Genomic DNA, 72,089 nt, shown 5'->3' on the forward strand with positions numbered 1-72,089 from the left:
ATAAACCTGAATAAATATCCTTAATGAAGTAACCATTGTCTTCTACTGTTTTTACACCCTCGCATACATCTCCTAGTGACTCACCTAGAAATGTATTGTCCCTTGCCTGAGTTTCTTTGCCCTGTCATTTCTTCTCATATTTATCATTCTTTGTCTAAAAAGAAGAGAAGGATCTTGCTTTGGCCACTTCTTCCAACAACATTTTCTTGTGAAGATCCCCATGTATGTGTAAAACTAATAACATTTATATGCTTTTCTCTTGTTAATCTGCCTGGTGTCAATTTAGTTTCCAGAATCAGCCAAACAGCCTACATAAGAGATAATGGGAGAGAGTTGGGAGTGATTTCTGATATAACTAAACATCACTCTGGTAAGGCAAGAGGTAATGGTATTTAGGGACCATGCCCATAATCCAGGGTAATCTCACCTCAAGATCTTTAATTGAATCACATTTGGAAAGACTTTACCCTATGAGGTGAGAGTCACAGGGTTCAGGAATTAGGCCTTGCTATTTTTGGGAACCATTTCTCAGCCTATGATGGTTTACAACTGCTTCAGAGAAAGACCATGTTCCTTGTTTCAGTCTTAGACTTTTCAGTGAAGATCGGTTATTCAGTAAGTTTTCAGTTAGTATTTGTTAAAATGTTTTCCACACTGCACTATTTTCTCTCTTACCATCGGAGTTCAATGAAAACAAATTATCTTGTCATTTTTCCAGAAGACCCTCCATGGGACCATAAAGCTTTTTTCCGTAGTTTTTGAATGTTTTTATTTTCATTTTCTTTTGAGATTGGATGATTACTATTGATCTATCTTTTTTAATGGCTGTGTCACATTTTATTGATTTAATCATAAGTCAATGGACATTTGGCTCATTTTCAATTTTTAGCTGTTAAGAACAATGCTGCTATGAACATTGGTGTACAAGTTTTTGATATTTATTTTTTGTTCTATACCTAGAAGTGCAATTGTTACATCATATGGTAACTGAACTTTAAATCTTTTGATGAACTCCACACTGTCTTCCAATGGAGCTACCAATTTACATTCCCATCAGAAATGTATAAGAGCTCTAGGTTCTCCACAACCTCTCCACCACTGGTTATAGTTCATCTATTTCATTTTAGCCCATTTGTCTTCAGCGTCACTTAATCTTTCTTGTGCCAGTTGAAAACTACTGTCGAGCTGCTCCAATTTTTTTTAATTTTAGATTATTATATTTTTAAACTCCAGGATTTCTATTTGAGTTTTTTGTTTGTTTGTTTTTATTTCAGCTTATTATGGGGGTACAAAAGTTCAGGTTATATATATTTCCCATGCCCCCCAATCCCCCTGAGTCTGAGCTTCAAGCGTGTCCATTCCCCAGACAGTGCACATCACACTCATCATGTAGGTATACACCCATCTCCTCCTCCCACCCCCATCCCCCTGAGTCAGAACTTTAGGGTTTTTTTGATAAATTCATTTTCTTGACATTTTCTCTTTGGGGAAATGTTCTCAAATGTTCCTTTGCCCTTTAGACTCAATTCCCTTTATTTCCAGAAGTCCCAAAACAACTAATGCTAGTGTGGAAGTGGAGAGATAGGAACAGTCTTACACTGCTGTTGGGACTGCAAATTAGTACACCCCCCGTGGAAAGTAATTTGGAGATAGCTCTAAGAACTAAAAATAGAAATACGATTTCATCCAGCAATCCCACTACTAGGCATCTACCCAACTACAAAATACAATGATGATCTTGCACCTCTTATATTATCCTGGATAGCGCTGGAGCCCCTCCTTCAAAGTGAAGTATCAGCAGAATGGAAAAACAAGCACCACATGTACTCACCATCAAATTGTTACTAACGGATCAACACTAAGGTGCTCACATGGAAGTAATATCCATTGGGTGTCAGTTAGGTGGGAGGAGGGTGGTGGCGGTGAGCAAACTCACAACTAATGGTTGTGGAGCGCACTGTATGGGGGAAGGGTACACTTGTAGCTCTGACTTGGGAGAGTCCAAGGTATTATATGTAACCAAATTAATATACTCCCACAATATTCTGAAATTGAAAAAAAAATAAAATAAAATACACATGTGCCTAACACTCATACAGAAACCCTCAGCAAAGACTGAGAAATTTGTTGGTTCCAGGCATTTAAGAAAATCTTTTTCAATCACTAGGTGACCACTAACTAACCAAGTAGAAAGTTCACAGATCATACCTAATAAAGAATATAGTGTTTACAGAACTAGTTAAGAAAAATAAAGAAAAAGAAGTATAGGATACAGCCACAGATAGCAGCAAACTGAGAGTATTGGTGGAGTTGATTTCCACAGTTGCCACCTTATATTATTTGAAAGGTGCAGTTTTAAACTGAAACTTTGTGTCCTACAAAGAAACAGAAATGTATGACTCATACAAAAAATTAAGCCAATAGAGACTGTCCCCGAGGAAACCCAGATGATTATCTATCCTTAACTTCACAGACTCTTCCATCTCTGGTTTCCATTTTGATATTGAGTTGAACTGCAATGAAAGTTTTCTGTTAAATTTTGGTTACTGTATTTTAGGGATCTAAATTTTTTTTTTTTTTTTTGAGACAGAGTCTCGCTCTGCTGCCCAGGCTACAGTGAGTGCCGTGGCGTCAGTCTAGCTCAAAGCAACCTCAAACTCCTGGGCTTCAGCGATCCTACTGCCTCAGCCTCCCAAGTAGCTGGGACTACAGGCATGCGCCACCATGCCTGGCTAATTTTTTCTATATATATTTTTAGTTGGCCAGCTAATTTCTTTCTATTTTTAGTAGAGATGGTGTCTCACTCTTGCTCAGGCTGGTCTCGAACTCCTGATCTCGAGTGATCCACCCGCCTCACCCTCCCAGAGTGCTAGGATTACAGGCATGAGCCACCGCGCCCGGCCTAAATTTTTCTTTCATTTTTCTTTCAGTCTTCTTCTTCTTTTTAAGAGCCTGGGGTTTTTCACAGGAAATGAGACAACTTGACTTTAAATACAGACTGCACATATGTGATCGATACTGAAAAATCTAATCAGAATAGGATTTGCCACTTTGCTTAGATTGAAGATCCAAAGGCAGAAGTGTACTAAAATCTACGGAGGGCTTACCTTCTAATAAACAAAATGACAAGTGGAACTTACCTGGATCAAGCAATTACAATAGCTCATATTTTGTCAAGGGCAAACAACTTTTCCCATCTTCAATTTCATGAGACATTTTAAAAAATGTGTTTACAGTTGTGGATCTGAGACTTGTATATACTAGTAGAGAAACTGGAGGTCACAGAACTTATAAAAGAGTGAACCAGGATCCAATAATGGTGGGCTACATAAAAAAAATGAAATAAAAAAAAGAACAAACAATAACAAATTAATGAGCTGCAGCCCGAAATAAAATCAAACTCCAAAGTGCCTGGCACAATGAATGCAATCTACTCTTACTGTTTTTGCTGTAGCACTGACTTTATTACACAGATGCCAAGACATAAAATATAAAAATAAAATGCAATTATATTACATGGATGCAAAAATATTGATACTTACAATGCAGCAGTAATTTTGTCAACTTTAGTTCAATAAAAGAAAAGGTAGCTGTATTCTACCATGGTTATATTTCATTTGAACTACTGTCTTTGACAAGAGTTGGTCTCTCAATATGACCGTGTTTAATGTTCCTTTGTACAAATCTACAGACAAGTAAGGCCAGAATGACATTACTTCACTTCTTAATGTATTTTTCAAAATCATCCCTTTCCAAGGTCATCTTTTATTTTTGCTTCTAAATAATTCTCTCTTGATGTAATAAATCACAGATTTCTGAAAGCATGCAGGAAGTATACTGAAATTCCAGGAATCTATAAAATGTCTGTGAAAATTAAATATCTTTGGTATCCAAATAATCAAATTTATACAACTCTGGCGCTGGGGAAGGGACACACTTGAAGTTCTGACTCGGGGGGATGGGCGGGTCATGGGCAATATATATATCTTGAACTTTTATACCCCCATAATAAGCTGAAATAAAAAAATAAAATAAAATAAAATAAAAGAGTATATTTAGGCAAAAAAAAAAAAAAAAAATCGGACACATGCCTCAATACTACATCCTAGCCTGTGAAATGAGAGAATACAATACAGCCATGCTAGATTTCTTCTCTACCCCAAGAGGCACATTAAGAAGATGTTTCACAGAGAGGACATTCAGCCCATGAAGACATAATAATTTTTATCTTCATAAATAAGTCATGATAATCCAACTCAATCCACTAATATTTAATAACTTCCTTATGAAGTTTGAAATTCAGAAAATCCACAGTTCTACCACGCTATGTATTTTAGAATGGATAATAAAATTCTGTCTATTTATCCATTCCATAATCTGAAGAAATAAAACATACTTTTTGACAAATTCATTGAGTTAAAACTCTTATAATAAACTGTAAATTCTGTCAAATAAATGATTTTGCTGTTACTATTTTATTTTTGACAGAACAGATTGATTAATTATTTAATAATCCTAGGTAAAAGATATACAGTTTTAATATTAAGTTTTGTGAACAGGGATCAGAAAAAGTTCAGAATGGGATAGTATAGACAGTGTTCTAGATGTTCTATGATTAATCAATGAGTTCCTAATGATCATTTTATAAATGAAAAAATCAAGACGGAAATCAAAAGATTCTTTGAATTAAACGACAAAGGAGACACAACTTATCAAAATCTGTGGGACACAGCTACAGCAGTCATGAGAGGAAAATTTATTTCCATAAATGCCTATACCAAAAAGACAGAAAACTTACAAATAGACAATCTAATGAATAGACTCAAAGAGCTGGAGAAGGAAGAACAGACCGATCCCAAACCCAGCAGAAGGAGAGAAATTATTAAGATTAAATCAGAACTAAATGAAAAGGACAACAATCAAACCATAAGGGAGATTAATAAAACCAAAAGTTGGTTCTTTGAAAAAATAAACAAAATTGACACACCTCTGGCTAGACTAACCAAGAGCAGAAAAGAAAAAACTCTTATAACCTCCATCAGGAACATGAAAGGAGAAATCATGACTGATGCCACAGAGATACATGATATCATCTATGAATTCTACAAAAAAACTTTATGCACACAAATTAGAAAACCTGGAGGAAATGGAAAAATTCTTAGAAACACACAGTCTTCCCAGGCTCAACCAGGAAGAAATAGAATTCCTGAATAGACCTATATCTAGATCTGAAATCGAAACAGCAATAAAAAATCTTCCCAAAAAGAAAAGCCCTGGAACAGATGGGTTCACACCTGAATTCTACCATACCTACAAAGAAGAACTGGTGCCCATCCTACATAAACTATTCTCCAATATCGAGAAGGATGGGACTCTCCTGACCACTTTTTACCAAGCCAACATAATCCTGATACCAAAACGAGGAAAGGATGCAACTAAAACAGAGAACTATAGACCAATTTCTCTTATGAATATAGAGGCAAAAATTCTCAATAAAATCCTAGCAAATTGAAGCCAGTGCTTATCAAAAACATAATCCATCATGACCAAGTGGGCTTCATCCCAGAGATGCAGGGATGGTTTAACATACACAAATCTATAAATGTAATTCATCACATAAATAGAAGCAAAAATAAAGATCATATGATCCTCTCAATAGATGCAGAAAAAGCATTTGACAAAATTCAACACCCTTTTATGACAAGAACACTTAACAAAATAGGCATAGATGGCGCCTATCTAAAAATAATACAAGCCATATATGACAAACCCACAGCCAACATCATACTGACTGGGGAAAAACTGAAAGCATTCCCACTTCGAACTGGAACCAGACAAGGCTGCCCACTGTCCCCATTACTTTTCAACACAGTATTGGAAGTCCTTGCGAGAGCTATCAGGCAAGAGAGCAAAATCAAGGGAGTCCAAATAGGGACAGAAGAGATCAAACTCTCATTCTTTGCTGATGATATGATGTTATATCGAGAAAACCCCAAGGATTCAACCAAGAGTCTCCTGGAATTGATTAACGAATTCAGTAAAGTCTCCGGCTACAAAATCAATATACACAAATCAGAAGCATTCATATATGCCAATAACAGTCAAACGGAGAACAAAATTAAGGACTCAATACCCTTCAAAATAGCAACAAAGAAAATAAAATATCTAGGAATATATTTAACTAAAGAGGTAAAGGATCTCTATAGAGAAAACTACAAAACACTGAGGAAGGAAATATCAGAACTTGTAAATAGGTGGAAAACCATACCATGCTCGTGGATTGGAAGAATCAACATTGTTAATATGTCTATACTACCCAAAGTGATCTACAGATTCAGTGGTTTCCCTGTTAAATTACGAACATCGTTTTTCACAGATGTAGAGAAAATAATTATACAATTTGTATGGAATCAGAGAAGACCCCGTATAGCAAAAGCAATTTTAAGCAATAAAAACAAAATAGGAGGTATTAATTTGCCAGACTTCAAACTATACTACAAGGCTGTGGTTCTTAAAACTGCCTGGTATTGGCACAAGTGCAGGCACACAGACCAGTGGAACACAACAGACAATCCAAATATAAAACCATCCTTATATAGACACCTAATCTTTGACAAAGCAGGCAAAAACATACTCTAGTGACAAGAAACCCTATGCAATAAATGGTGCTGGGAAAATTGGATAGCCACTTGTAGAAGACTGAAACAGGACACACAGCTTTCACCTCTCACAAAAATCAAATCATGGTGGATAACAGACTTAAACCTTAGGTGTGAAATGATTAGAATTCTGGAAGAAAATGTAGGAAAGACTCTTACAGACATTGGCCTAGGCAAAGAATTTATAAGGAAGACCCCTAAGGCAATCACAGCAACAACAAAAATAAATGATTCGGACCTGATTAAAGTAAAAAGCTTCTGCACAGCCAAAGAAACAGTCCAGAGAATAAACAGACCACCTACAGAATGGGAAAAAATTTTTGCATACTACACATCAGATAAAGGACTGATAACAAGAATCTATTTGGAACTCAGGAAAATCAGCAAGAAAAAAATCAAACAACCCTATCAAAAAGTGGGCAAAGGACATGAATAGAAATTTCTCAAAAGAGGATATAAGAATGGCTAACAAACATATGAAAAAATGCTCAACATCCCTAATCATCAGAGAAATGCAAATCAAAACCACAATGAGATATCACTTAACTCCAGTGAGAATGGCCTTTATCAAAAAGTCCCCAAACAACACATGTTGGTGTGGATGTGGAGAGACAGGAACACTCATACACTGCTGGTGGGACTGCAAACTAGTGCAACCCCTGTGGAAAGCATTATGTAGATACCTTAAACAGATTCAAGTAGACCTACCATTTGATCCAGCAATCCCATTACTGGGCATATACCCAAAGGAACAAAGGTCATTCTATAACAAAGACACATGTACCTGAATGTTTATAGCAGCACATCACAATTGCAAAGATGAGGAAACAACACAAGTGCCCATCAATTCATGAATGGATTAGCAAAATGTTGTATATGTATACCATGGAGTATTACTCAGCTATAAGAAATAATGGAGATACGACATCTCTATGGTTCTCCTGGAGGGAGTTGGAACCCGTTCTATTAAGTGAAGTATCCCAAGAATGGAAAAACAAGCACACATGTACTCACCAAAAAATTGGTTTCCCTGATCATCAACTGAATTCACATCTGGGAATGATACCAATCAGATATCAGACTGAGGTGGGGGGTTGGGGGAGGGGATGGGTGTATGCCTACATGATGAGTGTGTTGCGCACCGTCTGGGGAATGGTCACACTTGAAGGTGCTGACTCGGGGAGGGGGGTGTGAGGAGTGGATGGGTATATACCTCCATGATGAGTGCAATGCGCACTGTCTGGGGAACGGACACGCCTGGAGCTTTGACTTGGGGGGACAGGCGGTATATGGGCAACATATGTAACCTGAACTTTTGTATCCCCCATAATAAGCTGAAATAAAAAAAATGATAATGGAAAAATTAAACATCCACATGCAACAAAATGAAGTTGGACCCCTAATCCAAATCACACACATACAGAAATAGTAAAAATGGATTATATACCTAAATGTAAGACATGAAACTGCAAAATTTTTGGGAAAAATATTAGAGCACCTTTTTGTGATCTTGAGTTTGGGAAAGATTTTTTTAGATATTACACCAAAAGCACAACCAAGAAAAGAAAAAAAAAATAATCAATTATACCTTATCAAATTAAAAATATTATTTGAACATAATAAATATTAAAGGAAAAATTCCTTATTGAGAGAAAATATTTTAAATTATATATCAGTTTAAGATCTAGTAGAATCTCTTACAAGTTAGTAATAAAAAAGTTTACCAATTAAAAATGGACAAAGTATTTAAATAGACATTTTTCCTAAGATGTAAAAATTTTAATGTATAATACGGTCAACATATTATTCATTAGGGAAATGAAAATCAAACCACAATAATAAAATAATCAACACACACTAGAATGGTTATACGCAATACAGGAGTTCAGAGCATCTTATTAGAATGTGTTTCCTAAAGGGTGGGTGTGCCTTACTAAATTTTACTGAACTTCTGTTGCCCTTGGCACAGTGTGGTGTACATGATTTAACATAATAAATGCTCCCTGGTTAAATTCATGAATATCTGGAATGTCCAGGTTTGACTCTCTCAGAGTTAGGCTCTTTTTTCACCAGCCCAGCCAGAATTCTGCCCGGCCAGAGTTAAAATGCTTGTGGTTGTCACCTAAGGTGGCAGAGGGTTTCCAATATATATGAGATAAGTGTCTTCTAGAGAATTTCTCCTCAACAGAGATCCCTGTTCAGAATGCTAATAAATGCTTCTTGTGCCAACTTGCACCTCCTGATATTATCAATGATCTCCATTATGAGGTGGTCAGAAGAAGAAAAGGGGCTTTGAGACTCCCTCATTTATTCACCCTGCACCAGGTGCACTGGTCGGCCCACCATATGGTACTGAAAATGACCAAGTGGTCCCTGATCCCCTTCCAGGAGCCCAGAGTCTGAGGACAGCTGGATTAAAGCAAGGACATGTGAAAGAAAAAAGCAAGTGCTGTATTGAAAATCACGTAGGATGTTGGGAAGGAGGGCTGGGGAGTAACTGCATGCAGGGACCCAAATGCCTCACTAAGGTGACACTTATGCTGTAACCAGAATGACAACAGGTAGCCAGCCCTGCACAAGTCTGGGAACAGTGTGTCAAGGAGAAGCCACCCCTGGTACAGAGACTTACAGGTAGATGTAGCTGTGGGAGAGATTAGAAAGGGGCCAGTGGGGCTGGAAGGGGCCTGGGGAAGAGAGGAGCAGAGGGAGGGAGGATCCTGGGGCGTGAGACATGAGGGGAGTGACCTGCTTCTCTCTGACAACACTGCCCCAAGACATAGTACTTTTAAACAACTACTTAATATCTCATAATTCGTGTGGACAAGAATCTGGGCACAGTATAGAGGGGAGCCTCTGCCTCAAGGTCTCTTGTGAGGCTGGGCTGTGTTCTCAGCTGAAGCTGGATTGGGGGAGGATCAGTTTCCAAGCTCACTCATGTGGGTATTGGCAGGATTCAGAGTAGACAAAGATCCTGGGCTCCCCCCCGTCTGCTGGCCTGGACACTTCCTCAGTTCTCTGCCATGTGGGGCTTACCACAGGGCAGCTCATAGCCTCAGAGCTTGCCTCCTCAGTTTCAGGAATACAATAGAGAAAGAGAAAGACAGGGACAGAGAGAGATTGAGGAAGGGAACAAAGGACAGAGTGAGTAGGAGGTAAATGAAAACTTTTTGGTAATAAAATCTTAGAAGTTACAATAGACTAACTGCCTCCCATAACTTGTATGTTGAAATTTTAACCCCCAACATAATGTACCCCGCCTCCCATGGGTGTTAATATCTTTTTGATTTTTTGCTAATCTGGTGTCTGTGTGGCAAATGAAATGATTGTTCCTTTCATTTCCAGGTTTCCAAATGATACTTGTGAGTCACCTGTGGGTTGTTTAATATCTAACTTGAGTTTTGTCTTCCTTGAGTCATCTGTGCAGATCCTTGGCCCTGTGATGGGCTTTTTCTCATGCTGGAGTCTCCTGCCATTTTCCCCATTGCCAGCTTAGGATTATTGTAGCTGTTTCTTAAGGATCCCTTTATTGCAAAATAAAGGGAAGCAATCACGTTTCTTTAAGTCAAAATGTTTCTTCTAGAGTGTCTTTTGCTGTGCATTGTACCTAAAATGTGAAGAAAATGAGGCTTCCCCAGGCCCTTCCCCTCCATGTCAAAAGCAGATAGAGCCTCTGGTAGCATAGAAGGAATTTCATGCAGCCCTCACTGCACAAGATTCTTTATTCTGATCTGTGGGCTGGTGAGCAGCTGGCTGCAAATGGGGAGTCACTCACACTGGACACCATAAGGAGGTCATGTCCACAGAATGTGAGATGTGATGCCCTCCTAAAGCCTATGCTTTTCCACCCCTGTAATAAAAATTTTTTTGAGGACTCAGTGGAATGATGGTTTTCATACATACAGGCTATTAATGCAGGTGGATGCTATTGCTTTACAGCTGAAAGAACATCATGGAAATTCCATGAAGGTATTTTACTGGTGCAGGTCCTTGGGCTCACTATGCAATAGAAATTAGCCAGAGGCTGGAAGAGAGCCACAAGCAAGGCTTTATTGGGGCTTATGTTCAACATAAGTGAGGCAGCACAGAGGAAATGTTCTCTTGCTAAGTCCCCAAGGGAAGTTCAAGGAGAGTTTTAAAGATGCTTAGGTGGGAAAAGGATGGTGTGTGAGGAGGTAAAAGTGAAGATTTTCTTGTGCCTCTGTAGCTCTATTACATGCTTCTTCTTCCATTGTATGTCCCATTAACATGTTAAATCTCCAACCCTGGGTGTGATTTTTAGCATTCAAGTAGGAATAAAATGAGTTACAATCAAGGCAAGTTCAGTGTGGGGGTCCTGTTTGGCTTGAGGAGGTTAGATCTGGATATATCTGGTTCCTTTGCAGAGAGGTTCTTCATCTAATGTCAGCATCTTGTTTCAGTGGTCTCGAAAAAAACTTTACCCAAGACACAGATTATTCAGCCTCTCTCCATACATGGGTATGGGCTGAGTTCTCGTGGCCACCCCTGTCATGTCAAGTAATATGCAAACAGTTATTAAAGGATGTGCCACATTGTTTACAGTTGTAGGATTTCTCTCAGTATGAATTCTCTCATGTATAGTAAGGTAAGAGCACTGGTAAAGGCTTTGCCACATCATTCACATTTGTACGATTTCTCTCCAGTATGAATTGTCTTATGTTTGGTCAGGGTTGAATGCTGGATAAAAACTTTGCCACATTCTTCACATTTGTAGGGTTTCTCTCCGATATGAATTCTCTTATGTCTGGTCAGGTTTGAAAGCTGGATAAAAGCTTTGCCACATTCTTCACATTTGTAGGGTTTCTCTCCAGTATGAATTATCTTATGTTTGGTAAGCATTGAACACCAGTTAAAGCTTTTGCCACATTCTTCACATTTGTAGGGTTTCTCTCTGGTATGAATTCTCTTATGTGCGGTCAGGTTTGAAAGCTGGATAAAAGCTTTGCCACATTCTTCACATTTGTAGGGTTTTTCTCCAGTATGAATCTTCCTATGTGTGGTCAGGTTTGAACACTTGGTAAAATCTTTGCCACATTTTTTACATTTGTAAGGTTTCTCTCCAGTATGAATTCTCTTATGTGTGGTCAGGTATGAACGCTTGATAAAATCTTTGCCACATTCTTCACATTTGTAGGGTTTCTCTCCAGTATGAATTCTCTTATGTGTGGTCAGGTTTGAACGCTTGATAAAATCTTTGCCACATTCTTCACATTTGTAGGGTTTCTCTCCAGTATGAATTCTCTTATGTTTGGTAAGCATTGAACACCAGTTAAAGGTTTTGCCACATTCTTCACATTTGTAGGGATTCTCTCTGGTATGAATTCTCTTATGTGTGGTCAGGTTTGAAAGTTGGATAAAAGCTTTGCCACATTCTTCACATTTGTAGGGTTTCTCTCCAGTATGAATTGTCTTATGTCTGGTCAGGTGTGAACGCCTGATAAAATCTTTGCCACATTTTTCACATTTGTAAGGTTTCTCTCCAGTATGAATTCTTTTATGTGTGGTCAGGATTGAACACCAGTTGAAAGCTTTGCCACATTCTTCACATTTGTAGGGTTTCTCTCCTGTATGAATTCTTTTATGTTCAGTAAGATGTGAGCAGTGGGTAAAGGCTTTGCCACATTCTTCACATTGGTAGGGTTTCTCTCCAGTATGAATTCTCTTATGTGTGGTCAGGCATGAAGGCTGGCTAAAAGCTTTGCCACATTCTGCACATTTGTAGGGTTTCTCTCCAGTATGAATTCTCTTATGTCTGGTAAGTATTGAACACCAGTGAAAGGCTTTGCCACATTCTTCACATTTGTAGGGTTTCTCTCTGGTATGAATTCTCTTATGTTTGGTCAGGTATGAATGCTGGTTAAAAGCTTTGCCACATTCTGCACATTTGTAGGGGTTCCCTCCAGCATGACTTGACTTATGATTAGAACGGCTAGAGCAAGATTTGAAGACTTTGCCACATTCTATATATTTGTAATGCTTCTCTCTATTATGAATTCTTTTATATTCAGTAAAGTGTGAACATTTGTTAATGGCGTTTCCACATTCTTTACATTTGAAAGTTTTCTCTACAGTATGTCTTATCTTATGTCTATTTCGTTTTGATAATTTTCTGAAGACTTTCAAACATTTATTACATTTGACGACTTTGCAATGGCTAGCTGTTGAAAATTGGTTACATCCATTATGACATTCTTCCTGCACCTGGCACGCACCCACAGTTTCCCAGTCTTTCCTTAAACTTAAATTATGAAGTCCAGAGCCTTCATAATTTCTCAGCAGCACTTTTTGGAATGAATCTTTCAGGCTTTTCCCTGGGAAATGGTCTTGGGTGTAATGAGAAGACAGAGCTGAAAGAAATAAAAATAACAAATTATCCCACTTGTTTTTTTTCAGCCTTAGGTGAACATCTGTTACAAATCTAACATATAAAATTATAGCAAGCACATTATCAAGATAGTATAGTAAAGTACCACAGGCCCTAATACAGTTACAGTTACATAACATTAAAAAAAAATATACTGACCAAATTGCTTCTGTGTGAATTTTAAAACCAATTAAATGTTTGCAGCATCCTGGGAGAGCACAATGCCAAAAGCCACATAGAAGAGGAAGAAAAGTTTGTTACATTTATGTACCATTGCCCTTCCTAATATTGATATAGCATGGTTTATATGGGTTTAAAAAAATCAACTCCTGGATTCTTCCCAAAGAGAGAAAGACAATTGTGGCACATATATATATTTGGACTTTTAGGGGCCTTTCCAGAGACTGGTTAGTGTCTCCCATAACACAGAATGCTGAACATAATTGTGTTGTGCTTTGGAAGGTAGACTGGGTTTGCTGAAAACAAAGGCAAATGACTGTTACACCAGCAGAGAGACTTCAGTACAAGTGGCATACAATAGGTGTAGCAAATTACAGGGCCTTAAAAAAAAACATGGAATAATCACTTTACTTGGAAAATAAACATACAATTCCACAGAATAAACATCCTGAGAATAGATTTGGGAGGCTCCAAGAATCTGTAGCCAAGCAATTCATATCAGAATCTCCCAGGACAAAGCCATTTCTTAAAGAATGTGACAGATGAATTTTTATTTAATCCCCAAATATCAACCAAAGATCATAATATACACAAAGTATCAGGATATCCTAGCCCAATAAAACAGACAAAATAAATAATCAGAAATTAACTATAAAGAAATAATAATATATAAATTACCTGAGAAAATTAAAAAGCCCCATATGAATAGCGCACAATGAGTGAAATGAAATCACAGACAACTAAATGAATAGAGGAAAATTAGAGCAGCAACCAAAAGTATAAAAGAAAACAAACTGTGGAACTCAAGAACACAAATAGAAATGACTGAGCAGTTCTAAAATGTGAGAAAAAGAACTAAGAAATCAAGAAGCTCAACACACTTTAACTAGGATAAACCAAAAGACCCATAACAAGACATTATAAGCAAAGCTTTGAAAGTCACAGAAAAAAGAATCTGAAAAGCTGCAAGACAAGAGTGATGTGTCATCTATGAGCTTGCTTCTATGAGAGAACCAGTGCATTTATCTTCAGAAACTTTGCCCTGCAGAAAAAACTGGGTTACATAGTCACAGTGCCTAAAGAACAAAAACCACCCGGCAGAAATACTGTATCTAGCAAAACTATCTTCCTAAAAGAAGAAAATATAAAGATTTATCAACATAACCAGATGCTGAAAGAGTCTGTCAGCACTAGGTCTGCCCTACAAGAAGTGCCAAAGGAAGCCCCTTTCACTGAAAATAAAATGATGCTAGAAAACAACACAAAATTATATAACAATAATTAACTGAAGAGGGGATAGGGCAAGAGGGCCTACTAGAGACCTCACTTGCTGGAGCACCCCAGAGGGAAGAAAGTGTTTTAGATAAAGAAAAGGGAGGAATGGGCACAGCTCATGTGTAGTTTGGAGGAGGTGCCAGAGCCCGCTGCCTACTTCACAAGGGGAAACTTTGAGGCAGAACACAAAAAAGGAAAAATAAAAAGACAAGAAGAAACTGGTGAGAATCAAACCCCAGTAAAGGAATAAGACAGTACTGCGTTTCTCCTTCCTACACACCTTTGGTGATCAGCAGGCTACTGAGTTGTATGTGAGTGTTCCCACATTTATGCGCATGGGCACTGCTGCACCCACTGAATCGTGTGGAAACAGGAGTGGCTCTGGAGCTTGGATGTTTCATGCAGGCTTCCTTCCAAGGAGGACGACTGGAGGAGCCAGGGTCCTGGCTCTATTCCTGACTCTCTTCCTCCTTCCCCCACCCACTGCAGCTGGGAGGGCAGCCACCTCTCATCACCTACAGTGTTCTCCACACCTTTACCTTTGGGGACCAGGGGTGCCCAGTCTGGGAGTTCCCTGCCTGTGGTACTCTGTGCAGACACATGCCAGTGAACAAGACACACAGGCTGGATCCTGTGCCCCCAGAACTTGAGTGAATTCCCAGGGGGCACAATGGAGAGATTTGAGAGACTGACTTGGTAGGCAAGGGAGCCCACATGGGAAGAAATGATGCGAGAGTGCAGTGGGGGTTTGAGCCAGAGAAATCTGGTGAAATGCCCGTACCCTCACAGGAAAGTCACGCTGTCAGACTCGAGTGGATCCCCCAGCATAAAGTTCCCAGCCTGTGTTCCCACTGTGGCTGAGTGCAGTATGTTTCTGTGCCCAATTGCAAACAGACACTGGAGGGAGCCCCTCAGGGCAGGGGTAATGAGAGACGGGCAGAGCTCACTCCAAGGGCCCGTTGGTGAATTACAGACAGCTCCTCCCCCATAAGCAGTCTTTTTAGTTTTAATAGATCTTTTTGACCCTCTCCCAGTGGCTTTTCCCAGGGCCCTGGGATAGGACTTTGAGCCCTGCCAAGACTTTGCAGAGCCTTCCAGGCTTGCTCAACCTAACCCCACCCAGCCTCACTCTCCCACTCTCCTCTGTTGTGGTGGAGAGTAAGCAATCCCCTGGGGACTGCAGGCCCCTCCCACTGTCTGGGATAGTCAAATGCTTCTCCTAAGTGGCTGAAGCCTATTCCAGGCACAAAAGAACCCCTCTGCACTTGGCTCTTTCCTGCAAGCATCAACCACTGACAGGGAGAATGACCATATAGCCATTACAGCACCTACTGACTCAATCCAACAAGGTGTAGCCGACTCTTATAAGCACCACCCACCTCAGAGCTTAAGCCAGGGGTCCCAATACAATTCACACTACTGGGAAGAGGAGAAGACAGCAAAATTGAAGTAGCACTGCTTTTTAGGAGAGGAATAAAGGTTGCAGGCAGCTTGAACTGTGAGGAGTCTCCCCCAGCCACTGCAGACCTCTGGGCTCATTGGGGAGCTGCTCAGAATGCACACTGCACAGGAGAGCAGGGGACGATGGCATGGAGGCAGAGATAAAGGAATCCTTATACACTGTTGATGGGACTGCAAATTAGTACAACCTCTATGGCAAACAGTATGGAGATTTCTCAAAGAACTAAATGTAGACCTACCATTTGATCCCACAATCCCACTACTAGGTATCGACCCAAAGGAAAAGAAGTCTTTCTTTTTTTTTTTTTTTTTTTTTTTTTTAGACAGAGTCTCGCTCTGTTGCCCTGGCTAGAGTGAGTGCCGTGGCGTCAGCCTAGCTCACAGCAACCTCAAACTCCTGGGCTGAAGCAATCCTCCTGCCTCAGCCTCCCGAGTAGCTGGGACTACAGGCATGTGCCACCATGCCCGGCTAATTTTTTCTATATATATTTTAGCTGTCCATATAATTTCTTTCTATTTTTTTTTTTAGTAGAGATGGGGTCTTGCTCTTGCTCAGGCTGGTCTCGAACTCCTGAGCTCAAACGATCCGCCCACCTCGGCCTCCCAGAGTGCTAGGATTACAGGCGTGAGCCACCGCACCCGGCCAAAAGAAGTCTTTCTATCAAAAAGACACCTGCTCTCAAATACTTCTTTCAGAACAATTCACAATAGCAAACATGTGGAATCAACCCAAGTGCCCGTCAATTTATAATTGGATTAATAAAATGTGGTATATTTCTACCGTGGAGTACTACTCAGCCATAAAACAGATCAATTAATGCCTTTTGCAATCATTTACATGTAACTTGGGACAATTATCCTAAGTGAAGTATCTCAAGATTGGAAAAACACCACATGTACTCATTATTAAATTGGAACTAATTGATGAGCACACATGTGCACAGAGGAAAGTAAAACTTGGTGGAAATCAAGCAGGGGGTAGGGGGCAGGGGGAAGAAGGAGAGAAACAAAAACCTGCCTGATGGGTACAATGAACAATATTTGGGTGATGGGCACACCTGTAGTCATGACTCAAGCATTACAAGTGATTCATGTAACCAAAAATATTTGTATCCGCTTCATATTCTGAAATAAAAGAAACCCTGTCTGGGAAAGAGATGCAATTACATCTAAATAAAGTTCTGCAGTATTAGAATAAAGGTTCAGAAAATGCTCTTAATCATGCTTTAAAGTTTATAAGCTAAAAGCACAAAAATGATCAGAAACATCTGTTAGACTGGGTGCAGTGGCTCATGCCTGTAATCTTAGCATTCTGGGAGGCTGAGGCAGGAGGATCGCTCAAGGTAAGGAGTTTGAGACCAGCCTGAGCGAGAGCCAGACACCGTCTCTACTAAAAATAGAAAGAAATTATCTGGACAGCTAAAAATATATAGAGAACAAAATTAGCCAGGCATGGTGGCTCATGCCAGTAGTCCCAGCTGCTTGGGAGGCTGAGGCAGAAGGATTGCTTAAGCCCAGGAATTTGAGGTTGCTGTGAGCTAGGCTGACACACAGCACTCTAGTGCAGGCAACAGAGTGAGACTTGTCTCAAAAAAAGGAAAGAAAGAAAGAAAGAAAGAAAGAAAGAAAGAAAGAAAGAAAGAAAGAAAGGAAGGAAGGAAGGAAAGAAACGAAACATCTGTTAATGGATATACAGTGCAAGAAGATACAATTAGAGACATCAATAATAAATTTAAGGCAGATGTAATGAAGAAGAATTTTTGTATACAAGTAAAAAAGAGTTGTTACTTACAAGTTTAAAGTATATTGTTGTAACTATAAGAGCTACTATGTAATCCACATGGTAACCACAATAGAATACCTATAGCGATATATTTTTAAAAAAGAAAGGACCAAAGCAAGTCACTACAAAAATCAATGAGACACAAAGGACAGAAAATGAGGAAAAGAAGGACAAAATACCTGCAAGAAGCAAAGAAAACAGTTAATAACATGGCAATAGTAAGCCCTTCCCATTCAAACAATTATTTAAATATTTATAGACTAAATTCCCAATCAAAAGAAAAAAATTGAGTAAAGGGGTTTAAGGAAATTCAAAAAGCAAGATCCAACTATATTCTCTTTATAACAGACTCACATTAGATCTAATGAAAAAAAATGGACTGAAAGTGGCAGGACGGAAAAACACACTCCATGCAATGGTTAAGCAAATGAGAGCAGGAGAGTCCCAATCATATTAGGCAAAATACATTTTGAGTCAAAAGCTGTCCTATTCCATAAAACACACTACTTTATGCCAAAACTGTCACGAGACAAAGAAGGACACTAAATAATAATACAAAGTTTCATTCACTGGAAACCTATAATTTATATATATATATAAAATGTTTTTATATTTGGGATCCTAGATCCCAAAGCTCTTATAAAGGCACTTAGAGTGTGAGATATATTTTATATATAAAACTATTATACACACACACACACACACACATATTATAAATCAGGGTTCCCAAATATATAAACGTATAGGTAAAAAATGTATATAATTTTCTATAGAGATATGGCTGATTTGTATTTTAATTAAACCAGACATTGATAAAGTGTATACAGGAAGCTGCAATTTCAACCAAAATTATAATGTGTAGGTAAAACAAAACACACAATAAACTTACATCAAAGGACATAACTTAAAAAAGAAATGCAGTAACATGTCATTGCAAAACAAGAAATGTTTAGATGTAAAATTTGATATAGAACAAAATAGAAAGTGAGACTGTACAGAGAGAGTGACATTAACAACATGGTGAAATAGGAAGTCTCTTACTTTTCTGTCTCCCCACAGCAACTAAAATTTGGCAGCCATCCATGGACAAAAGTGACTTTATGAAAGCCAGGCACAGTAGCTCAAACATGTAATTCCAGCTACTCAGAGGTGAAGGAAATAGGATCACTTTAGTCCAGCAGTTTGAGACCACCCTGGGTGGTATTAGGAGAGCCCCATCTCAAAATCTAAGTGTTTTTATGAAAGCTTTGAGATACAGGAAGGAGGTTGTAAAATAATACTAAAGCCCAAGACCAAAGAGGGTCATTTTGAGAAGGCAGGCCCTCATTCAGGTGGTAAACTTGAGAACCCTTGGTCTTGAATACAGACCAAGAAATGGCTCACTCCACGTGGTACCACTGAGAATTCTGAAGTGACTCTATAAGCAACTTCACCTCCTCCCAGCCATGGTCTAGGGATGATCCTCCCTCTTCAGAGGCCTGCAGGGAATGTCCATTTGTGTCCATGGAGGCAGGCCTACAGACCTTGGCACTCACTGTGGTCTCTGAAGCAGCTGTACCTCAGTTCCAGTTCTCTCAGCCACAGTGCAAGGCCAGTGCTGCACACCTAGGGACCAACACCGTGCCCTGGGGAAAACCTCTCACATATTCAGTGGGAGCCACACCCATACATATACTTGACACCCTCCCCACCATATGCAGACCCAACTGCAACTTCCCGCCCAACAGATCAAAGTCCCGAGGGCAATCCAGTCTGCCCAGGAACAAGACAGAATTGACAATGGTCCAAGCACCTAGTAACAGACCCACTAAAGGGAAGCATCAAAGCTGACCCAGAAGCAGCCTTGTAAGCCAGCTAGAACCCCTATTCTTTGCAAGTCCAGAGGAGAACCCAGCAAGCTGTGGACCCAAAAAGGAAAGATCTTTACCTGCTGAAATTGGTTTCTGAAAACTGGATGACACATTTGGTCCTTCAAATGCACAGACACAAATGCAAGTCTGTATTGTATACACTTTCAATCCTTCTATTTTATCATAACATTGGAAGTCTTAGGCAAAAATATTGGAAAAAAAATTTTGGAAAGCCATCAAACAGAAAAGAAAAAAAAATCACTATTTATACATGACATGATCTTCTATATAGACAACCCTAAAGAGTACAAAAAAACTGTTTAATCTAAAAAATGCACTGAGTAAATGAGCAGAATATTAAATTAACGTGCAAATGTCACTTGTGTTTTCATGCAGTAACAAACTATCCAATAAAAAAGAAAATAATCTCATTTATAGTAGCATCAAAATAATAAACATTTTAGCACTAAACTTAACTAAAAAGGTGAAAGTGATGTACACTGAAAAATATAAGTTGGTGATGAAAGAAACTGAAGACACAAATAAATGTGAAGATTTCACAGGTTTATATACTAGCAGAAAAAATACTGGTAAAGTGCCATATTATGCAATGTCATCTAAAGATTCAATGGACTCCCTATCAAAACTTCAATGGCATTTTTTCACAGTAATAAAAAACACAATCTTAAAATTTTTATGGAACTACAATATATTGTCAGTAGCCAACATAATACTGAGGAAGAAGAACAAAGCTGGAGGCCTCATACTTTCTGATTTCAAACTAATTTCAATACTATACTAATAAAAGCAGACTAGAACATGCATTAAAAAATGATAAAAAAAACCAATGGAACAAAACAGAGAGCCCAGAAAAAAATCCATGCATGCAAAGTCAACTCATCTTTGACAGGGGCACCCAGAGCACACAGTGCAGAAACTATAGTCTCACCAATACTTCACTACTTGGTGCTAGAAAACCTGGATACTCACAAGAAAAAAATACAATTACACCATTTCTTGTATACCATACCCAAAAATTAATTCAAAATATAGACTTATATAAAGCACAAATCCTTGCGCCCGATCCGGTCTGCTCTGGGAAGCTAAAGCACAAATCCTTAAAAATCATAAAAGAAACATATGGAAAACCTCCTTGATAATGACCTTGGCAATGAATTTTTTGGATACAACATTAAACATGTGACAACAAAAGTAAATATAAATAAGGTGGACTGCAATAAACTAAAAAAGCTTTTGTACAGCAAAGAAGATAATGAAACAAGAAAACATAAAGGATGGGAGAAAATGGTTGCAAACCATATGTCTGATAAGAGACAAAAACAGTAATAATGATAATAACCCAATTGAAAAATAGGAGAAAGACTGAAAAGATCTTTTCCCAACAAAGACATATAATGGCCATACGTATATGAAAAGATGCTCAACATCACTAATCATTAGGCACTTCAAAATCATGTTAAAATACCACTTCATACATGTTAGCATGGCTAATATCAAAGAGTAGATAATAAGTTTTGACAAGCATGTGAAGAAAAAGAAATCCTTTATACTGTTGGCGGGTTGTAAATTGGTGGAGTTATTTTGAAAACCTGTATGGAGGTGCTACTCAAAATGAAAAATTAGAATTGCCATACAATCCAGCAATCCCACTTCTGTGTATATAACCAAAGGAAATAAAATCAGTATTTTTCACTGGGTGTGGTTGCTCATGTCTGTAATCCTAGCACTCTGGGAGGCTAAAGCGGGATGATTGCTTGAGCTCAGGAGTTCGAGACCAGCCTGAGCAAGACTAAGACCCCATCTCTACTACAAATAGAAAAAATTAGCTGGGCAACTAAAAATAGAAAAAACTAGCCAGACGTGGTTTTATGTGCCTGTAGTCCCAGCTACTCGGGAGGCTGAGGCAGGAGGATGGCTTGAGCCAGGAGTTTGAGGTTGCTGTGAGCTAGGCTGATGCCACAGCACTCTAGCCCAGGAAACAGAGTGAGACTCTAAAAAAAAAAAAAAAAATCAGTATCTTTAAGAAATATCTGTACTCCTATGTTCCTTGCAATATTATTCACAATTGACAAGATATGAAAACAAGATGTTTGTAATATTCTGAATGGATAAAGAAAATATGGTATATATACACAGTATATATATATATATATGATCTACTGAATATTACTTAGCCACAAAAAATATTATTCAGCCATTTCATCAAACACAGATGGTCCTGAAGGACATTACGCTAACTGAAATAAGCCAGGCACAGAAAGACAAATACTGTGTGATCTCCCTTATGTAGGGAAGCTAAAAAGATTGAGGTAGGGAATACAAATGTGGTTTCCAGGGCCTGAGGTGGGGAAAATAGATGTTCAAAGGGTGCAAACTTTTATCTGATGAATACACTTTGGAGACTTAATGTATAGCACCATGGCTATAGTTAATAATAACTTGTATCCTGAAATTTGCCAAGACAGTAGACCTTAAGTGTTCTCAATACCAAAAAAAAAAAAAAAAGGGATTGTGAGGTGATAGGTGTATTCATTATCTTGATTTTATCAATCATTTCACAATGTATACAAACGTCAAATAATTATATATAACTTTTATTTGTAAAAAAATGTTACATATCCACACACACACACGTGTGTGTGTGTGTGTGTGTATAAATGAGACAGTTCCAGTGAACTTCAAACTAAAAAAGAGAAAACTATAAAATGACAGTGATTAAAATATAAAGTAAATAGTGGGAGATTAATATATGCTCAGCAACGTTCTAAGCTTCCCAAAGACATACTATATTTAAGAAATGCAGAAAAAAGGTACCTTAAGCTATATTAAAGTTGAGGAATTTGAGCATATAGAGTTTAAATTATTTATCATAGTTGATACAAAAACAGAATTTTGAAGTAAAAGAACATTCGATGTCCTATACTTAGAGAGTTCTGATAAATTACTGAGTATGGATTTTCTGTAAAATTATATTTAAAGCCTCCATAGGGTAGGAAACCATAAAGCAGAAAACATACCACATCTGTTTGTGGCGTCCCTGGGATACCTGAACCAAGTACTAATGTCACAACTTCACTCACACATGTCAGATATGATGCAAAAGGAAAATGAAAAAATTGTTTCACAGAGACTTCCTCAAAAATACACAGATATTACACAGATGTCCTGAAAGGCAACAGAACAGGACTCAGATCCTGCTGTCCCTTGTAAGCCACGAACAGAACTTTGGTTCTCACTGTAACCTTCAAGGAACATCACTGACGGGGAATTAGTGCTTAGGAAATTAAAAAACAAAGACAAGACGTGCCCTTATGTGAGACCCAGGGAAAGAAACCCAGGCTTCTTAGAAATCATTTTCATTGAAGCACAGCTCCCCCAACCCCATTTTAAGGTCTGGCTTCCTCCTTAAATTCTGGACCTCTCTCCCCTGTGCCATCTGCTTCATTCTCTCCCACCTACCTGGGTATTTGGCTACTGCAATGTATTTCGTCGCCTTCCAAGTTTCCTTTCTTTGCTCCAGACAGGTGATCAGGTCTGGTTTAGAGACAGCAAGACCTATTTTATTAGAAAAAATTCACATGACTCTCACTGGGATTCTCCAATTACCAATCTAGTACTGTGCACAGTAGAGAAAACAGAACATATAGAAAAGTCTAGAAAAATAATCCCCAAATACTCCTTCCTGACAGAAACTTTAGAATATGTAGAAAGCACTTAAAATTTGTGGGTTCTTAGCTCCACTACCCAGTACTATGGAATCAAAAATCGGTGGTGGAAATTGCATTTCAAGGTATGGGCAACAATATTTTATGCCACTACGTTTCTCCAATTACTACTAATGTAGAGTGAAAGATACAGATTTGTAGCTCAAAAAGAGGTAAGATTAATGTCAAGATAGAACACTTTGAATATTTTCTTTTCTATATCAAAAATCCCCAAGTTTTAATTGGAAACAAGGATCAAAAACTCATTCATGCACAGCAGAAACTCCCAGAAAATAATTTACAAAAAATATGAAATTATTAGTGTGGAATGGGAATGGTGTATTGAAGTTATCCTCACCTACGGAGACCAGGTTTGTGTAGTTCTCTAACATCACATCTCTATACAAATTCTGCTGAGCAGGATCCAGGCATTCCCACTCCTCCAGAGAGAATTCTATGGCCACATCCATGAATATCAATGGTGCCTGGAAGAAAAAAATACACATACCAAGGAGCCATGGGCAGAGATAATTTCAGTCCTGGTGAAATGAGAGAGTAAAGAGAACTGGTTCTGACTTATACGAGTAACTGGAATTATCCCATAAGATAATTTTAACAAAAAAGTATTTCCTAATGTATTCTGTAAGTCTGGGGAAAGAGGACAGTATAACATCCACAAAAACAGTGCAGATACTATATTTTTTAGATAATGCAGCATAAAAGTAAGGCCACCCACACAGCCATGGGCATTTTTGAGTGCCTTATTTACATCATACATGATTAACTTGTATATATTTCTCTGATAGAAAAGTCATGGTGGGTTAGAAGGTACCTCTCAAACAATGAACGGAAGATCTGGTTAAAATGCAGAGTTTGATTCAGAAGATATGGGATGAAGCCTGAGTCTCTAGCAAGCTCATGAATGATGCCAATGCTTCTGGCCCACGAGGATGTTTTGGCAAACATCCACCAAGTGGTAGAGCCCGGGTTTATCCCAGTTTATCAGACCAGTAAATAAAGATGAGAGCCTTCCTTTTCCAAAGCAAGCTGTATGAAACAGAATCTAAGAACAAAGGGGAACTTCCAGATTCAATGTGATGGTTTACACACATATCCCCAAGGTGTGTATTAATGGAGAAAAATAATTTATAGTGGAAAAAAATCTGTTAAGGAGCACCTTAACTAATTGTATAAAATTAACTACCATAATAGAGCAAATTGGTATCAGGTGCTGATTCACATAGGTGGAAACAACATCATTGCTGTGACAATAGTGGCCAAAAAAAGTAAATCATAATTTGAATCTAATCATGAGAAAACATCAATTTTATGCAAACCTCAAGCTACGTGTATCTCCCATGATTTATAATCTCTAATAGTGTATGTAAGGTCTTTTCTTAGCATCCTAGAAAGCAAGTCTTCTCTAATTATTCTTTTTTAAAACTCTTGAGTTATTCTAGGCAATTAATGTCAGCACTTTAAGAGCGCATTTACTTCATCCTGTTATGCACAGAGCTGATGGAGCATCCACATGGAACCTAAACAGTTTCATGTTCCCCTTCCACACAGATACCCAAGGACCTGACCCTATCCCAAATGAGAATCTTAGGCAGCCACATGATCCCATGTTTGACAGCCACAAAGGGAACATTTTCTATATTGCAGCTCATAAACTTTTTGAGATGTGTTCGTGGCACATAAGGGGCCTGGATGGAGAGAATGAATAGAAAGCTCTGCTATACAGGGAAGATTTTTCAGAGCACCTTTACCATTATAAGAAAAAAGGACAAAAGAATCATTGAAACAAACTCATTAGGCCAGAACATCACAAGAGAAAGAAAGATTTTCATTCTAAACACATGACATTTCAGGATGACACATGAACATGGTTCTGGACCTGGGACCTGTACATAAGAACCAGCCATTTCTTCCTCTTCCTTCTCTGGAACTTTTTCTCAGGTGAGAGGATCTGGACAAATCACATCTGCATTTTGATAAAGTGCCATCAAAGGCATCAGCACAGGCCCTTCATCTGCTACGACTACACCCACAGGCAGAGGGACCTTGAAGTGCAAAAAGTCCACCCTTCCCTGTCCTTCATCACACAGTCATCAACATGGAGCTTCTACATGGAGACCAATGAGTGATTTCTCTCCCTTCCTGCCCACAGGTGCCCTCCTCTACCACAGACACCAGCAATACCTGCTACAGCAGTGGGCACGTGGGCTGGGCTGTGCTGCCCTGCACCACACAAACCCTTGCAGAGAAGGCTCTGTGAGGTCCCCGTGGAACAAAGGCTGAACTCAACTTTCATAAATATATCTGGGAGCCCTTGTGCTTGACTCTGGACTCACTTTAGCATCAGGTGGGGCACTTAATTAAAACCACATAGATGCTCCAACCCCCACAAATAGAATCTGCAGGGAGGGCACAGGTGATGGTGTTTCTTCAAACTGGACACGTGATCCTAATTGGAAACTGGGGCTGAAAACACTTAGCTAAGCATTGCCTCTCAGCCTTTATTGTGCATATAAACTATTTGTTATTCCAGGCCACACTAAGTCATAGGATTTTGGGATTACAGGTGTGAGTCACCACCCTGGGCTTCTTTGTACATTTTATAACATACAATAATAAGCACTTTAATAAAAAACACTTAAGTTTTTCTGCAATTATATTAGAACTAGCTAAATATTTATTCTTAACAAGGTAAAAGCAATAAAGACAAATTAAAACAACTCTTCTGTTCATAGATGGCCTTTGTGTGCTGACAACAAAACTCACAACATAAGGAAAATGGCCCAAATGAAGCAAAAGTCTGAGCAACTTCCTCGTCTTGGCTACATGATGCTGAATTCAACCATTTAACCATTTGCTCTAGACTGGACAGGAGGAACCATGCCTGCTTTACTTGTTCCTCTAATGCTAATATGAAGTGGAAAGAATTGATCTATCAGTTTGTGTCTCAAGACCTCCTCCTTGTTTATCACTGAAGTACCAGGAAACTGCAGCAACTCCAACCTGGACACCAACAAGGGGGATTCTTTTCTATGCGAGGAGGAACAAACCTTGGATGACTTATTCCTCTTCCTTGAAATGGAGGGGAATTATATCCTGTCATCCTGACCCCAGCATGGAAGGACATCCCCAAATGTCCACAAGCCTCCCACATGCTGGTGAGAGGGTCCCCAGTGAGCTTGGGCTGATGTCCCCATGCTGATCCAGGCAGGAGAGAATCAGGCTGGCTCTGTGAGGTCAGCAGAGAAAATGGAAATGCCCTGGTAGGGCAGCTGATCCTGGATCCAGGTGTGACATAACCTGTCCTTTATCGACTAACTGTTAGGTATGAGGAAGGAGAAGAACACCCTACTCCAGTAACCGTACAGGAAGCTGTAGTTGTGATCGTGGCTGTGAATATTTTGTGGACCTGGCCTCCCACAGCTGAGGTGCTTGTTTACACTTACAGATTTTGCCACTAGATTCTATTTACAACAGGAACCCTTCATACAACTCTAAGATCTCACTGGGCAATATCTGGAAAACTTGAAAGGCCTCATTTAGTAAAGGCTGGCTTCACAAAGTCTATGTTGACTTCTCACAATGCAGAAAATGTTTCCGTCAGGTTTTCTGTACAAACTCAGTCCCAGGACTGGCCCTGCTTTGTGAATCCCAGGTAGAGGCCAGCCTTACGTGCGGATTACAGGTGGAATCAACCTGGCTCTGTGTTCTTGGGTGATACAGAATGAGGGGGAACTAGAAGCTGCTCACGGAAGCTGCTCTCTCACGTCCTTGTGATCATGAGGACCTGGATTCAGAATTTGCAGCTACAGATTTAGGTCTTGCAGGAATAGGGAAGCAGCTGGTGCCTCTACATATTCATGAGTATTTGGGAAAGAGGAGGAGAGGGAGTTACGATTCTCAGGCCTACTCAATGCACATGTGTCTACCTGGCTGGGTTTGCAAGCCCAACAGACTCTGGATAAATTTCAGGTCTGAAAATGCCAGAGTCATTGACAAACAGCTGGAAGGGATGATTGCTGTCTTGTAACATTATTTTTGTAGAAATCTGGCCAAACTGCTCTAGACAGCAGATTGCAAATAGGCAGAGAGACCATTCTACATGTAGATATTGGAGGCACCGTGCACTTTGTTGCACAATTGTGAGTTACTACTGGAAGGCCAAGAAAGAAAGAGCTCTTTAGAGTGAAGCCTGGTGAGCACTTTATATTTTTTCACCATGCCTGGTAATTCTTAAAAGTGTTTGGAAAATATAATTAAAAACAAAATTGTTTTCAAGCCCAGAATAACTCTCCACAATGGTAAAACAGAAGGAAAACTTTTGCTATACAATTAAACCAGAATGTACTGTACATCTCAGGCAATCTGATAAGAGATTCCAAAGACATAAAGAAAAGTCAACATAATTAGTCCTCAAGTAGATTTGTCAGCACCATTTTTCAAATGTAGTTCACCCAAAATTCACCTAGTAATAGGAAAGGCCGTGTGTGTTTACTAATGGGCTATATTCAAAGGAAAAAAAAAAAAAACCCTTTCATATCTTCATGACAGAAGACAACTTTGCAACTTGGAGCTAGGTGCCTACTACTGAGAGGTTCCTACTCTAAAAGAAACTGGGATACATGCAGATTTTTTTGACTATTTACATTTCAAAGCAGCGGTTCCTAGATTTTCAAGAAAGAAAATCCCCGAGCTAAAAAAAAAAAAATTACAAAAGACCTGTTAGCTCATAAAATAATTTACATATATTTCAAAGTGGCAGAGAAAAAAGTACATACAAAATTAAAAACTTTAAGAAAGAGAAGAGGGTATAATCTCATGTTTTTAAGTTGAAGGATCCAGTTGGTATTTTTCATTTGCATCTGCTCTTACAAAAACCATGTCAAGGGCCACAGCCTTCAACTCATGAGTATAATTCCAGAGGATGCTGAATTCAGGCACCAGAGGAGTAGCCTGAGTCACACTATGTGCACAAGAAAGAAGGTTTGTGGGGAAGAAAATAATCAGAAGAAAGACGACTGCTATCAAGGACCCAGGGGTGGGAGACAGTGCAGAGCTGGTGTGAGGACTGGTTGCTGCTGTAGAAGAAACTAGAAATCTCAGGACAATCCCTCAAGCTCCTTATGCAGAAGCAAAGGTCAGGCTTGGAGGCCGAGTCATGCAACACCTTACAAATGAATGGTTATTGCTAGCATTATGCATCAGCCAGATCATGGAGAGGTAAAAGGTTTTAGGGATATACATGGACTGCTGACACAGACCATTCAAACAAAATTCCTCATTGGCCTTCCATAAGTAAGGACTCATAAGTTGTAAGTTTTCATCTGCACTTTCAGTTTAGCTCCTAAAACTAAAGTCTGTTCAACTCCACAATAATAATGTTGATTACAAATTTATCTACCCAAGTGCATAACAGGAACAAGATCAACCTTTCTTCTACCTATCCAGGGACATCTACATAATTGAGTCTTCCTTCACTTCCCTTTTCTCTTCAAACATTCATTTTAGCTTATGTAATATGTAAATTTTCTGGGCCTCACAAGAATGTAACAATTTTTGCCTGGCTGCCCACACCCCTCCTCCTTTTACTTTCTCCATGTCACCTTTAAATATTGAAGTTCCCAAATCCCCCCTTGGAAAAAGTCACAGATTTGTCTGTGGTTTGGTTTTTCCCAAGCACATCCTTATATGGTGGCCCCATAAACCTCTATCAATTAGTATGTTTGCCCCAGTCGCTTATGTTGGGCTGTCAGTGCTAAAGATACTAGCCCAGGCTGGGATATGCTCTGGCATTCCTGCGTCCATGCAGGCATGGGATTATAATCAGGCGATCCAGCTGTAAGCCTGGATTGGTGGAGGGCCAGATTTTTCTGTAGATTTGGAGTCTGGGGGTGGAGCTAAACCAGGACTCCAGTGTGGATATTTGGTGGGAAACTCTAAGAGCAATGGAGCTGTGGTCTCCATTCCAGAGGGAGGAGACTTGCCTGGGGGGGGCGTGGCTCCATCAGTGCCTGCTGCACCACTGCATGAATGGGTGCGAATCACATGGGGCAACAAGTTGCAGAGAGGGATCTGAACCCAGGACTCCTCCTGTGTCCTCAGTCTGCTCTGACCCCAGGAGGAGATGCAGAGTCACGGCACAATACGTGGTGTGACAGCCCATGTGCAGGAGAACAGACTCTCCCTTCCCTGAGAAACATGACACTTCTCACACCAAATGTGTGGAGTCTGATGAACACCGACCACTTCTTTGGCACCAAATGTTTCTCCAAATGTCAATTCTGACACCACAGATTTCATACAGACCTCATGAGTTCAGGGCTCGGTCCTACCACACTGCACTCACTGCAGAAGCCAGTGGCAGCCCCAGGGGCCCATGCACAATTTTGAGCAACTGTCTATCAATAAGATGCCCCTGTGACCCCCTCTGAAGTTTAATAATTTGATAAAACTAGTCAATGAACTCAGCAAACCACATTACTTACATTCATCAATTTGATATACTATAAAGTACACCACTCAGAAAAAGCCCAATGGAGGAGATGCATAGGGCAAGGGAAAGCGGCGGGGGAAGATTTGGGCAGGTAATCCTGGTAAATAGTTGTGATGAAAGAAATCACACACCCTTTGTGTTCTGTAATAGCAGCTTACTGCCAAGAAACAACCTTCCCATTACAAAAGAGGTTATTACTCCTTTTTCAGCTATCACAAAGCCTGACATAGATTCTTTTTTTTATTTTTTTTTCAACTTTTTAAAATAACCTTTATTTTTTTTAAAGTTAATATATGCAATATAGGAAACTGAAAAACACAAGAAGCAAGGAACAAAGTCGTCCACAATCACAAGCAGTTTACAGTTGGACGTGTCCTTCTAGATCCTGACACATACACAACATCCAATTTTATGGGATTGAGATAGAACAGTATGCATCATGCTTTTTCACATATCATGAATATTTACCAATCGAAAATCCCAAAGCTATGTGAGTATTTTGGTAACCAAGAATACACTACACCCACTCAATCTGTTAGGAAAAAATGTAATCCTGCCTTTCTTGGGACAAAAATTTCATAGAAGACAAAAATGGCAACAGGCCTCTAGATAAAAGTACTGGCAGAGTTCCGATTAAAATACTGCATTCCCTTAATGCTCAATTTAAAGTCAAACACAAAGCAACAGAGCACACTAAGTGTAATGTTTCTAAGCCAATTCATTATCAGATGTTTACCATTAAAGTATTAGCAAGAAGATATGTTTCTATTGAATTACTTAATATATTCTTATAATATAGCCAAAAGGGATGCACGTACATCAATGGCTATCATCAAAATGTAAAGATGAACACATCTGCATACTTCTCTCCTTTCATACCTCCTTCTGCCCCTCTGCTGCCAACCTAATGAACACGTCCTGATATACACTGCTCAGAGGTGGTTTAACAATTCCATGTCCAAGATGCATCTTTTTTTATCAATTATAACAAAGATACTCACAAAATGGCTATTCACTAGTTCTACTTTTTATCATACATTGTCATTTCAAGACATCTCCAAAGCTTAGATGTTGCAAAATAATGAACTTTGTCCACAATAAACAGATACTTTACTAAAAATGCACATATAGACCAACGGTTATAATCTAAAGCCATCTTCTAGATATGGAGATACTAGCAAAGAATCCTTCCCTTCATCCTTCCTCTTCTTCCTGTTCCCCCAGTCCAGTGACTAAGTACAGGACTAAGTCTAGCTCTAAGAGGTGGATTAACAAAGATCACTCCCAGAAGACAGTCCTTCCTAAAAACTAACAAAAGGACATATATAAAGGGATTATTTAACTACCTCTATATTTAACATACCTTGAGCATTAGGCTTTGTTTATCCTTTAATAGACAGCAATATTAACTAAAATGCACATATAGAACAATGGTTAACTAATCTAACTCACTGGCACAGAACCCTTCTCTGCATACTTCCTCCTCCCCTCCCTCCACCACCCAGTGACAGCATACTCTCTAAGACATCAAGTTTAACAATTCCATTCCCCAAATGCAACCACTCCTATGAAATAACAAAAAACATTCAAAGGGTGTTACTTTAGCCCTCTACTTTTAACATGTTTTGTACTTTTAAACATCTAGAAAGACTAGATGTTTCAAATAGGACTAAGTTTTTCTCCACTATACACAGTAGCATTGAATGCACACTCATAACAAAAGCTATAATTTCAAAATGTCCTCTAAGTAGGAACATTCTAGCCTAGAGCTCTTCCCCTTCTTACCCTTTACCAACCCAGTGGACAGGTCTAAGCATCTGTAATGCTTAGAGGGGATTTTAACAATTTTACTTCAGTATTTTTAAGGACAGTCTTTTCTATGAATTTTAACTCCAAGTCTACTAGATGTATTAGTTTACTAAACTCTACTTTTGTCATACACTGGCAACCTCTTTACCTAGAAAGACTAGATGTTGTAAATTAGGACTCATTCATCCTTTATATACACAGCAAAGTAAAATAACATGCACAGACATAAGGGACAATAGTCTCGTCTTACCATAACCACATTGTTATAAAGCCCTTTTGCACTTTCTTCTCCTTCCTCCCTGAACAGCACAAATACCCTGTACTGCTCAGACAAGTGGTTTGATCAATTTCCAAAAGACAGTATTTCATCAATGTTAACAAAAGGATATCTACAAAATGTGTTATTTACTACCTCTACTTTTAACATACTTTGTGCACTTCTAACATCTAGAAAGACTAGATGTTTCAAAAAAGGACTTACGTTTGTCCTCTATATACACAGTAGTGTTGAATACACACATGTAACAATGGTTATAGCCGAAAGTGTCTTCTAAAAAAGAACATTCTGGTCTAGAATTCTTGATTTCTTCCAACTCCTCTTCACCAAGAACCCAGTGGATATAGGCACATGTGTCACTCAGATGTGATGTTATCATTTCACTTTCAGAAGTCCTTTTCAGAAAACAGCCTTTCCATGAATTTTAACACAAAGTGTACAAAATGTTATCTTACTAACTCTACTTTTGTCATACATTGGCAACCTCTTTAATATCTAGTGACCAGATATTATAAAATTGGGACTCATTTGTCCAACATATATACAATATATACAATACAAAGTTAAAAGGAATGCACATAACATACAGGGCAATGGATAAGCTAAAATTCTCTAGTACGCACAAGCAAAACACTTTTTGCAATTTCTTCCCCCTCCCAACCTCCCTCAACCTAGTGAACAAGTGCAGAGAATGTACTGTTCACAGAGGTGGTTTAACAATTCCACTTCCAAACACAGTATTTCCCATCAGTTTTTAAAAGCTATATACAAGGTGTTATTCTACTACTTCTACTTTTAAATACATCAAGCACTTCTAAATATCTAGAAAGACTAGATATTTCATACAAGAACTTGTCCACTATGTACACAGCACTGTTAAAATTGCACACACATAGCAATGGTTATAATCTGAAGTATCGTCTAAATGTGACCATTTTGGTCTTGAACTATTCCCTCCTCATTTCCTTCTCTCTGCCTTATATCCAGTGGACAAGTACAGGCATGTGTAATGCTTAGAAATGGTTGAACAAATTCATATCCAAAAGTAATTTACAGAGGACAAGCTTTCCTATGAATTGCAACACAAAGTGTACAAAATGTGCTAACTTTACTAAGTATTTTGTCATACACTGGCAACCTCTTAACATCTAGATATTGAAAAATTAGGACTCATTTGTCCATTATATACATTATGTACACACACCAAAACAAAATGCACAAAACATAAGAAAACTGATATCTGATAATGTCCAAGTATGAACACACTAGCATATTACCTTTTGCCAATTCCTTCCCTCCCACCTCCTCCAAACCATTGAAAGAGTATAGATGGTACTATACTGCTCACAGAGATGGTTTAACAATTCTATTTCCAAAAGACAGCATTTCCTGTGAATTTTAGCAAAAAGATATTTACAAAGTGATATTTTACTACCTCTACATTTAACATACGTCGGGCACTTCTAAACATCTAGGTAGACTAGATGTTTCGGGTAAGGATTTAATTTGTCCACTATATACACAGCAGTTTTGAATAAGCTGCACACATGTAACAGTTATAATTTGAAAGTGTCTTAGAAATATGAACATTCTGGCCTAGAACCCTTTCCTCCTCCACCAACCCAGTGGGCTATAATGCTCAAATTTTCAGAAGATGATCTTTCCTAACGAATTTAAAAACAAAAATGTACAAAATATATTAGTTTACTAATTCTACTTTTGTCATACACTGGAAACCTCTTTTAACATCTAGAAAGACTAGATGTAAATTAGGACTTGCTTGTCCTTTATATACACTATATACACAGGTAAGACAAAATACACAGACATAGGAACTATGGTTAACCTTGCCATCTTGCCTCACTATAAGCACACTGGCCTAGAGCTCTTCCTTCTCCTCCCTCCTCCCCTGAACCCCTGCACAAACACAATGTGTACTACTCAGGAGGTGGTTTGGCCATTCCCCCAAAAAATTTCATATGAACTTTAACAAAAAGGTATTCCGAAACAGTATTACTACTTCTACTTTTAACATATATCAGGCACTTCAGAACATCTAGAAAGACTAGATATTTCAAAAAAGTACTTAATTTTGTCAACTATATATACAGTAATGAGGAATAAATTGCACACACAAAACAATGCTTATAATATGAAAATGTCTTCTAAATATGACCAGTCTGGCACAGAATCTTCTCTTCCTTCTCAAGGTCTTCCGATCCATGTGTCGCTTCCAGAGGTGGTCTAACAATTCCATTTCAAAAAGTCATTTCCAGAAGACATTTTTTTCCTATTCTTTTCTTTTTTTTTTTTTTAACAAATGGACATTTACAAGATGTGTTATTTTCTAACTCTATCATACATCGGCAACCTCTTTACATCTAGAAGGATTAGATGTAGTAAATGTTTTCTTTTAAAAGGTTGGGGGAAAAGTTGAGAGCAGCTTTTTCATATTACATACACAGGCCTTCTTCTATAATCGGCCAGTAAATCTTCCCAAACGGTGGTGGGCATTTCCAAATGTGGTATTGTTTTTTTCTTCTGTCTGGTGGCAGAACGAAGACCAACCGCCTGATGGCCTGCTAACCGTTCCACCCGCGTCATCCCGGGCTCCGCTCATCTTCCAGGCCCGTTAAGGCCTTTGTCTGTCGTTGTCAGGACCAAGTAGGGCTCGCCCAGTTGGGGCAGCGCGGTCACAGCAAGACCAGGATCTGCGCCGCTCCACGGCCCAAGGAGGTGACCAAGCTTGCGTCCACAGACCGGCCTTCCCGGGCCCTCCAAACCCTAACGGCCCTCCGCGGCGTTTGGGCGGCCGCCATTGTTCTCGCCCCGCCACACCCGCCGCCGCCCAAAGGGAACGCGTTCTGGAGGCTTGGAGGGGGCTTCACTTAGGCCGGGCAGGGCTGGGCCAGGAGACCAGGCGGCCGGCGGACTCCGGCCTCAGAGAAGCCGCCGCCATCATCAGGTCACCAAGGTGGGGTTGGTAGAGACGTTCGCGGCTGCTTCTAGGCCTGGGCCTGGCCAGGGGGCATCCACGCGAGGGCTCCGGTTGTCTGCAGGGCAGAGGCCGCGGCCCATCCCGGGGGCCCCCCCAGCTCACCCGGAGCTGGAGGGCCTGAAAGGCCCAGAGGGCCCAGCGGATCCCGCGGAAACTCCTGATATTGATTCCTTAAATTTCCATTTATTGCCTCATAAAAAATGAGAACAGTTTTCTTTTCAGTGGTCAGAACAAAATATTTCTTGACCACTTTCTCTTCTGTGCTTCCCAGTTACCGCCACTGGGGAAAGATTTTATGGCCTCCTCCCTCTGATTTATGGAAAAGCTTAACTGAAACTTTACACACAACTTTTGCCTGGGGTTCTCTGAGCTTTGAAACTATAAAACTTTCTGCCTTACTTCACCTAAAATTGTCTATATTGTGAAATCTTTACCATCCATGGATGGTTGTCGTTTTGCTCTGATTCTTCTTAAACAACAGTTTATAATCAACTACGGTCGAAGATTTTCTTCCTTGGAAAATGTCATAGAAAGACCGAAAGTTTTCATGACTTTTTATTTAAAACATTATTAATTCTCATGCTTTGCTTTCCAAAGCCACTGAAGTAGTACTAAGTAAATAACCAAATTATCTCCAGGATTTAAACTATTAAATTCCACCCGGCCCAACCTTATTTATCCTCTCTAGGCCTAAGGGCTATTGCAAAAGAGACAGACATATAAAATTGTAAAAACCGATTTCAAGAGATAAAAATTAGTTGAGTTTGGTTCAGTTCCCTTATCTTCCTCCACCACCTCCACCTGGTGCCTACCTGCCTGCAAGGAACAGACTAGTGACTTCTTAAAGGGTCTGGAACACTTACAGCCTAAAGACTAGATTTTACTCAAGGATTTCCCAGAACAAATTGGGCCTCCTGTAACTTTTAAATAATTCTCTCACTGCTTCCACCACTATAGCTAAGCTTCTGGAAATCCTGTCCGAGAGTCATCTCTCAGGACTCAAACCTACAGGCCCTCCAGAACCTGCTTCCACCCAGGGTGGGCTCCCCAAAAGTCCAACCCATCATGGATACCAGGCTCTGATAACATGCTGTGGTATACATAACTCCTTACCATTCTCTGCCTTCTCTTTGTACTTCTCATGTCACTCTGTGAATGCCACCACAGGCCAACTTACATACCAGGCCGGTCAGTTCTTTGCCCTCACTGGAAACCCTGATAATAATAACCATACTTTCCATCCCCTACTATGGGGCTCTATGACATCTCTATCTGCCTACGATGCAAAAAACCTCTGTACCCTCTCAAAACTATCAACTCTTCTCACCACGTGTGATCTTACACTCTTAACTAAGGCCCCTAGTGGCTCTACTTTCAACTCTCATTTTCAAATCATACATTCTCCACTATCTAGTAACATTCAGGCCCTGACTTTTTCTCTCCAGTAAAACCCTGTCCTGCCTCTATTCTAACTTCAAGACCATCCATTTCAACCCCCTCCCTTTTAATAAATGAATTCCATAAAAAGATCTCTACTCCCTTCCTCAGCTAGAAGAAGCTGCAGAAGATCTCCGCCCATTTTTCCAACTTCTGAGTTCGCTTTACATAAAAATTTAATCTTAACAACAAAAAGGGGGAATGTTAGGATGGCCTTGAATCTCCCCATTTTCTAATGACAGCTGAAAATCAATTCTGAGCTCTCCCTACTCTTTGCTATCTCTCTCCCAAACCAGCAGGCAACCTGCTGGGTCTCTAAACAAACACCTAAAAGAGCCCAGAAAAGAAATGTAAATCTTTCTCTTTAGATTTCCCCAGCTCACAGCTTTTACAATTGGTTTTAGAGCCTCAAGGTGTTCCTGAGAAAAGCTCCAGGACAGACAGCAGGGGGTGAACTCCAGGCCTTTGTTTCCTGCCCAAAACCAAATCTCAGGGCAAAGATCACATCCCCTGCAAGGGGCCTGACTGCATTTCAAAGATGACCAAATCTCCAGGGACACAAAAAACAAAAAGTCAGAAAGAAAACAACACCCACTTTCCAATCTCTCTAATTTTTAGTTTTTACCCTATTCCCATACCTTACCCTTCCTTTTCTTATATGTATATAACAAAAAGTGTGGAATGTTAGGTTTGTTCCCGGTGGGAACCCCAGAAGTACATACAGGACAGGATATGGTTAATGTAAAACTGAGGCTTGTAAAACAATAGCCTCAGGAGTCTGGAGAGTTCCAGGACTTTGTAAATATAACAGACAGCTGCAGCCAGCATTCCTTCCCCCGCCCTCCCTGATAACAGGGGAAGTTCATCCCTCGCTAGCTCTCCTGGTAAGAGCGAGGCCAGAGCTGAAAGATGGATGTGACTGGGGCAGGGGTCCCTGAAATTGATTGTTAAAAAAAAAATTAATGCAGCAGCTGTTCTGGCCCAGGTACTCACTCCCCACTGAGAAACCCTCTATAAAACCCAAGACTTTCCTCTCCCTTGGTGTGGACGCTTTTTTGCCTCCATCCATCTGCACCCAGATGCTCAAAATAAACAGCGTTTTGCTACACATGAGGCTTTATGTGTCTCTCTGTCTCTCCCTCGGCAACCCCCGGACCTAACAGAAACAGAATTTAGTCTTAAACAACAACAAACTGCCCATTATCCTCTGATTACAAAACCACGTGATTTTTGCCTGGATAGTCCAAATAAGTTAAGCACATGAATGTAATCCATTATTGAACTTGGTGTGCTTCCTCACCACACCTGATAAAAGGCTTTCCTTCAAGCCCCACCCCCGTGGGCCCCCAAACCACAACCCATCCCTGGAGGCCTCATGATTCCTGAACTGCTCTTAGTTCCAATGAAATAAACTACCATTTTACTGCTGCCTCAGTTTACTTTTAACAAGAGTTAGAAGGGGCTGGGAACCCCACAGACGCCAGCTTCTCCCATGCACGACCCCGCACACCAAGGCAGCGGGACCCTCCCCTGATGATTCTCCCGTAGTCACCACACAATCTGGGAGAGAGTAGGAAGTGCAGTAGAAGAGCTGCCCAGACAGGGTTCAGGGCCAGTGTGAAGTCACCAGACAGGATGGGACAGGACACGCTGGAGCCCGGCTGCCAGCCCCGCAACACCCTGAACGGGAGGGAAATGGGGGTTGAACTGAGTCAGGGGGCTTAGACCGGCTGACTCTGGAACTGCAGCGGGAAGGCCGGGTCCCCACAACCGCTTCCACCCCGCCAGGGCAAGCAGACCTGCATACTCACCACTTCCCAGCTTCCGCGGTGTCCCAACATCCTCCCTATAGATCTTCAGGTACCTGGAGGTCACAGGGCAACACAGCCTGCAGCAGAGTCACCTGGGCCTCCGGAAGCCGAGAACAAGGAGCCCCAGAGACCAGACCAGGATTGGGAAGCGCTCACAAAAGCCCCGTAGTAAAGCGCCCGTCGCCAGGGCACTGAGACCGTGGAGTCCGCCCCCTCCACTCTCCTGCGCACTCGATTGGACAGTTCTCACTCACTTCAGCGCCCTGATTGGATAGGGCTCCAGGCCCTGCCTCCTCCGGTTGAGTGACAGGAGATGCAATTACTGGTGGCACTAAAGAAAGTCACAATTAAGGGGTTTTTTTTGTTTTTTTGAGACAGAGCCTTACTCTGTAGGCCAGGTTAGAGTGCCGTGGTGTCAGCCTAGCTCACAGCAACCTCAAACTCCTGGGCTCGAGCCATCCTTCTGCCTCAGCCTCCTGAGTAGCTGGGACTACAGGCATGCGCCACCATGCCTGGCTAATTTTTCTATATATTTTCAGTTGTCCTGCTAATTTCTTTCTATATTTAGCAGAGATGGGTCTCACTCTTGCTCCAGCTGGTCTCGAACTCCTGAGCTCAAAAGATCCACCGGCCTCAGCCTCCGAGAGTGCTAGGATTATAGGCACGAGCCACCACTCCCGGCCCCACAATTACTGGTTCTTAAGGGCTGCCATTTTCATGCAGGTATTTCTTCCAGAACTGGGACTTGACCTCGCCCAGGAGTCATTTGCATTTCATCTTATACATAAGATTATGCTCATTTATTTAAAATGTTATTCACAAATGGAAAAAAATAATAAAAATTATTTTTTAATTTCATCTTTCCTAACCTTCCTGGCCTCTGGGTTTTTTTGGAGGAGGCAGTCTGAGCTTGAAAAAGAGTGACAATCCTCTACAGCAGCAAATCGATAGAAATAAAATATGAGCCACACGTGTCCTGGTAGAGTTTCCATTAGATGCACAAAATAAAAGTGAAAAAAAGCAACATTGATTGTAACAATTTACTTAACTCAATATATCTAAAATATTGCCATTTTAGTATGTGATTGATATAAAATTATTAAATAAGTATTTTTATAGTAAGTCTTCAAAAATCGCATTGTAAGCTTCCAGCACATCTCAGTTCAGACCAGCCTATTTTAGGTTCCCAGCAACCCCACGTGGCCAATGTTGGCCACATTGAAGCGCAGCTCTGAATTCCATGACCTCAGGTAGGTGAAGGGACTGAACCTCCTTTTCTGTCAGAGGTGAGGAAATAGTCTCTTTCTAGCAACATCTCTCCTTAGGCTCAAGAGTGGGAGAGAAGGTAACCCTAGATAGAGCATGGGGCAGCAGGCAGGAAATGTCCACAGGTAGACCACTGCTGACCACTGCTTGCTGGGGACCCATTCCCCGTCCAGAGATCAAACAGAAATGATAGGACCCCAGAAGGAAGGAACCCCAGGTCTTCAGATACATCTACAATCTTGACCTCCACAGTTAAGTGTGGAGGAAATAGATTAAAAGCAAACTTGTTATTTTGCAATTTGGCTTTGACCCTAATGGTCAGGCTGTGTGTGTCTATTTCTTCCTGCTGTGTGGGGAACTGTGTCAGTTTAAGCACCAATTGCATGCACATATGTCTACATGCATTTTTATTAACATATAACTCAATACTGTCTATTAATAACAAGAAATCCAACTTTAAATAAGAGTAAAAGGAAATCTACTGTTTTTCAGGTAACTTGTAATCAACCTGTCATGGAATGCTGGCAGCCTGTCTGCACCAGGTGTATATATTAGTTAGGGATTGCTGCATAAAAAAACCACCTTAATGCTTATTAGCTCTTGGTTGAGCTGGTCAGCAATTTAGGCTGGGCTCAGTTGGGTCATTCTTCGGGGCTTAGCTGGGCTCCTTTAAGCATGTGTGGTCAGCTACTGGTTGATTCATTGGCTCTGGAGGGTGAGCTGGCTGTCACAGTATCTCACCATCCAGCAGGCTTCCATAAGCTTGTTCTCATGCAGAGGGTAGGGTTCTAAAAGAAAATCTGAAGAATTCAAGACCTTTTGAACCTAGACCCAAAACTAGCATGCTGTCACATTGACAGCTTTCAATTGGCCAGAGCTAATGAAGTCAGCCCAGATCCAAAGTTTGAGAAACAGATTCCATCTTTCAATGGGAGAAGCTGTCAAAGCTCATTGCAAAGGGCATGGATTCAGGGATGGATGAATTGCTGCCATTTCTGCAGTGAGTATCATTACGCATTTTCTTGCCAACAAGATTTTTTTTTTTTCTTTTTGAGACAGAGTCTCGCTTTGTTGCCCGGGCTAGAGTGAGTGCCGTGGCGTCAGCCTAGCTCACAGCAACCTCAAACTCCTGGGCTTAAGCGATCCTACTGCCTCAGCCTCCCGAGTAGCTGGGACTACAGGCATGCGCCACCATGCCCGGCTCATTTTTTCTATATATATTTTAGTTGTCCATATAATTTCTTTCTATTTTTAGTAGAGATGGGGTCTCACTCTTGCTCAGGCTGGTCTCGAACTCCTGACCTTGAGCGATCCACCCGCCTCGGCCTCCCAGAGTGCTAGGATTACAGGCGTGAGCCACCGCGCCCGGCCGCCAACAAGATTTATATAACTCTTAACATTCAAGGAACTACTAAGCAGCTGGGCTGGGACTCAGGATCAACTCTGCCTAACTGCAAAGCTCATGTACATGTATCTATCTAGGCCACACTATTCATGCAGATCCCTTGGCCTTTGAGGTTCTGGAGAGTGACTCTTCTGCAATAGAAGCAGGATTCCTTTGAGAATGTTGTCCTTCTAGTAGTCTTCACCATTGGGAATAATCCGCTCCATAGAATGCTCCTGAAGTGTGCTGGAAGGACCAGGAATAATTTGGGGAAATGGCTGAGCAATGAGTTTAGAAAATCAAGGCCCAACAACACAGTACTCATTTCTCATCTTAGGAGAAATTTGAAAACACATATAATTCACTTGATATGTGTGCAAACTTTTTCATCTGTTTCTGGTATTTGTAGGCTATTCATGGTTTTCATCAAAGACTAAACCAAACTGCTGTGCCTGAAACAACCTCTTGCTCTGAAGCCAAGTGCTATAAAGATAGATCTGCTGAGAAGGTATTTTCTCCTGCTGTAATGGAGCCAAACAGCTGAGCACATTTTGAAGGTGTCCTTTGATTTTTAAGAGGGCAAATCTGTTTGTCAGGACCCCAAACTCAGGACTGGCCATGGGGAAAATCCACACAGTCCACAAGGCCATCAAGTACAGCTAATGCATCCTTTGCTCTGAACCAGTGGTTGCCACTCCTGGCTGCACATTAGGGTCACCTGGGTGGGGAGACCTTTTAACCTCTCTCAAATGCAAGTCAAAACAGACCAAATAAATCCAAATTCCTCGACTGGGACCCAGGTAACGCTGTCGTTTAAACCTCTCCAGGTGATTACTGTGTGTGGTCAAGCCAAAAAATATACTGATTTGAACCAACATCTTTTGATGAGCAAATTGCAAATGTTTCCTCAAATGAATGTGAAAATGGTTGCTGATGAGTTGTGACCTTTCATGCTTACCTGCATTACCTACTTACTACATTTTGCAGAACAGACCTCTGCTCCTGGTTTTATTTCTCACTCAACTTAATTCCATGTGTACTGACTGCACACTAGGTTCAGGGCACTGTGCTATGTGCCTCAGCTTCAGTGAGCATCATTGTGGGGGGAGGGCTGTGCTGAAAATATATGGCCAAAAAATTAATACGATGCTACTTGCTAAATTGAGGCAAAAATGGAAAGACCTAGAGAGTCATCAAGCATTAGGGCATTAATAGATACTTTGGAATATTAAAATCTCTCTGATGATGCCCTGAGTGAACATATTCCACTTTAAAACATATACCAAAATGCTACCATTTTTCTGAGATACTGACTTAGGATTTTTGTACAAATATATAATATTTATGTCTTTTATTTATGTAAAACAGAATTAAATGCACAAAGCATCCATTTAAGGATTCATAAATTAATATAAAACAAACAGACTCCTGTAACCAAGAAATAGAACCAGTCTCATTCAGGTACCCTAAGAATCACTTTCTCCCTCCCACCTACCCGAAGGTAACCAAGATCTTAAGAACCAATATTGTAGGTCAATTTTATCTTTTCATACAAGTGTTTTATTACAGAACATTTACACATATACAAAATAAACAAAATAGAATAATTGACCGGTCACCCAGCTTCAACAACTACTAACCCTGTGCCATTTGCTCTTTCTGCTGTACTTCGACGCTTTTTCCACCCCTTCACTATTTTTTTCTTACTAGTGAGGTAACATGTACATACATTGAAAGGCACAAATCTTAACTGTACCTTTTTGGCAAACACACTCATATAATCTTTCACCCATTTTAAGAATATAATATTTTTATCATCCTAGAAAAATCCCTTGTGTTCCTTCCCAGGAAATTTTCTCTTATCCCAGAGGCTGTCTCAGAGTTGATTTTTTTTTTTTTTTTTTTTTTTTTTTTTGCTGTAGGTTCATTTTAACTGAAATCATACAATATATATTTTATGTCCAGCTGTCTCATTTGGCAGGTTTATGAGATTCGTCCTGGGTCTGTGCAACCATAGTTTATTCCATTCTATTGCTGAGTACTACTCTGTTGTAGGAATGCTCTACAATTTGTTCCTCCGTTTTCCTATTGATGGGCATTTGGATTGTTTCCTGATTTGTGCTATTATGACTAAAATGTCTACAAACATTCTTTTACAAATACTTTTTTATATTCAATGTGATTTCTTTATTAGCACGTAAGTGATGTCTCTGAATTTTTTTAGTGATTGTTGTAGGGATTAAAGCTACTCTACGTTCAAGTTATATGTTTCATCTCCAGCTCTAGAATTATCTACTTTTATAAGAATCCCTGGTTCATTTTGTTGAAGAATGGTATTTATTTTACTTATTTATTAATTATTTAGATACAATCTCATGCTGTCACCCAGGCTAGAATGCAGTGGCATCACTAGAGCTCACTGCAACCTCAAACACCTGGGCTCAAGAAATCTTGCCTCTGTCTCCCAAGTAGTTGGCATTGTAGGCATATTTCATCACACATGTCTAATTTGTTTTTTGTTTATTTACGTAGAGATAGGGTCTTGCTATGTTGCTAAGCCTGGTCTCAAACTCCTGGCCTCAGGTGATCCTCCCACCTTGGCCTACAAAATTGCTGGGATTGCACATGTGAGCCACTGTGGCAGACCTGAAAAATGGTATTTAGAACCCAAGATCTGAGAATGAGGTGTTTTTATTGGTTCTGGGGTGTCAAAACTTCTGAGGCTTCTCAGCAGAGTTTGAAAATATACATATAAATATAAACCGATGTATGCCTACATTCTACCTATCTCTCTATCTACCTATCTATGTACCTATCATCTCTCTACCTCTCTCTCTCTCTCTCTCTGTAACTATCTATCTCAATGAATATATTACAATAGATACAGGTTCATTCTGATATTCCTTACTCCAGTCTAGCACACAGAATTTATTCTAGCATTCTTTCTTCATTGATTTATAACTTTTTCTCTCTAGAGTGAGAAATGAGAAGTAATTACCTGCAGTATATATGCTAACATGTAAAGTAGTTATAGAATTGCTAATACATACATTGGTAGAAAACAAATTTACCAACTGAAAAACAGTGTTTTCTGGTTATAGTGGCGCGTGCCTCTAATTCCAGAAAATTAGGAGGCTGCAGGAGGATCCCCTAAGGCCAGGAGTTCAAGACCAGACTGGGAAAAATAGTGATATCCTGTCTCTAAAAACAATTTTAAAAGTAGCTGGGTATGGTGGCACATGTCTGTAGTCCAAGCCACTTGGGAGGCTGAGACAGGAAGATTGCTTGAGTCTAGGAGTTTAAGGCTGCAGTGAGGTATAATCACACCACTGCATTCTAGCCTGGGCAATAAAGTGAGTCCCTCTCTCTAATAAATAAATGCATACATACATGCATAAACAGTGTTTATGTACAGTTCTTGAATCTTAAATTATTTAATCAAAACACTGTTTTCCAAAGTTACTTGGGTCAGGACCTTTCATTCCCACCCTTTTCAATGGGGTTAGGTCATACATTTGTAGAACAGTAAGACTCATTTCTCATGTGCTTTCCACCTGAATTCCCCAATATTCTGGGTTTTTAAAGTTTACATAGATAAGATGTACTCCTTGCAGTGTACAGTTTAATGGGTTTTGACAACTGTATAGACTCACATATTCTTCTCCACAGTACCATAAGGAACTGGTTCCTCACCTCAAAAATTCTTTTTTGCTGTTCTTTGTAAAAAGCTGCTTCCCTCAGCCCATTATTTGGCAACTCTGATTATTTTTCATCCTTATATGTTTGCTGGGTTTTTTTTTTTTTTTTTTTTTTACAATGCCATATCAATAGAATTATATAATATTTGGCCTTTTGGATCTGACTTCCTTCACTTAAACAGATGCACTTAAGATTCATTCATGTTGTGGTGTGGACTGGTAGTTTGTTCATTTTTGTTGACAACTGGGATTCTATTGTATGGATGCACCAGTTTGTTCATTTATCTCCCTGTTGAAAAGCATCTGGTTTAATTCCAGTTTTTTTGCAATTATAAATAAAGTGAATATAAACATCCACAAAAAAGGTTTTTGTAGAAACTTTAGTATTCAATTTGCTTCAGTCAATACTTAGGACTGAGATATTTGGGTCATATGGTAAGTATAACTTTATCAGAAACTGCAAAACTGTTTCCCTAAGTTACTATATCATTTTGCAGTAGTAGTTATAAGTATTTGCATTCTCCTTCTCCTTCTTCTTCTTCTTCTTTCTTCTTCTTTTTTTTCATTTCTGCTGGAAGGACAAAATTATATAATCAATGTAGAGAACAATGTATAAAATGCCTGGGAATAAACCTGGGATTCTGGACTCCCACTTCTAGGAATCTACTATGAAATTAGAGCATGACAAAAATAAAACAATTATTTTCAAGTTTATCCCAAGTGGATTTGTTATGGCAAAATATGAAAAATTGTGCTGATAGGACAATTGATAGGACATTGATAGGACACAGGTTTAATAATCCTGAGGCACACTTTAATTAGAACACTGAGGTAGCTGTGAAAATGAAGAAGAGAGATCTCTGTGTGCCTGTACAATGGTCATGGCACATTGTGTAGTATAACAAATGTGGAGAAAAATGAATGATAATGCTTTATATGTAAGATATAAACATTTGAATATTGTGCATTTTAAAAATGTAAACTAAAAGGCAAACCTTAAAGTTGAAAACAAATTAAAATGAATGAAAATAACTATGTATCATTGGTAATATGACCACACAGACTAAAGTTTTGTTTTCCTGACTTTAAAGTGTGGCATACTAATGAGATGTCCTTAGCGGACTGTATTCTATTTCCACTAACATTCAAAATGGAATCATTTATAGGTTTTAGAAGCTCATGCAAAAGATAAAAATATAGAAAGCTTCGAATGTGTTTTTATCATGTATTGTTACCTAAAATAGAAACTGGTCAAAGTCAACAAAAGACAACTTGAAGTTAATCTCATGTGTCAAAATAGATACTCAAGTTCTAATCAAATAATATTAAATTAAATCCATAATTTTATGTGTATATGTATTGCACTATTGAAATGCAAATATAATTAAAGATGTAAAATTTGTTTTTATATTTAACTACTTTAAGAGATAAAAAAGTGATTATCTATTCTTTTGAAAACAGCATGTCTAAGCAGGTATCTATTTATATAAATAGATACCTTTATGTATTTATATAATGTCTCTATGTATTTCTTATCTATACATCCACAGGATGTGTGAGAAAGGTTGCATTTGAAATAAATGAGAGTGCCTGAAAAAAGATGCCTTTGAAATGTTTAATAAAAGGTGGGGTATTACATATATAATGTCCGGAGACTAGAGAATCCATTCAGAAAATATGCAATAGGATTAATATTATTGACTCAAATATTTCAGATGATCAAAAAGAACATGTTAAAAAAAAACCCTACTTAGGATTATTAGCCAACAATAAGAGAGTACATTCATTTGCATGTAGAATGAAAGCTCTTTTCAGAATGGACACAAAACATAAAAAATATCATTGAAAAAGACTGATAAAGCAGATTATCTCAAAAATAAACATCTCTGTGCTAAGGAAGTTATGAAACAAGACAGTGGAATTGGAAACTTTTGAATAAAGCATGATTGTAACCCAGGTAGCTGAGGGTAGTGGTGGACCCTCTGTAATTGACATTTCTGTACATAACAACTCTGTTTTTCCTAAGTTGCCTACCGTCATTCCAAACAGGCACTTCTAACTATTACACTAAAACACAAATCTTAATCTAGTTAGGACTATTCTTCAAGAAATAATGTAAATATATATTTAGAAAGGAATAATTTTTATTTTGACAGAATTTACAACTACTAGTTGTATGCTATTCAATTTCTCAATGGAGAATTCATGCTACTCAATATTAACACAAGTTATGAAATATAAGTTAAAGTAACTGCTGGGTTTAAGGAAAACATTACTCTATAGTTATCAAGAAATTATTACTTTTTGATACATGGAAATGACTTCAGATAGTTTTTACTGCCTACAAAATAAACCCCAAAGGTAGGTACATACTGTTTTAAAAAAATGGTTAGAAGAAAAAAATCACTGAAATACAAATGAGATTAAATTGTGCAAATTTTAACTTAATATGCTTTACAAAATTTCTATATATATTAGGACAAAATTGAGCACTGGTGGCAAAAATTTTGATAATCTATAAAAGTTAGGTTCTAAGTTCCCATGCACTGTGACTCAGTTAAAATGAAGCCTAGAATTCCTAATTGAGAATATTCATGCAAATTATATACTATATACATCTGCTATATTCTTCCACAAACATTTTGATGCCTAAGACTATGTAATTTAGCATTTTTTTCAAAACTTCAACAAAGATTTTTATCTTTAAGGCCATAATAATTAGATAATATTTGTTATTTCTAGCATTCTCTCCCCTTTTAAAATCTCTACAAAAACAAACCTTTTGGTAAACTATTCAAATTCACATAATAAAGCAGAATTAGCACTATATTTTAAAAATGCCCAGCTACTTCAAATATTCAAAAGTCCTAAACATCCTATTAGTCATTTTCTACAGTGTGTGAAGTATGGTCATTTCTTTCTCTGTGTAGTAACAAGAGGAGGTATTGTATAAGTCTTAACACCCTACCAAGACAATGTTCCATAAATCTGTAGTTTACCGTAGCATTTCAGGAATCTTATTTTTACAGAGTTTTTTTTTTTTCTGTGAATTACTTCAGGCATCTGTTTATTCATATTCAGATAAAAAAACTATTTCAGAAGTCAATATTTTATTTGTAAAAGTTTATTTTAAAAGAGAAAACTGAAATATCACATCTTTGGGAATTTTAATGTTAGTATCTGACACACAACTTATCGTGTACCATAATTATCTCAATAGAATTACAGCTATGCCAGATTAAAAAAAACAATATAATGCATTTTATTCCTTTGAAACAATGATGTAAAGTGATTTATATAAAAAGCTTGATTAAACAATTACATTGGAATCATAGCAAAACAATTATTTTACAATTGGAAGAAACCTTGGAGTTCAAACCCCTTCTTTGCAAAGCTAAAATATGCACTGTGTTATTTCTGGGTCATAAACTAAGGGCCTTACTGAGATATTACAGACTACTCTAGCAGTACCTAAGAACAGGGAATATTTCTTGTTTTGGAACACCATATCCTCAGTGCCTTGTGCAATGGTTGGTATCTGGTAGGCACAAAAAAATATTTGTTGAATGGGTTCCAACTCTTTCCAGGAAAATACAAGAGGTGCTACCTCACCATTGTTTCTTATAGCTGAGTAGTACTCCATGGTATACATATGCCACATTTTATTAATCCACTCATGTATTGATGGGCACTTGAAAGAGTTGGAACTCATTCTACTAAGTGAAGTATTCCAGGAATGGAAAAATAAGCACCACATGTACTCACCATCAAATTGGTTTCACTGATCGTCACCTAAGAGCACATTTAGGATAAAGTTGATCAGATGTCGGGCAGATGTGGGTAGGGGAGGGGATGGCTGTATACATACATAATGAGTGCGATGCGCACTGTCTAGGGGATGGACACGTTTGAAGCTCTGCCTCAGGGGGATGGGGGGGCAAGGGCAATATATGTAACCTAAACTTTTGTACCCCCACAATATGCTGAAATAGGAATAAAAAATAAATAAATGTACAATAAAAATATATTTTTCAATAAATAAATTTTGAAAAAAGTAAGTTTTATGAATTAAATGTTTAAGTATTTTGCATTGTAAGAAGATTTTTAGTCATTAAAATGATGGAATGTGTCACTATTACCACGCTAGTTCTAGTTGTAGATTACTTAAGGAATTCTTTCAGCACTATCTTTATTGAATTCTTTGGCTGGATAGGGTTCCGTCTATTCATACCAGGTTTGAAATTTCCTAGTTAGTCATGAATGAACCAGACAGTAAAGAGATGATGTTCAAAGGATCAAGATTAAATTGCTACAGCCACTACGTGAAAATTACCTATGAGGTCAAATCCCATTATGGTATATGTCAGAATATTTTGAGTCCTGAGGAAATAAGATGTAGGACATTTTGATGTGACTTAATGGGGAAAGTTTATGAAGCTATCCCAACACCAATAAATCTTGAGGTTAGCGGAATCAGAAGTATTAAAATAAAATTGCATGAAGTCATGGGGCATGTGGAAGGCCAGCCAGGCAAGATGACACTAATGTGGTAGAGGAGTCCTAAAACTGGAGAATGGATATTCAAATATAAACTTCACCTCTTGCACAATTTTGCCCCAGTGGTACTAAAGATGGTAACGCAGGTAAAAAGTTATATAATGTACTATGTCTCTTTTAAAAAGCCAAGAAGGCCCCTCTTTCCTCCCTGGAAGTGAGGGATAGGGCTGAAAATTCCAAACCTCTAATCACAGGGTTAGTTTCCCAGGCAGCCAAGATTGACAAACAAGTGTATCCTTACCTAAACTGAAAATAAATCAAATCACATAGTTATAAAGTTAGATGAAGCCTTTGACATGACTTCTTTATTTTATTCATTTATTTATTTATTTATCTTTTTTGAGATAGAGTCTCACTCTGTTGCCCGGGCTAGAGTGCCGTGGCCTCAGCCTCTCTCAGCAACCTCAAATTCCCTGGGCTCAAGTGATCCTCGTGCCTCAGCCTCCCGAGTAGCTGGGACTACAGGCACCCCCCACCATGCCTGGCTAATTTTTGTACTTAAAGTAGAAACAGGGTCTTGCTCTTGTTCAGGCTGGTCTCAAACTCCTGACCTCAAGGGATCCTCCTACTGCCTTGGCCTCCCAGGGTGCTAAGATTATAGGCATGGGCCACCGTGCCCAGCCTGAGATGACTTCTTTTAACATGAAGAAATGGATAGTAAGTGATTTGAACAAAATCAGAGTTCTAAGACACATACCTAGAATGTAAGTCATCTTCCTTCTAGTCCAGTGATATTTTCACCTTAGCACACCATCTCATCTCACTTCAAATATTTCAAATTAAGTAACATCTTATATGCATTGAAATGACTTTCTATTAATGTTAATATTTTAAGCATTAGATATTCTTAAATATGGATCATTTTTGTACATTGTGCCCTTTATTGGGACATATGCAGCGTGATACATTTGTTTCCCAGCATTTGGTTGCGCTGACCTAGGAATGTTCATCACATCCCACATGAAAAATGATGACTTTTTAAATTAAAATTAAATTTTAAATGTTTATAGGAGCATGTGCTGTGATGTAATCTAAAATTTATATTTTTGTCATGAACTGTACTGGTCTTAATTATTGTAATATAATAAAAATAGTTATGGTGACTATGAAGAAAAATCATGAAACATAGAAACAGTATGTAAATATCAAGTATTATCATTTTAACTAATTTTAGTACAAAATATTAAACCTAATTCAAAAATGTGTTTTGCTTATATGCAATGAGATGAAAGAAGTTTCAAGATCCAATGTTTGGTGAAAAAATTTCCAAAAACCAGTGAAATGATATTGTTAACAACTCACGTGTATGGAGCACTTTCACTGTGCCAGACAGTGTTTCAAGGCAAACCTGTCAGGTAGGTATAGTTATTTCTCATGTCGCAGACAAAGTGACTGGAAGGAAACAAAATTAGTGACTTGCCTAAGGTCACCCAGACAGTGCATGTCTGAGCTAAACTTTGCTATGACTTATTCTTCCCTGCTTCCCTTTGCCAGTGTCATTATTCATTATTAAACAATTACTGAGAATCTTCCATGGGCCAGGCACGTGCCTAGCATTGGGATATAGTGAACTAGACACAGTTCACGTGAGCAAATACACAAAGAAGTAAACCATAAACACCAAGACCGCTTGAGAGAATGCTAAGTACCAGGACAGGCTGCTGCTGTGCCGGATGTGTGCACGGAGTCAGGAGCGCTCTGCTGGGTGAGGGGCTGGTTCTAATGGGAAGGCGGAGGGTGGAGCGAAGCTCCCCAGGGAGAGCCACAGCTGAGCCAGGCCTGGAGACTTGTATCAGTGTGAGAATGTGATTATGGTAAGACAAGTATATTGGTATCTGTCCCAGTTTCCTGGCATGCAGCCCCTAACGCCCTTGGAATGTCTGAAGTGATAAGTATCCTTTGTATGCTAATCAGATGACTGAAGGCTGGAGGCTCCTGGACAGCCTCAGATGGAGGATGGTTGCCAGGGAAACTAACCCTGTGATTAGAGGTTTGGAACTTTCAGCCCTATCCTCTACTTCCAGGAAGAAAAGAGGGGCCATCTTGGCTTTTTAAAAGTGAAAATAGTACATTATATGATAAAAATAAATCAATAGTAAAAAGGGCCATAGAAATGAAAATTTTTCGCACCTCAGCCTCATTACCCCAAGTCACCACTAGGGGCAAAGGCTTGTCTCCTCCTTTCAAAATTGCTCTATGCCTTTCCATGCATACCATTTTTGAGGAAGGGCACATTCAAACTAATCTGCAATCTCAGTTGCTGAGGCTCTTAGCAAACTCATGTCCCTCTCCGGTTGAAGACAACCCTGAAGATGGATTTTCCTCCCAGAGCATGGACCACGCAGAGGCCAAGGCAAGCTTGGGAACACTGGTGGGCAGGGAAGGAAGACTGGACGTGCATGTAGGGCACCGAGTGACTGCACTTGTGAGCAGGAGCCAGCCCCAGGAGACCTACCCCATGTGCGTGTGTCCAACCTATGCTGGGCCCTTCTTCCATCTCCCTCCTTCACTGACCTGGCACCTCAGGGTTGGGGAATTTACATCCAGGTGAGTGTCCCAGGCAAGCCCCCTGTGCTCAGGACACACGAACCATTGACAAGAAACAAGTTCAAATGGAAAACTTGCAAAGCCGCTAGAAATATGGCCTGGTACTGTCCAGGTTCCTGGCCCTCACCTCCCTTCCTCACACTGTTCTCAGCTCCTCCCACAAACAGAGGCCCCAGATCATGAGACCAGCAAATCCACTGAATCTGCCAGTGAGAGAGGAGCAACTGAGACAAGAGCTCTGCATTGCCATCTTGGACCCCCCGAGAATAAACTCACAGCCATTTTCAGCATTCAGGGGTATTTATTCCCATCTTCACACGGCACCAGAGCGTTTTCAACTGTGACAGCATAGGCTGGCTGGAACCTGGTGCTTGGAACAGTCGACATCCCCAAAGAGCTCAGTGCTGCAGCCCTAGCTACACACCCGACCACCTGCCAACCAAGTAAAAAGTACAAAGAAACCAGAGTCACTGCAGTTGGTTGTGCATCAGCCCAAGTTACACCAGCAGCCAGCTAGCAGGACCTTGGCTTGTACTCCTGAGGTCCTATGTGATAACAGAAAAAAATAATTAAAATGTATTACTTTAGCTATCTACCCTTAGGTTTGTTCCAAGTGGGAACCCAAAAAGTATGTATAGGACAGAATGTGGTTAATGAAAAACTTAGCCTTGTAAAACAATAGCCACAGGATCTGGAGAGTCCCAGGACTTTGTAGATCTAGCAGACAGCTGCAGCCAACATTCCGCCCCCCCCCCCCCCATAGAGAGAAGTTCATCCCTCCCTAGGTCTCCTGATAAGGATGACGCCAGAGCAGATGGATGGATGCGACTGGGGCAAAGGGGTCATAGGAGTTGGTGGTTTGAAGAAGAATTCATTACAAGCAGCTGTTCTGCCCACCGCCCTCTGCCATACACAAACTGCACGTAGCAGGAAGCAATTCTTCACCTGCCTGACCGCAACAAAGATACAGATCCAGAGTTTGGCCCGAAACAAAGACCTGAACGGGGAATGTGGGAGGGGGTCAGCTATCATCATTTATAAAAACCCTCACAAAACCCCTTTCTGTGCTGACTCTCTTGTCAGACTCAGCCCACTCACACCTGGGTGAATAAACCAGCCGTGTTGCTCCCATATAGCCAGTGTGTGAAATGTATCCTTTGGGTCATTCACTCTTTCATCTACTTTTAGCGTGTTATGTATACTTTTAAACATCTAGCAGGACTAGATGTTTTATTGTTTATTTTTTTTGAAACAGAGTCTCAGTCTGTTGCCCAGGCTAAAGTGCCGTGGCATCAGCCTCACTCACAGCAACCTCAAACTCCTGGACTCAAGCGATCCTTCTGCCTCAGCCTCCCAAGTAGCTGGGACTACAGGCATGTGCCACCAATCCCGGCTAATTTTTTTTTCCTGTATATATTTTTAGCTGTCCAGATCATTTCTTTCTATTTTTAGTAGATACGGGGTCTCGCTCTTGCTCAGGCTGGGAGATGTTTTAAATAGATGTTTTCCACTATACACACAGTAGCACTGAACAAACTGCACAAAGGCAACAAAGGCTATGATTTGCAAGTGTGTCCTAGATAGGAACTTTCTAGCCTAGAGCCCTTCCCCTTCTTACCTCTATAAGCCCAGGAGACGTGTGAGCATCTGTAACACTGAGAATTTTAACAATTTTATTTCCATAAGTAAGTTTCAGAACAGTCTTTTCTATGAATTTTAACAAAAGTGTACACAATATATTAGTTTCCTAACTCTAATTTTGTCCTACACTCACAACCTCTTTAACCTCTAGAAAGACTAGATGTAAACTAGGACTTATTTGTTCATCCTGTGCACTATACACAGAGCAGAGTAAAACAAATGCACAGACACAAAAGACAACGGTTAATCTTGCCTCAGTATAAACACTCTGGCATAAAGCCCTTTACACTTTCTTCTCCTCATTCGTCCTCAAGCTGGCACAACTACAACAATGCGTCCTGCTCAGAGAAATGGTGTAGAGGCTGTGAATTGCAATGTTAAGGTTCCCCCACACTGGCTGACTAAATGGATCCCTCCTGGCCAAAGGGCTACCCTAAAACTAAGTTGCCAGGCAAGAGAGGGAGGTCAGACATGGCTCATCATGCCTGCCCCCCTTCTTGGGGACATTCTTTGTATCCTATTAACAGGTCTAAGGGTATGTAAGACAAACCTGCAGGTCCTCAATTTACACAACAAATCTATGTCCGGTGGCTCATCTCTGATAAACAGCTCCTTATTTAAAATCTTCCAAGTCTTTAGACAAAGCTTCATAGCTTTAACCAATTACAAGTCAAAGAATCTTTAAACTCACCTATAACCCATAAGACCCCCTTCTGCACCCCCCTCTTTGAGGTGGCTCACTTTTTTGTGCCAAACCAATGTATGCCTCACACATATTGATTTATGACTTTACCTATAACTCCTGAGTCCCTGAAATGTATGAAACCAAACTGTAACCCAGCCACAGTGAGTCCACTTGCTCAAGGCTTCTTGGGCATGGCTCTGGGTCATGGTCCTCAAATTTGGATCAGAATAAATCTCTTTAAAATTATTTTGACAGTTTTCCTTTCTTTTCATTGACAAGATTGGCGCCCAGACATGGGGCTCAGAGAAGACTCAGAACCGCTGAAGGAGCAGCCCGCACTTGGTGCCAGGGACTGGCATGGCCCTTTGGGCTCTCTGACTCTGAGCTTCTCCTTTGGTGGAACTGGTAAGTCCTCCTGAGCTCTGGACCTCCCGTTTTTAGTTAATGATCTTGGTTTACTGTGAGCTGGTTCTTTTCCTAGGAATTGTTTGGGATCCTAACTTAGATTTGGAGGTGCATTCTAAGGGTCTTTTCCATGGTCTTTTTATCCTAAAATTAATCTCAATGGCTTTTCTGTGCATTTTTGAAAGAGGAAACTGAACTGTCTTGTTTGTAGATAAATGAGAGACTGAGTTCTTCAGCTCCAAAGAGAAGGGGCATCTTAATCTCCTACCAGCCTTTGCAGCCCCAGGTGACCAGAGTCCTGAGTGGGAGTTGCCTGGGGCAATTCCCTGAGGTGCGACTGGCCCTATAGGGAACCCCCCCAACAAATTAATCAAGGGAAGGCTCATCCAGGAAGTGCATATAAGAGCAGATCACTGGGCATTTTGAGTCCTCTTGGAGGTACGTGAACCCCCAAGAGAGAAACTGAGATAGATAAGAGGGTGGAACGGACTCAGTGGTGAGACTCTGAGAAGCCCCACGCACAATCAGCACACTCTGATCCATGACACCAAATTCCATATTACAATTCGTTTGTTTTAAAAAAAAAAAAAAATGGGAAATGCTTTAATAATGAAGAAAGAAAAGGAGAATGATTCCCGTTGTGTATCCCAGTTGGTTTGCGGCACCGCTACTTTCAAGTATTTGTGTAAATGAAAAGATTCAAAGGCATGCCAGGTTTTCTAGGGCTCCAGTTGGTTATAGCTAATTCTTGTGGACAAGTTTTTATGAAAGGGCAAATCACATCAAGGAAAATTCCGAGTTTGAATGGTCGACCTACCACTATAGAGTTAAAGTGTCTCAAGCTATTTGTCTCTCTTCTTTTCTGGCTACTCTATAACCTGCTAACTTTTTCTATTGATGTTAAAATAACTCATTGTTTATGGTATTTACAATTGAAAGGCTACCTGGAGATCTTGCAGCCAGTTCTAGCTAAAATGCAAACATTGAAAACTCATTTTGAACTGAAGGGAAAAGAAAGGGTAAAGTGTTTTTTTGTTTGGGTTTTTTTTTTTTTTTTTTTTTTTAATCAAACTGCCATGGAAGCTGCTTTACCCAAAACTTTGATCCACAGGCCAAATTAGGTTACTCATCAGGGCAAGTAATGTTTGCCATGTGAACAAGTTCTGGTTTCATCAGAGGAAATTTGGTCCAGCTTTCTTACAGACTGGTGAGTTTGCGTTACCATCTCATGGCCAGAGTTCTAGGGTAACATCTATTAGAACTTTGTGTGCATGTGTATGTGTGTATATGTTTAGGTATGTTTCTTGTCTGTCCATATATTACATGTTTGTGCATACATGGTTCTAGACTGGCTTAAAAATATGGGATCACTCATAAATTACACCCAAAAGCTTCACATGAATTTAGTAATCTTTGGTAAATAAGCTGGATTATTATTTAAAAAAATAAAAAGGTATTATTAGTAAGGTAATAGTAAAAATGTTTTCAAATTGTCAGCATACTTTTGTTTTTGCCTGCCTTTTGCTGGACATTTTTATGTTTTTGAGGTGTCAAGATTTAACATAAAGCTTATGAAAATATAAACTCAGCGAAAGACAAAATAATCTGTGATTTTTTGATAAGTAAGGTAAATTTAATATTTGGTCTAATGATAATCACTAAATCTGAATTACCAACAAAAAATACCTATGTGTTTAGCTTTAAGGTAACGATGCAAATGTGCCTAAGTGTCAGCAAATAAGAATAATTAAAACAGGAAGTAGAACACACACACAAAAAAAAAAAACAACTTATGGTCAAAGGTTTATGAAAATATTTTGGTTTTGGCCTTTTAATCCTAACTACAGATTTAGTTTACTTCCACCAATTCAATGTCTGTAGAGAGGTACACAAAATGTGTTTCTAACTCACTATCATCTAATATTAACAGTACTATTAGCGATTCAAAGTTGTCCTAGAAGTTGTAATTAGAAGAGCTTAAATTGGAAGCTTCAGTTTTCCCTTGGCCTTGTCCATTTTTGTCCAGCTCTTTACAAGTTAGCCGGTTATGTGTACATTATGTTGCTGTAACAAAGTTTTTGCCTAGGAAAAAAAAATTTCTAAATTGTTAATTTTTGTGTAGTAATTTAAGATAAAAAGTGAATGATGGTTAAAATCCAAAGAGAATCTCAAAACATTCTTACTCTTTAAACATGTTGCATGTACTCAAGTTTATACTCAAGGAAAAAAATTTATTTGGCCGGGCGCGGTGGCTCACGCCTGTAATCCTAGCACTCTGGGAGGCCGAGGTGGGCGGATCCTTTGAGCTCAGGAGTTCGAGACCAGCCTGAGCAAGAGCGAGACCCCATCTCTACTAAAAATAGAAAGAAATTATATGGACAGCTAAAAATATATATACAAAAAATTAGCCGGGCATGGTGGCGCATGCCTGTAGTCCCAGCTACTCAGGAGGCTGAGACAGGAGGATCCCTTGAGCTCAGGAGTTTGAGGTTGCTGTGAGCTAGGCTGACGCCATGGCACTCACTCTAACCTGGGCAACAGAGTGAGACTCTGTCTCAAAAAAAAAAAAAAAAAAAAAAAAAAAAAAAAAAAAAAATTTATTTTGAGAGTATTTAAATTGTTTTAAAACAGCTTAATCTTGATCCTCATGTAAAAAGCATGTTGCCACTTTGTGTCATTGTTTCAGGTGCTAAGAATTGGTGCTAAAGTTTTTTTGCTCAGTCTACAGTCAGGTAATCCTATGTTGATGGGCTTCAGAAAACTAACTTAAAATAAAGTCTTCAGAAGCAAAAATTTTCTTCTGACCTTGCCTTGTCTGTGTGCCTCTTGTACCAATTGTTTTCTGAAAGCTAGCCATAAAACCTAAAACTATTCTATGTAAAATGGCCATAAAGTAATTATCTGACCTACTTTGTTTTTACTTTGTTTTACTGTAAAATGCTATTCCAGAAAGGGCCTTGCCCTGCACCCAGAAGGGAGGAATGCACACACAGAGAGGCCAAACAGAATCTAAATATAAAAGCCATGAGGGATTCTGCCACTGAGCCTGTTAGAATTAGTTTACACCCTTTTTGCCCAATCATATTTTTCCATAGCTGTCCATACTTTAAACATAAAAAATGGACAATTTCCCCTGCATCTTTGCATGTTCGTTCTGAAGGCATCCATGTATAAGTTTTAATTCTTTCTCCTATTAATCTTCATGTCAGTAAATTTTTAGCAAGTCTTTAAGGGAAACGGTGGCCTTTGCTCCCAAACTTTGGGGGCTAGGGATGCTTTGATCTCTATAATGTCAATAGATTTTGTTCGGGGATGTGATGTTTTTGAAGGATCTAATTAACTAATACCCTTAAACAGGATATTCTAAAATGTCTACTATGTTTATAAAATTTAGAAGTGATGTCATATCTGTTTAAAATAATAAGTCTTAGTGAATTACTTTTTTGTTTTTCTTGGTAAGATTTATGAGTTTAAAAGAAAAAAAAAAACAGTAATTAAAACTGTATTTTGATCCCTGTTCTATTTTACATATCTAATTTACAGGATATAAAAATGGCAACAGAAAAGTAACTTAAACTACTAATAGCTGGAATCAAAGTGAACTGCTTAACTAAGATAAATTAGGTAACTGTAAATAATATCAATGCAAATGAAATTTTCATATAATTTAAAATCTTAAAGTTATTATGTTAAGTTAAAAAAGGTAATCATAAAATGTCTGGGTCATTTATAACGTGAAATACTAGAATATTAGTTCTTAAACATAAGTTTAAACTTATACCTTGATATCTTAGCTTTATATTTAGGAATACTAATAAAGTTGATGACTAACAGTTCAAAGTTACTTTAACTTCCTGGGTTTTTCTAAGTGTTGACATTATGATTAGTATATGTAATTGAAACTTCTAGATAAAAGGCAAACAATGCTATATAAAAAATTTTAATAAAAATGTTATGACATAAGTATTAGTTTTGTTAAAAGATAATTTTGTCTAATTTATTGGTTTTTGAAACTACTTTAAAATTCAATATGTAAATGATCATTAAAGATGGATTTGTTTATAAGATTTTATTAAAATGAACTTTATCATTAATACACTAATACATTTAAATTTCCTTTTCTCTTTTGAACTAGATTGTCATATGATATTAATAGGAATAACAAAAGATTTTTTATTCACCTTTTAATAAACTGCAAAAAGGAAGGGAAGGTCAGAAAAACACAGATTCAGCCTCCTCATTAACTTTCACTTCAGTATGTCTAGTAGGTCTTATACTTGTTTGAGAAACTGAGTCTCCTCTCTCAAAGAATAGGATTTTTGCATTTTTAAAAATATTTGTACCCTTCACCAGTATATAGTAACCATCTTTGTCTTTCTTTACTTTTGTTGATTTGAAAACTACGTTATCGGAGATTAGAACCGCCACGCCAGCTTTCTTTTGGGCTCCATTTGCTTGGAATATTGATTTCCATCCTTTTATCTTCAGCCTAAATGCATCCTTGCAGGTTAGATGAGTTTCCTGAAGACAGCAGATACTTGGCTTATATTTTTTTTATCCATTGGGCCAGTCTATGTCTCTTGAGTGGGGAATTCAATCCATTCACATTTAATGAGAGAACTGATAGGTGAGACAGATTGCTTTTCCTCAAGTTGGGTTGAATTTCATTGATCTGTTTTCTCTCTTGAGCCATTATGATAACTGGGTTTTTATATTTATCTCTTGATTAGTGTTACATTCGAGGGTCCTTCTTGTGCTGGACCATGTGTAACTCTGTTTTGAGTACTTCTTGGAGAGCTGGTCTTGTCTTGGTGAATTCCCTAAGTTTTTGTTTATCTGAGAATGTCTTAATTTCACCTTCATATATAAAACTGAGCTTAGCTGGATACAGGATTCTAGGCTGGGCATTATTCTGTTTCAGAAGAGTGAGAATGGGGCCCCAATCTCTTCTTGCTTGTAAGGTTTCAGTTGAGAAATCTGGCGTGATTCGGATGGACTTTCCTTTGTATGTTACTTGATTTTTTCTCCTTACAGCTCGAAGAAGGGCCTCTTTAGTGGATATTTTGGTCAGTCTAATGACTACATGACGTGGTGTCTTCCTATTTGGTATGAATCTCCCAGGGGTTCTTTGAGCTTCTTGAACCTGTATATCTAGAGATTTGGCTAGGCCTGGGAAATTTTCCTCAATTATATCTTCGAATAGTTTATTCAACCCTTGCTTATTGTCTTCTTCACCCTCAGGAATGCCGATAACTCTGACGTTAGGCTTCTTCACATAATCCCACATTTCTTGTAGACTGTGGTTAATTCTCATGTTTGTTTGTTTCAGCTCTGTAACTGACTTATTTAATTGGAAAGTGTTGTCTTCGATCTCTGAGATTCTTTCTTCTGTTTGATCTACCCTGCTCTTGAGACTTTCCACTGTGTTTTGTAGCTCTTTGAATAAATTCTTCATTTCCAGGAGTTCAGTTTGATTTTTCTTCAGTATTTCAATTTCTTTGGTGAATTTTTCTTCCAAGTCCTGGATCTTTTTTGTGGTTTCTTTATGTTGATTATCCATTTTTACTTGCATGCTGTTCAGCGTGTTTATGATCCATGTTTGAAATTCTTCCTGTGACATGTTGCTATTTGGAATCTGGTTTGTGTTAATTGGTGGTGAACTAGTAATCCTCTTTGAGGGTGAAGTTTCAGCTTGATTCTTTATACTTCCAGAGTTCTTTCGCTGAGCCCTTCCCATCTGGATGAATCCTTAAGATTCCTTCTTTCAGCTTTAGTCTGGAAAGGGGCAGGCCGTGAGCTCCAGGTAAGCTGCCTCCTCTGTCGCTAGGGGGAGCCCTTCGCGTGTTGTTCAGGGTTTTGCTACCTCCACTGGGGGGGCTGCTCCTCTTCCTCTCCCGAGGTGGTTTCCGTCTCTCTCTGCGCGAAAGACAGTGGATAGGGGGAGGGGAGCGGCGCCCTCGTTCGCCCAGCGCCCCAGCCGCTGCAGTTCCCGTGGGCGATGGTCCTCCCCGTCCCAATGTCCGCAAGGTCCACGCTCGACTCTCTCGTGACTGGGGAACCACTCAGTGTTCACACAAAGGCTTAGCTCCTAGTCGGTCCGTGGACTAGGGAAGGGAGCCGCCCGGTACCCAATCACTTCACCGGGTTTAGGGTGCAAAACCCAACAATGGCGACCGCCCGTCTGCAGCACTGTCGCTGGGGTTGAACGCTCAGCGACCGGCAGAGGCCAGAGGAGCCGAGACCGGGAGAACCCAGCCCCGCCTAAATGAGACAGATCGGCGTCTGCTCGAGCCGGGAGGGAGGCAGCCCCGCAGCCCGCGTATAGGAGACAGTTGCTAGGCGCCTCAGCCGCGCACAGCGCACAGCGTTCTAGGGTCCAAAAAGCCTCCCGCCAATGTCTCCTCTGCAGAGCCCACGTCTCCCGCGGCAATTCTGCGCCGACTTTGGGCAAATCCCCAATTGAGTGGGTGTGGAGGTCAGAGGGGGAACAAGATGCTTTCCTGTGGGGCTGAACCCACCCCACTCTCTGGTGGGGTGCGTACAACCGTCCCGCGCTCCCTTCTCTGATGACCCTCCGCACTCTCTAGTTTTTCGCGCTGTATTTCCCGATCACCTCAGTCCTTTCTCGTTCTCTCTCTGTCCCACGCTGATTCTCCGCGGGTTCACGCCGCCGTTCTTGTGGGGGAGTGAACCTCTAGCGTTGTGGCAGTCCGAGACCCATGCCTTCCACTCCGGGAGCACGAATCCAGGAGGTCACCACCATTCCGCCAGGCGTGGGTGTGGAGAGATAGGTACACTCATACACTGCTGGTGGGACTGTAAACTAGTGCAGCCCCTGTGGAAAGCAATGTGGAGATACCTTAAACAGATTCAAGTAGACCTACCATTCGATCCAGCAATCCCATTACTGGGCATCTACCCAGAAGAACAAAAGTCATTCTATAAAAAAGACACCTGCACCCGAATGTTTATAGCAGCACAATTCACAATCGCAAAGATATGGAAACAACCCAAATGCCCATCGATTCATGAATGGATTAGCAAAATGTGGTATATGTATACCATGGAATATTACTCAGCTATCAGAAATGATGGCGATATGGCATCTCTTTGGTTCTCCTGGAGTGAGCTGGAACCCATTCTATTAAGTGAAGTATCCCAAGAATGGAAAAACAAGCACCACATGTACTCACCAGCAAACTGGTTTCCCTGAGAGCACATTTGGGATTAACACCAATTGGGTATTGGACAGAGGTCGGGGCTGGGTGGAAGGGATGGGTGTATACCTACTTGATGAGTGCGATGCGCACTGCCTGGGGAATGGACACGTTTGAAGTTCTCTCTGGGGGGGATGGGGTGGGGGGAGGGGAGGAGTGCACACCTACATGATGAGAGTGATGTGCACTGTCTAGGAAATGGACACAACTAAAGCTCAGACTCGGGGGGATGGGGAGGCATGGGCAATGTATATAGCCTGATCTTTTGTACCCCCTTGATGAGCTGAAAAACAAACAAAAAATAAAAAAAAAAAAAATATTTGAATTATCAATTTGGCTATAATTTTATAATAACCTGCAATCTTGCTTCATGGCAACAAGTGTCTCATGGTGAACAATTCATGACTTCCTGCTCTTTAAGCTTTCACTAAAATTTAAAGTTACTAAAAATAAGAATTCTACTCAATGCATATAATTCTCTATATAAGGTATACCGAAGAATAAGATATGGGTTTAATTAGAAAAATTATAAAAAATACAGAATGTGTTCTTATCAAAATATATATAAATTTGTCCAATTGGGAGGTTATTTAAAGGTTGAATTAAAATAAATTTAGAAAGAAAATAAAAACAAAATTCCACTTGTGAGTAAGAGAAAAATGTAAAAAGACAATGAATATAGAAATACATTTTTTGGTAAGAAAGGTTAAACAAAAAGAATAATATAAAGAAATTATCTTGCATAGAATTTTTTTTCCTAAAATGACTGGTTATTTAGGAAAAGGGAATGTTAGGACAAAACAAAGTTTTTAGGCATGATTTGTAGATAGTATCACCCACTTCAACTGTACACCTACCTCACTTCCACCAAAGTTCAGAAAACTATCTGGACAAATCAGTTAATCTTGGAAAATGATTTCAGATACTAATAGTTGGAAGTCTTTCACAGAAAATGCAAAATTGACATTTAAACACCACGAGATGAGCAGTTCTGTCAAGGTATCAACTCAACCTTAAATAGGAAAGGACAGCAAGGGAGCCACAGCAATCTAGGGGAAGCTTCCACCAATAAATGAGAGGCCAAAACAAACAATAAAAAAAGAATGCTTAGGAAACATAGGCCAAGGAAAACTAATTTCTTTTGGGGATAAGAGCAATGTTGTATAGAATCATAAAGAATGTATGTTACAAATAAAAAAATTTGAAGGACAAGGAAGCCCTTGGAAATTACAAAGGTAATCACTTCTATACTTCTATACCTTCCCACACCAGAACAGTGAGAAGAAAAATTCAAGGAAATCTTTTTAAGGGTAGGAAAAAGTCAAAACAAAGAGCTAGAAAATAGAAATACTATAACAGGGGGAATGGTCTGAAAAAAAGTGAAAATGTTTCCTGTCTCCCTAAAACCTCACCCACTATTTTTGGGAATTAAAACCTGCATACCTACATCCCTGCCTTAGGCCAGTGGTCAGGAGGGGAAGGGGAATGGCACTTTGTAGGAATTAAAACCTGCATACCTGCCTCAGCACAGTGGTCAGGAGGGGGAGGAGGGTGTCCTTTGTTTTTTGTACCACAGGAGATGGCTCAAGGGAATTGTCCTGGCAGAGGTCAGGAGATTGTCTTAGCAGATGATGGGATCAATCAGAACCATCAACTGTAGCTGAACAGCAATAGCCTATAGCCAAACATCCCATTTAAAAGCTTTGTATTTCTGCTCAGAGGCAGGATGTTGATATTTTAAGACAGGAGTCTGCCAACCTCCTCATTTGCTGGCAAATTCATAAACTTCTCTTTCCTCCACAAACCATTTGTCCTTCTGATGCAGCCTAAGGGACAAATGCTGAACTTTCAGTAACAATACTCTTAGCAGTTTGGAATATCAATCTATAATCTATAATATCTTTCTAACAGGATATCCAATAGAGAGAAGAAAAAATTAGCAACAAAGTAATAGAAAATAGTTCTCCCAAACCCAAGGATTCTAGTCTTTAGTATGAAATAACCTGCCAAATTTCCTGTGTAATGAAAGGAAAGAGACCCACATTAATGCATCTTTTGCTTGCAATTTCAGAAAAACAAGAAAAAAGAAGACCTTACCAGTGTCCAGAAATGAGGAGGGGAAAATGTCACACTGACATAAAAGTGAAAAAATGGCAGCATTTCTTAACATCACACCGGATTTTATAAGACAATGTCTTCATTATCATCCCAGGGGTGGGTGGGTGATACATTGAAGACATTTTCATATGTGCAAGGCTTCAGGCAATTACTTCCTATGGCCCCCTTTTAGAACTCTACTGGAAAATGGGCTTTAGCGAACAAGATGGCAAACTAAAAATGAGGAACAGATGGGGTATGGTAAAGTAGTGAAGTCTCTGCCCTTTTTACGTTTACATTCTATTAAAAAATGGACAATCTGTAAGTCCATAATAAATTATGACAAATGTTAAATAGAAAAGGAAAACAGGGTAAAGAGACTGAGTTATGAAAGTTGAGAGGATGCTGTGGATAAAGCACAAAAGAAACTTCTCTGGGACATGAATGAAATACAGGAGAAATGCTACATGGATGAAAAGTGTTGTAGGGAAGGTGGGTAGCAGGTAATAGGTCCCTGAGAAGGGGACATGCTTGGCTTATCAAGAACAGCATAGAAACTAGGCTAGCTGGAACCAATGATATGCTGGGGTAGAGATGACCTAACAAAGTTGGAGAAAATGGTGAGAGGCCATGTCATATGGGGCTGTTTGTCATTGGAAAAGACTGGATTTTATTCTAAATGTGACTGTCCATGACATTTGCTGGAGGATTTTGAGTGAGGGAAAAATATGACTTGATCTATATTTTTAAAACCCACTGAATGGCAAATAGTTGGGAGGAAATCATGCATAGAAGCAAGGAAACAAGGTAAAGTGTACTTGTTTTTGATACTGCCTTTAACTTTTAATATTTTTATGACTCTTGTTCTCAAAATAGTATTTTTATTCGCCATTTTGAATTTACTCTTCCCACTTATCTTTGGGATGTTTTGGCACATAGGTCCTTAAGTATAACCCTGTGTCTGACAGTAGACAGCAAACAACCAAAACCTCCAGGAATGATTTCCCTAGAATTCAGTTCCCATATAATGTGATTATTTTCTCATTTATAACTATTCATTATTACCTCTATCAACAAAGAGTATACAGAAACATTAAAGTGGCTGAAGTATGCTTATACCTAGATGAGTCAATTGAACAAACTCAAGATATTTGACCCCAAAATATGACTCCCTGGTATAAAGAGTATACCTAATTAGAAGCCCTTAAAAATCAACAGGCCTTGGAAGGGGCTTTCCCCCTATCTGCATAAAACCAGACAGACTCATCAAAAAGAACAATTGACTTCCCTTCCCCTGCCTGTTATCTCAATATACTCCAGGAAGGAAGATCAAGAATGCAACCAGAAGTGGTCCAAATCATTTTAAACATAATACCTGTCTCTCAGGCTAATTTAGCTTGCAAGGAGAATCATTTACAAGTCAATCTGTTTCTCCCATCCATTCATTCTCCCAAGTATTGATTCATCCTCCCTGGTGACCATTTATTGCCCTTAAACACAATTACCTATATCTCTCATCTTCCCCTCCCCTCTAAAATAAGGTTATATAAATTTCTGGACCTCCTTGGGATATTGGGTAATCAATCACTCTGTGATTACCCCCATGCACACAGTAAATAAATCTCTTTTTCTTATTAATCTGCCTACTGTCAGTAGGTCTTCCAGTGAATCTTCCAGGGCCATGGGGAAGTTTGCCCTCACCCCCACACAGTAATCAAAGTAGCTGATATATTTTAATAGCACAAGGCTATATATGACACTTTGAGTCTTTGAAACTAAATAATTGAGTAGGAGTTGAAGAAAAATAAATGACTGATGTTTTACATGCTCAGATTTTTAACTTTTGCAAGAACAAACTTCAATTATAGAATATTGTCACCATATAATATCAGCAGGTAAAGTTACCCAGTAGTCTAATTAAATATGTGAAGACACAACTGCCTACTTGATACTCATGCCAATTTTCTTTTATTTTCTCCTGGTTGTCATTTTATTTTATTTTCTCATTAGAAAAGACCTAATATTCTTAATTTAAAGAGCATACATTTCTTAAGTGGAAGAAATGTTTGTTTTAAAGCAGTGCCATCACTACATTAAATTTAACCTGGGACATATGCTAAAAATGGAACCTGGTGTCACAATGTGCTTCTGGTCCTCTGAGAAACTTTTTGACTCAATAGACTATGAAAGATCACCAAAAATCCTTAAGACAGTAATCCAGAAACTGCTAATGAGTGCATTCTTTCATGTTAAAGAAGACATGCAGGCTCAGCAGAGAATTATTCATGACAAGCATGAAGAAGATAGAAATCATGGCTTACCTGCACAAGGAAATCTTTACATGAAGACTACAGTTTTCAAACTTAAAAGTTATCAAGAGATTTCATTGCTACATATTCCAAAAAGAGGCAGTGATTAAGAAAGGGCAGTGCATGTTAATCTGACTAAGTGGCTGGCTGACTCTAGAACAACAAACACCTTACACAAGGTTAAAATAGTGAACTGAGAATTGATCCTCCTCCCACAATAGATGAGACAGATTTTGAGTTTTGAGTCTAACCAAGGTCACTAATTGATAAAACACACACACAAAACCCACTTTTTTGAAGAAATATAATAAAACCTACAGGATTCACAATATAACATTTACAATGTACATAATAAAATTTAAAATCATTTGACATATGTAGAACCAGGGCAATGTGACTCATTTTCAAGAGAAAAACATCAGGGCTCAATGCTGAGATAACTCAGATGTCATAGTTCCAGGACATTGGCAGATAGTATTATTATGTTCAATGAATTAAAAGATGTACAATTGCAATGAATGAAAAGATATTAACTTTTAGAAATAGGAAATAAAAAGAATCAAATAGAAATTGTAGAACTATGAAAAATACATAATCTGAAATAAAAAGTTCACTGGGCCGGGCGCGGTGGCTCACGCCTGTAATCCTAGCACTCTGGGAGGCCGAGGTGGGCGGATCGTTTGAGCTCAGGAGTTCGAGACCAGCCTGAGCAAGAGCGAGACCCCATCTCTACTAAAAATAGAAAGAAATTATATAGACAGCTAAAAATATATATAGAAAAAATTAGCCGGGCATGGTGGTGCATGCCTGTAGTCCCAGCTACTCGGGAGGCTGAGACAGGAGGATCCCTTGAGCTCAGGAGTTTGAGGTTGCTGTGAGCTAGGCTGACGCCACGGCACTCACTCTAGCCTGGGCAACAGAGTGAGACTCTGTCTCAAAAAAAAAAAAAAAAAAAAAAAAAATTCACTGAAGTTCACTGAATAGACTCAATAGCAGAGAAATGTGTCAGTAGCATTGAAGACGCATTAATAGATTGCTTGGGGGGTCTTTTTCAAAAATTCCTTGCCTAGGCCAATGTCTGAAAGGGTCTTCCAAACATCTTCTTCTAGAATTCTTAAGGTTTCATGCCTTAGGTTTAAGTCTGTTTCTTTTCTTTTCTTTCTTTTTTTTTTTTTATTTCAGCTTATTATGGGGGATACAAAAGTACAGGTTACATACGTTGCCCGTGTACCGCCTACCCCCCCAAGTCAAAGCTCCAGGTGTGTCCATTCCCCAGACAGTGCGCATTGCACTCATCATGTAGGTATATACCCATTCCCTCCTCTCACACCCTCTCCCGGAGTCAGCACCTTCAAGCATGACCATTCCCCAGACGGTGCGCAATGCACTCATCATGTAGGCATACACCCATCCCCTCCCCCACCCCCACCTCAGTCTGATATCCTATTGGTATCATTCCCAGATGTGAATTTAGGTGATGATCAGGGAAACCAATTTTCTGGTGAGTACATGTGATGCTTGTTTTTCCATTCTTGGGATATTTCACTTAATAGAATGGGTTCCAACTCTCTCCAGGAGAACCAAACAGATGTCGTATCGCTGTTATTTCTTATAGCTGAGTAATACTCCATGGTATACATATACCATAATTTACTAATCCAATTCTGAATTGATGGGCATTTGGGTTGTTTCCACATCTTTGCAATTGTGAATTGTGCTGCTATAAACATTCAGGTGCAGGTGTCTTTGTCATAGCATGACTTATGTTCTTTTGGGTAGATGCCCAATAATGGGATTGCTGGATTGAATGGTAGGTCGATTTGAATCTGTTTAAGGTCTCTCCATAATGCTTTCCACAGGGGTTGCACTAGTTTCCAGTCCCACCAGTAGTGTATGAGTGTTCCTGTCTCTCCGCATCCACGCCAACATGTGTCATTTTGGGACTTTTTGATAAAGACCATTCTCACTGGAGTTAAGTGATATCTCCTTGTGGTTTTGATTTTTATTTCCCTGATGATTAGGGATGTTGAGCATTTTTTCATATGTTTCTTAGCCATTCTTATATCTTCTTTTGAAAAATTTCTATTCGTGTCGTTTGCCCACTTCTTGATAGGGTTGTTTGATTTTTTCTTGCTGATTTTCCTGAGTTCTAAATAGATTCTTGTTATCAGTCTTTATCTGATGTGTAGTAGGCAAAAATTTTTTCCCATTCTGTAGGTGGTCTGTTTATTCTCGTGACTGTTTCTTTGGCTGTGCAGAAGCTTTTTAATTTAATCAGGTCCCATTCATTTAGTTTTGTTTTTGCTGTGGTTGACTTAGGTGTCTTCTTCATAAATTCTTTGCCTAGGCCAATGTCTGTAAGAGTCTTTCCTACATTTTCTTCTAGAATTCTAATCGTTTCACACCTAAGATTTAAGTCTTTTATCCACAGTGATTTGATTTTTGTGAGAGGTGAAAGCTGTGGGTCCTGTTTCAGTCTTCTACATGTGGCTATCCAATTTTCCCAGCACCATTTATTGAATAGGGATTCTTGTCCCCAGAGTATGTTTTTGTCTGCTTTGTCAAAGATTAGGTGTCTATATAAGGATGGTTTTATATTTGGATTTTCTGTTGTGTTCCACTGGTCTGTGTCCCTGTACTTGTGCCAATACCAGGCAGTTTTAAGAATGACAGCCTTGTAGTATAGGTTGAAGTCTGGCAAATTAATACCTCCCATTTTGTTTTTATTGCTTAAAATTGCTTTTGCTATACGGGGTCTTCTCTGATTCCATACAAAGTGTATAATTATTTTCTCTACATCTGTGAAAAATGATGTTGGTAATTTAATAGGGATTGCATTGAATCTGTAGATCACTTTGGGTAGTATAGACATTTTAACAATGTTGATTCTTCTGATCCACGAGCATGGTATGGTTTTCCACCTATTTATAAGTTCTGCTATTTCCTTCCTCAGTGTTTCATAGTTTTCCCTATAGAGGTCCTTTACCTCTTTAGTTAAATATATTCCTAGATATTTTATTTTCTTTGTTGCTACTTTGAAGGGTATTGGGTCTTTAATTTGGTTCTCCGATTGACTGTTATTGGCATATATGAATGCCTCTGATTTGTGTATATTGATTTTATAACCTGAGACTTTGCTGTATTCGTTAATCAATTCCAGGAGTCTCTTGGTTGAATCCTTGGGGTTTTCTAGATATAACATCATATCATCAGCAAAGAGTGAGAGTTTGATCCGTTCTTTCCCTATTTGGACTCCCTTGATTCTGCTCTCTTGCCTGATAGCTCTCGCAAGGACTTCCAATACTATGTTGAAAAGTAATGGGGACAGTGCGAAGCCTTGTCTGGTTCCAGTTCTAAGTGGGAATGCTTTTAATTTTTCCCCATTCAGTATGATGTTGGCTGTGGGTTTGTCATATATGGCCTGTATCATTTTTAGGTACATTCCATCTATGCCTACTTTGCTAAGTGTTCTTATCATAAAAGAGTGTTGAATTTTGTCAAATGCTTTTTCTGTATCTATTGAGAGGATCATATGGTTTTTATTTTTGCTTCTATTTATGTGGTGAATTACATTTATAGATTTACGTATGTTGAACCATGCCTGCTTCTCTGGGACGAAGCCCACTTGGTTGTGATGGATTATTTTTTTGATAAGCACTTGGATTCCATTTGCTAAGATTTTATTGAGAATTTTTGCATCTATATTCATAAGAGAAATTTTTGGTAGCTTGTGTCATTTTTGTCATTCAATTCAAAAAGGTTCTGATTTCCATCTTGATTATGTCATTGACCCCAGGATCTTTCAGCTGCAGGTTTCTAAATCTCCATATATTTGTGTAGTTTTGAGAGTTCCTCTTGGAGTTGATTTCTACTTTCATTCCACTGTGGCCTGAGAAGATACATGGTATGAATTTATTGTTTTTAAAATTTACTGAGACTTGCTGTGTGCTCTAACATATGATCTATCTTGGATAATGTTCCATGTGTTGATAAGACGAATGTATATTCTGTAGTTTGGGGGTAGAATGTTCTGTAAATATCTTAGGTTCAATGATCTGCCCAGTTCTGTCAGTGGAGTGTAGAAGTCCCTGGATATTATGATGTTGCTGTTTGTTTGTTTCCTTAAGTCTAGTGGTATTTGTTTTATGAGTCTGGGAGCTGCTGCTTTAGATGCATATATATTTATAATTGTTATATCTTCTTTTTGAATTGGTCCCTTTATCATTGTATAATGACCGTTTTTGTATTTTTTTACTGTTGTTGATTTAAAGTCTGTTTCAACTGATATAAGAATAACTACTCCTGCTTGCTATGGGTTTCCATTTGTGTGGAATATTTTTTTCCACCCCATTACCTTGAGTCTATGAAAATCTTTACAAGTTAAACGAGCTTCCTGAAGACAGAGTATATTTAGGTTGTGCTTTTTTAAATCTATTCCACCAATCTGTGTCTTTTAAGTGGGGCATTTAGACCATTTACATTCAATGTTAATGTTGATATGTTAGATATTACATGAGTCATCATGTTGATTGCTACCTAGTTGCTTTGTTTTCTCCCTTGTATTACTGTTTTGCAAGAGCTGTGAGTTTATACTTTTGGTTGTTTCCACACTGTTGGGTGTCGATTGTTTAGTTCAACATATAGAGTACTTTTAGGTATTTCTTATAGGCCAAATCTAGTGGTGACAAATTCTGTTAGTGTTTATTTCTAATTTTTTGTTATAGCCATATATAAGTAGAATTAATTTTTCTATGCTGACCTTACAACCTGTAACCTTTCTGAACTACAGTTTCTTTAGGGTTTCCCCTTGCTCCCAGGCTGCTGGATATGAAAAGGCCCACAGGGTGCCAGGCCAGCAAGTGTGCCTCATGCCTTCCCAAATCAGTACCCACACTGCCAGAGGTTCTTCCAAATACCAAGTGCATCACCCATTGAAGAGGCCATGAGCTAGCCAGCCAGCCTGAGACCTTAGTCCCCAGGAGGTAGAGACTAGAATCTTTATAGGGTCTTTGCACCAGAGAGGAGACTAAAGACAGTTGCGCCTAGTGCCTACTGTGTGCTGCACTCTGACTAGTGCCCAAGAAAACTAGTAAAGGTGGAGGGAGGTAGGATCTCTGGAGAATTTTACTCCCACTCATCATGGGACCCACTGCAGCCATAGCCTTCAGTCTGATCAGCCTTCAGGCAAAATAGTGGAAAGAAAAAAAGTGGGAAGAGAGGAAAGGAGAGAAGAGTAGATCGGATTGCTAGGCTGTCTATCAACACTGCAGAAATAGATCAGCTATATAGTAGCATTGGGGAAAGAAAGAAAGCAGAAGCAATCCCTTTGTCTAGAAGATAGAGTTCCTGGAATTGTAAGTCTCTGCTATGATTTTGTTTCAAATACAGGAATCTGACTTGTCAGTGTCCTGGAGGTGCTGTGAAAGGAAAATGAGGATCTCAGTCAAACAGAGAGACAGCAGAAAAGTCAGAACTAGACATGCAGCCCAACCTGGTTCCCTGAAGAGGCCACACACCCCCAAGCTGCCAAAAAGGCTACTTTAGGGGCAATATCATCCTGCAGAGCACCCATCCCTACCTAAGGCCTCATTTACCTCCCTGGGACTAACTACATGATTCAGGCATTAATGGATGAGTTTCTCCACTCTCTCCACTCACACCGCTTGTTCCAGAGGCCTCTTCTCTCCTTCATTCCAACAGCTAGACATGAGTAACTCTCAAAATAATCAGAAACAAGGGCTGCAAATACAAGATAGACCATTAAGGAGAAAAAAATAGGTCCTTGGTCCAAGCACCAGACAACATGATTTAAATACATGCTGCCCATTTTGAATATAAAGATACTCAGCAGCACTGAGGAGATGAGGAAAGGAGAAGATTAAGAAATTAAGACACTCAGCTGGAAGGTGCATAGCCAGGGCCTCAGACCTGCATGGAATGGCAACTGCCCACTCTCACCCCCATTCCTGTGTGAGAAACTTCCTCTACTCTCTCACAGATCTGCACTCTTCCAAACAACCTCCAGAGGATGAATCCAACACTGTGAGTAATTATGGTGGATTGAAGGGAAAATCTGACACTGATTACAATTGGTTATAGAAAACCAGCTTGAAATCATTCTCTGA

General features: G+C 39.3%; 1 protein-coding gene across 1 annotated transcript; it reads right to left on the reverse strand.

Annotated features, from left to right (window-relative positions):
* Nucleotides 1-11,291: 11,291 nt before the first annotated feature.
* Nucleotides 11,292-34,516, reverse strand: LOC138380934 (zinc finger protein 737-like). The gene is made up of 6 exons (XM_069465360.1): nucleotides 34,374-34,516; nucleotides 28,206-28,296; nucleotides 23,674-23,800; nucleotides 23,071-23,166; nucleotides 12,747-13,024; nucleotides 11,292-12,590 (listed from the first exon to the last, which is right to left on the reverse strand). The coding sequence occupies exons 1-6, from the start codon at nucleotides 34,514-34,516 to the stop codon at nucleotides 11,292-11,294; spliced, it is 2,034 nt and encodes a 677-aa protein (XP_069321461.1).
* Nucleotides 34,517-72,089: the final 37,573 nt, after the last annotated feature.

The sequence above is a fragment of the Eulemur rufifrons genome, chromosome 2 (assembly GCF_041146395.1).
Source record: "Eulemur rufifrons isolate Redbay chromosome 2, OSU_ERuf_1, whole genome shotgun sequence".
Classification (NCBI taxonomy): Eukaryota; Metazoa; Chordata; class Mammalia; order Primates; family Lemuridae; genus Eulemur; species Eulemur rufifrons.

What these genes read in the sequence shown, in the direction of transcription:
- LOC138380934 (XM_069465360.1), bottom strand. Translation starts at nt 34,516, where the DNA reads ATGACGCGGGTGGAACGGTTAGCAGGCCATCAGGCGGTTGGTCTTCGT. An exon ending in GATTATAGAAGAAGGCCTGT is followed by an intron (nt 28,297 to 34,373) that starts GTATGTAATATG and finishes TTGTGCACATAG; the next exon opens with TGTGACTCAGGCTACTCCTC. An exon ending in GACATAAGATAAGACATACT is followed by an intron (nt 12,591 to 12,746) that starts GTAGAGAAAACT and finishes TCTAATCATAAG; the next exon opens with TCAAGTCATGCTGGAGGGAA.